Genomic DNA, 72089 nt, shown 5'->3' on the forward strand with positions numbered 1-72089 from the left:
TTTCCATCATTGCCTTAGTAAGTCTGTCCTTAATTGTGTGATTTTTTTCATTCAACAATACCGGAGCTTTGAGGATGGTATGGTATGTGATAGTTCCAGTTGATGCTAAGGTATTTTGCAAAGCTTTTGGCACGAACGGAGTGCCGGTATCGTTGTCGATCGATTGTGGGATGCCATATCATGGTATTATTTCTTTGGCAAGGATCTTAACTACTGTTGTGCCCAATTTCCCAAAAAAGTGAACACTTCCAAGTTTTAAAGTCAAATACTTACATCAGCTTGTGGATGACGCAAAACACAAAGAACCATGAGTGAGAAAAGAAAGGGTCCAAGTTTATTGTTCACCAACATGAGATCCACACAGTGAAACATCCCAAAGTGATCTGAATTCCTTTTAGTCTGGGCTTCCTTTTTATACAGTTTGCTATCCCTTGGGTCTGCCCCCTAATTAGCCCTTTTCCAATATGTATGAGTTTTAGTTTATTCCTTTCCCAATATGTTTATAGTTAGCATTTTCCCAGCCCAATATGTTTTCGTTTCAGACTTTCCCAAGCCCTATATGTTTATGTTTCAGGTTTTTCTCATGCCCTTAAGTTCCCGTTTTGTTTTTTTCCACTCCCTTAAGTTTGACTGTTTTCAATTTCCCTTTTTTGAAAAACCTCATCAGCTCCCTAGGGCATTATTATTTTGGACATCAACGAGTGAGGGCCTTGACCTTTTTCTTCAATCTCCCAATGCTTTTCACTATGGGTGAGTGCATACATTTAACTTGTTTTCTGCAATCATCGCTATTGTCTTCTTCTTATCATTATCGTTATATGTCTAGCATGTAAGTGAGTGTTAGTAACTTATTCTTCTATTCCTTATATGTAATCCTGTGTGTGTTGTAGCACTTCATGTAATGCCTAAGCCAGAGTGGCTTCCTCTATGTGTGGTAGAGTGTAACCCTATTTTTTTTGTTTACTTTCTCAGCAAGGCAGCATACTTTTCTCCCTCCTTCCTTCCAGGACACAGGCCTGGACCTAAATACACGCTATCAATTAGCACCCCCACCCCCCCCCCTCCCGCCCACGATAACCTGTTGCGCAATTGTTTCATCCTCGCTTAATTCAGTGAGAATTGTTTCATTCTCGCTTAATTTGGAGTTGGTGTCGCTTAATTCGGTGAGATGCACCTCCCCCTATGAGGCGGTGATACACTGAGACGGGTCAAGGTGGCAGCTCAGTCCCCAAAAAGCAGCCAAGAAAGCCAGGAGGGAAGGTGTGGGGGAAAACCAGAGTTATGTACGTGTTCCTCCTGAAGGGCTTTCAGGTGATCTAAGACGTGAGTGAGGGCACCATGGGCCCTTGAGTGTAAGGGAATGGCGGCACAGCATTCGGGGCCAATCATAGTGCACACCCCCTCCTCTGGAGCATGCATCTGACCAAGAACAATCCAATTCTGAGCTGCCATGAGAGATGTCACTTTGTCACCTGGCTACACCAATCTTTCTGGAGCCATGTTCTCATCCCTGTGGATTGCTTCCCGTACCTGCGAATACAATTCTCTGTGTATCTGGGTTAAACTGCATATGTATTCCTGCATCTTGTCTTCTAACTGCTCCAGGAGTGGCCCTTTATAGGGGCCATGGGTAAATGCCATTGGAATGGGGCAGCCTGTGAGCATCTCATGCGGGGTCAAGTGAGTAATGCGGTTAGTCTGTGAACACATCTTCATCAGGCCCAATGGCAAGGCCTGTACCCAATTTAAATGGGAACTCTCACAAATTTTCATTAGTTTACTCTTTATTACCCCATTTGCCCATTATACCTTATATTATTTATGTATACCTACATTATTCCTTGCGACTGGGGGTGGTACACTCATCCCAACCTGTGGTCCATGCACAACGCCTTTGCAATCGCCTCGATTGTTTTATTTACTAAGTTCGTGCCATTTTCTGAACTTAAATAATCTGGGATGCCAAACCTTGGTATAACTTCAATACAGAGAAATTTGGCTACTGTCTCTGCGTCTTCCCTTTCCGTAGCTGTGGCCTCAACCCATCGACTAAACAAGTCTTCTACTACCAAAATTTACCGTTTCTTCCCTTTCCTATTTTCGGCCACCATTTCCACATAGTCCATTATTAGATGCCGGAAGGGCCCCATTGGTTCTGGTATATGTCCAACAGTGGCAGTAGTTTTTTCTGACATTATTTTTGATACATTTCACAGTTATTAAGGGCATGATCAACTGCACTAGCCCAATACGGTGACCACCAGTCTTTGCAAATTTTCTGGTTGACTTCAGCTCTATGGGTATGGTCTAGACCATGAGCGTCTTTGATTAGCATTGGAAGAAAACTTGCTGGGGCCACACACAGCTCTTCAACACTACGCCACAGCCCCGTACCCTTTTCCTTAGTTGTGCCCCGCTTTATCCATGTTGATATCTCTATTACCCCTGCCATATTTTGCAACTCTACAATGTGGGTCGAATTTGTCTCTTGGGGATGACGATCTGTTACCTCCCCCAAGTTAGTCAGTGCCATCATCTGAGTGGGACCTATGGCAGCCTTTTTAGCTGCCTCGTTGGTGACTGTGTTACCCCTAGTAACGAAAGAATCATCAGTCTTGTGTGCTTTACATTTGACTATGGCTAACTTAGTGGGTAGTGACATCGCGTGTAGTAAGTCCGAAATAGCTGCCCCATGTGTTATGGTTGAGCTATCAGTCCGTTGAAACCCGCTCTGTGCCCAGATCTGCCCGAACACGTGACAGACCCCGTGAGCGTATGCAGAGTCTGTATAGATTGTACACCTTTTGCCATTCCCTAATTTACACGCTGCCATCAACACCATTATCTCGGCTAGCTGAGCAGAACAGGGTTGGGGGAGGGGAACACTCATCACCTCTTCAAAAGTTAACGGTTTACTTTTAGTTTCAATTACTGCATATCCTGCTTTGTTGCCTGTATCAGTATGGAAGCAGGACCCGTCTACAAAAAATGTGTATTGGGCATCTGTTAGAGGTTGATTCTCCAGATCAACTTGCACTTTTAGAAATTTTTCTGAATCTGACACACACTCACGGGAGTGCCGTTGAAAGGAGTTACCACCTTGTCTGCCGGGGTGACTGTGGTACAACTCTCAATGGTGAATTCTGGTACCCATAATATAGAATCATACCCCGTGTGACGAGAATTGGTTACGACGAACATTTGACTTGTCAGAAGTGCGTGTAACGCATGTGTGTTGTACAGTGTTACAGAATGTCCCATCGTAATCGTGGATGCTTTCTGGTATGCAAATGCTGCGGCTGCCAACAAGTGATAACAGGGAGGCATTCCCTTCTCTACATTATCGAGCACGGTACTATAATATACTACTGCCTTCTTGCCCATACCATGTTGTTGCTGTGTTAAAACTGCTGAGGCATGTCCCCATTTCTCAGAGACATATAAGTGAAAGGGCTTACTGTAATCTGGGTTAGCTAAAGCTGGCACAGTCATTAGTGCACTTTTTCGGTTCAAAGTTCTCTGCGACCATGAGAGAGACATGGGGAGCTGCATTTTCTTCCTGATATAACTCCCAGACGCAATTCTGTCTGGGAGTTTTATCATGGCGGCTATGCCTTGTGGGCTGCTTAGTATGTCCACTGTTTTAATGTCCATCACCTGCCCCTGTTCCATTTCTTCCCACATCTGGGCGAATTCCTGGTCTTCTCCCCTTTTGTCATACTTTAGGGTACAGTGCAGAGGGTTGTCAGTCTCATGGCAGTCGGGACGTATGTATTGTAGCCATGGTCTACATTCCACATATTTTTCCCACAATTCTGACTGGCGCAGATCAGACAGTTCCAACCAGTATACCATGTCTGTGGCAGGGAGCTTAGCTTTAGGTTCATGCAGGAGAAGGTATTGCATTGCTATGGGTTTAGGGAATGTTACCCACAGTCCTGTTGCTTTGCATTATATTGGTGCCCCTAGTTTGCATAGGGTGTCTCGTCCCAATAAATTGACTGGTGCTCTGTGTAAATACAACAGTGGAGCCTGTATGGTCACGCCATCTAATGTGAGTTCTTGAGGTTCCGTGAATCATAAGGTTTGTACTTTTCCTGAGAAGCCCATGGTTTGAATTGCCTTACGGGTGAGGGGGAGCTGCGAGCCTTCTATCCCACTGCTTGAGTACTTGGCTCCTGTGTCGATCATGAAAGGTATTTTCAACTTATTTTTTCAACCGTCACTGTGACTGTTGATTCTTGTTCTGGGTGCAGTGTGGTGACATACTGCATCAGCTCCCCCCCAGGCTTCTCTAGGTCTCCTCAACTTTGATTGGGGTTCAGTCCCTCGTATGGGCCATAGATAGGGCCTCCTGGGGGCACTGGGGACTGCCATTGTGGGTGTATTCCGTGATTTTCCAGCATTGGATTCGGGGCTGTCTGTCCTAGTATTTGACCTTTTATCTCCACTCTGTCCACTCGGTCCCCCCATGTTGGTCTTATGGCATATGGGCAGTTTCTCCTCAGGTGATTTGGATCGCCACATCCCCAGCATCCTCTTCCTCTGCCAAAATATGGGGGCCCTTGCCCTTGGTTCATGTACCCCTGCTGTACTGCGGTCCAGGGTTATACATATAGTCATCTGGAGCTGGTTGCATCATTGCTGGGACTTGTGCTACTTGCATTTGTGGCTGGACTTGGGTAGCAGGTGGTTGCGCCGGGGGTAAGGGGGGGTTGGGGGGGGGGGGTGTGGCAGCTGGTTGTGAGGTTACCATGCAGCTTGTTTGACACTTTTTTCTTTTTTCTTTTTTCCTCTTATTTAGTCCTGGCTATCTCTCACAACTGTGCCTTATAAAGTTGTGTCATCAATGCTTCGGTAGCTTCCTTGGTCTCCTTTTTTTGTTTTCTGTGTTGTTCCTCATGATGGATTGCGTGAACCATAAACGAGTTCCGTTCCATTCCATTGAGCTCATGCCAACTACTTCTTCCAGTCTTTTCTGCACCTCTTCTGGGAGGACTTTCTTCAACAACATCTTTAACAGGCCCCTGCTGGCTGCAGATTCATCCCATTTTGCACCTGTCTCATCTCTCCATTTGTCTTGAAAGTCTTGCACAAACTTGGTTATGTTCTCATCTTCTTTTAGCTTGACAGTTTCCAGCTTGCCTGGATCCATGTTTGTGGGATACATGTCTCTTACAGCATCCCATATCTCCTGTCGGCACATTTCAAATGGGATGGGATCTTCCATGGGATCTTTCATTAATGTTTCGTGACCCGCTGTACTGATGATTTCTTCAATCCGACCCTTGCCCACTGTGTGGCAGAGTATGGCCTTTATGTCTCCAATCGCCAAATGTTGGCCTGCCATTTTTTCTTCAAATTGAGTGATCCATTTCTGTCCCCCTTCACACATGTTGGGTAGCCATTGAATTACACCAGTCAGGTCCATAAAACTCCAGGGTGCATATTGCAGTGCTTTTCCCTTTACTATCAGGGGATACTGTGTGGTGGGGTAGAGGTGTGTGGTGTAGTCGGGGTCAGCAGTGAAGATCCTTACACTTTTCCTCTGGGCCTCTTTCTGACTGTACTGTAACTTGGCTGGGGTTCACAGTTGTTTTCTGTCTCGCAGTTTCATTGTGGAACTTTGCTCCCCTTCTCTTTTTCCTCTTCACCCTTGCTTTCTTCTTCATCCCTGCTTAGCTCCATATCCGAACTTGTGCTTCTCGACTCCTTTCCCTTCTCTCCCGGGTGGCGGTGTAAGGCTTTCACTTTGTCCAGGACCTTGGATGTATCTCTTATTGACTCCAACTGTTCTGTTGAGGTATGGTTTAATGTCTCCTCCATGTCATCTGGTCTCATTATCCTTTCCATTTGCATCGAGTTTACTTGTCGTACGTTCTGTGCTGCTTCCCAGGTCCTGGTCACAAGCTCCTCCAGTCTTCTCATTTCACCCTCTTTGTCCACTGCCAAGTTTTCCAGTTGTCGCACCCTTTCTGTCAGTACTTCTCCTTCCTCAGATGGGTAAGGGGTAATCGTTACATCTCCTTCCAGGTGAACTGTTTGTCCTTGTTCTCTCCCTACCCCATGTTCCTCTTCCTCTCCCTCTTTCACTGTTGCGTGATGTTCCTCTTGGTTGCAGAATTCTTGTCTAACCTCATTTCCTATCATGCCTGCTTGATCCCATATGATGAGGTCAAGTTCATTCGCTGGCTCTTTTTTCTTGGTTTTCAAATCTGAGGGGCCCTTTTGTGTAGCTTGTGTTACATGCCGGTTTTCTGTCTTTCTTCTTACCATTGGTGTACTAGTGTATTGATACTGTGGGTATTTTCTCCAATAGTCCTGCATGCACTTGTTCACTTGCCTGCTGTCCACATCCGGTAGCCCGATCACATCATCTCATTCTATTATTGGATTATCTTCTTTGGAGTGCTCTCTCTCCTCCTCTTCTTCTGTATTTTCTTCTTCCTCATGTCTTCTTTCCACAGGTTTTCGGAAGCCTTTGAATGTTCGCTTAACTTCCACTTCAGTAGGTATCCATTCTCCTTCCTCTGATGTCCGCAGCATGTATATTCCTGCTGCCAGGGTGCGCGTTCGGGGTTTTGCTTGTGGAAGATACCATGGGTCATATGGGGTTGGTGGCCCCGGCTCCAATAATTTCTCACATGGTGGCATGGTTCCCTTTATCTCATCTTCTCTTCCTTTCTCTTCTACTACTTTCCCTTTGTCATTATTCACTTCCTTGCCTCTTTCTACTTGTTCTTTCTCCTGATCCTCTTTTTTCTTTCTTGCTACCTCCGCACGCTCTTTCTGTACTCTATCCCTTTCCCTTCTTTCTCTTCCCTCTACTTCAAACCATTCCACTATTTCTTTCTTTTTCCCTAGCTTTGTCCATGCCTCTTTCCCTCTTTTTTGCCAAACTGTGAGTCTTTCCTTCATTTTTATACACAGTTATTTATCAAAAGTTCCCACCTTGGGCCATTTCAACTCCCCACTCATTCTTTCGCTCCATTTTTTGCGGTAATGTTTAACGTCTTTTTCATTTTCTTTGTGCTTTTCAATAATGATCGCTATTGGATTTACTCCTGTTTTTCCAGCTGCCATTCTGCTTTAGTAAAAATATGTTTGCGTGTATTATTTTGTCAACTTCTCTCAGCCTGTATCTCACAATCCCCAGCCCTCTGTAAATAGGAAAACACTCTTAGTGAGTCTCCCTCCCTCTATTTTGGGTGTGCCTTTCTTTCTGTTTATGAATATTTTCACAACCAAAATGCTTTTCCCCTTACCGTGTCCTTTTGTATTGCCTTTCCCACACCAGGCACTGCCTCTTAGTTTTCTTGTAATGTGGCGATGGGTTTTATGGGTTTCCTCTCCCCTCTTGTACTTGGCCCATCTTTCCCTATGGGCTTACAATATTTATTTATTACTTATTGGTTATCTTATTGTCTCACACTTTAAACATCTATGATTCACACTACTTTTTCTCCACGGATGGTTCCATGTCCTCCCGCGCTCCGTCCACTTCCTATATTTATACAGTCATACACACAGTCACTCACACCATTTCTCCATTTATAAAGTCACAGACACACATTTGTTCACACTCTTTCTCTCACACACTCTTACTCACACCCCAGGCATGCTGTCTCACAATGAGTTTTGACCTTTTGTCCTTACCCTGAATACGGTGACCCAAACCTGGGCCCAGGAATTTTCTTTTCCCCTCTATTCAGACTGCTTCTCGGAGCGGTATTAGGGGTCCCCACCAAAGCAGCCCCGCCATTTTGGCCAGCGGTATCTGGGGAGTGAGGCCTCACTTTTCACTTGTCTTCTAAGCAGCCCTGTCTTCTAAGCAGGTCCAAGTTTATTGTTCACCAACATGAGATCCACACAGTGAAACATCCCAAAGTGATCTGAATTCCTTTTAGTCTGGGCTTCCTTTTTATACAGTTTGCTATCCCTTGGGTCTGCCCCCTAATTAGCCCTTTTCCAATATGTATGAGTTTTAGTTTCTTCCTTTCCCAATATGTTTATAGTTAGCATTTTCCCAGCCCAATATGTTTTTGTTTCAGACTTTCCCAAGCCCTATATGTTTATGTTTCAGGTTTTTCTCATGCCCTTAAGTTCCCGTTTTCATTTTTTTCCCACTCCCTTAAGTTTGGCTGTTTTCAATTTCCCTTTTTTAAAAAATCTCATTATCTCCCTAGGGCATTATTATTTTGGCCATCAACGAGTGAGGACCTTGACCTTTTTCTTCAATCTCCCGTTGCTTTTGACTATGGGTGAGTTCATACATTTGACTTGTTTTCTGCAATCATCACTATTGTCTTCTTCTTATCATTATCATTATATGTCTAGCATGTAAGTGAGTGTTAGTAACTTATTCTTCTATTTCTTATATTTCATCCTGTGTGTGTGTGTGTGTGTGTGTGTGTGTGTGTTGTAGCACTTCATGTAATGCCTAAGCCAGAGTGGCTTCCTCTATGTGTGGGAGAGTGTAACCCTATTTTTTTTGTTTACTTTCTCAGCTGGGCAGCACCCCTTTCCCCACGCTCTCCGTATCCTCCATTCCTGTATTCTCCTACGAATTTTTCTCCCATGAGCCCTGTGACCTGACCTATGTTAGCCTCCTTCTGCAATAAACCCCCGTATTTTCCCATGTTTGTCTCCCTTGTGTTTCATTTCTATCGTAATTTTCATCCAGCACTACCATGCTTGCATTTTCTTTAGAGCACGGGAATGCCTCAACCCATTTAGAGAACTTATCAATGATAACGTAGGTTTCGTGTTGATGGCATGTGTGTGAACTCAATTTGCAAGCTATGAAAGGGTACATCAGGTGGAGGTAGTGCGTCATGTTTAGCAGTTTTGCCTTGGACCTTGGCTCTGGCACAAATCAAACAGGCATCCAGGAGTTTTGCGTTTTTTACAACATTTGAGATACAAAATTGGTCAGTAATACTTCTGATCACCCCTTTTTGTGCGACATGAGAAATACAGTGAAAGTGGCACACAAGGAAAAGGAGAACAGAGTGTGGAAGGGCCACACGACCTCATGGGCAGGGAATAATGCCATCCTACCTGGGTGTACAACCCTCCGTGTGCCAAAAAGGATAAGTCAGCCTGTGTACCAGAAGTTTGCAAAAACACGATGTCAACATCACAGGGGGTGTATGCATGTGAGAAGAATGAAAATACAGTGGCGTCATGGACATGAGGAGAGGGTGGGCCCTCTTTGGCAGCCCACTTAGCCACCTCGTCTGCCAAACAATTGCCCATAGCAGAATCTGAATCACCAGGGTCATGACCACAAACCTTAACGACAGTGAGTTGCTTGGGAAGCAGAGAGGCTTCCAAGAGGTCAGACACCAGTGTAGCATGTGAGATAGGTTTACCGTCAGCAGCATTAAAGCCTCGTGCATGCCATATCCTACCAAAGTCATGGGCCACCCAAATGCATATTTAGAATCAGTGTAAATAGTCACCATTTGATCACGAAAGAGACGACATGCTCTTGTGAGGGCTACCAGCTCTGCAGCTTGGGCAGATTTAAAAGAAATTGAGAGAGCTTCATGAACAGACTGCGTAACCACATAAGGTGATGTTGTCATTGCATTTTGAGCATGAGCCATTGACTTAAATGTAAATCCCACCCTCTAAGGGATGCTGAGAGAGATCAGAACGAAGAGAGGACATCTCAGAAATGTGCACAAGACAATCATGTTCTAACCAGGCATCAGAAGGCTGGTCTGAGCCACAGAAACGAATTAGTCTGTGTAGTAAGACAGTGGGACTGTTCGAGGCAGTCACAGGCTTAATGGTAAAGTTGTGTGTCGCGCAGAGAATGGCTTCATATCTAGAACGACTGTAAGAGCCATTATGTTGTATTCAATGTCAGGTTGTAATTTCATTGTTTAACACTGGGGGAGTGTGGGTCTAATTGTTATATAGGTAGAGAGTAAATGAATGGAGGTAATGGAGGGAAGCACAACCATTTTTGACCTTGTCAGGACATGTGCAAGTGGAAGCAAGCTGGTGGGATGTGTTTGTGCATTGGAACTGCATGTTTAAAAGGACATCTATGATTTGTGATAAAAAAAAAGTGGATAAAAGCAGTACTAGACTGGAAGCGTGCCTTTTCACACGTCAGAAACAACCCTACAACACCTCTATGTGACAAGATGGTCATTTCTCACTACAACAATGTTGAGCTGTCATATGTTGCGGTTGGATGTTGTTCAGGATAGCAATAACCTTATGTGACGCATGTAAAACAAGGGAATATGAAAGTACTACCTTTTCAGCATCCGAGATGAGCAGAGCAGAGGCAGCCACGGCCCTCAAACAGGCTAATGTGCCCTGGTATCACAGGGTCAATAGATTTGGACAAAGAGGCTAATGGACGATAACTCCCACCATGCTTCTGGGCCAGGACCCCCTGTTCAGCCATGTTCCCATCCTCAGAAATGTATAAATGAAAATGCGAGTTGTAATCTGGCAGATCTAGAGCTGGAGCAGAGCTCAGAGACTGCTTCAAGTAGCAGAAAGAGTGTATCATCTTTCTAGTCCATTCGATGGTGTCAGGCTGTCCTTTGACAATAATTAATGAGTCCAAGAAAACTGAGCATGCCTTGCTGTGTCTTGGGTGGAGAAACATCAATAATGGCTCTCAGGCAGTCAGAGGAGAAGCGCCATTCACCTTGGCTGATGAGGAATCCCAGATAATGTACCAGAGGCAGGCAGAACTGGAGTTTTGAGAGGGCTCCTTGAATCCACAGTGAGCAAGGTGTGCTAGGAGAGCCAGTGAGCCCTGTGTACATATAGAGCTGTCCACAGCAGAGGGAAGAATATTGTCAGCATACTGCAGCAGGGCACAATCATCAGGGAGGACCAGAGAGGAGAGGGCTGAGTGCACAGTGGAAGAGAACACAGCTGGAGAGTCAATGAACCCCTTAGGTAGGCAGGTCCAGGTGTATTGTTACTGTTAAATGTAAAACGTGTGCTCACTCACAGGGACACTGAAAAAAGCACTGCATAGATCAACAACAGTGAAATAGGCATGGTTATGCGGAATCAAGGACAGTACTGAACATACGTCAGGTACCAACAGGCTAATAGGTATCACCAGATCATTAATGCGTCTGAGATCTTGTGTGAAGCACCATCCCTTACCGTTAGGCTTTCTCACTGGGTTGACAGGAGTATTGTAAGGGGATGAAGTGAGAACGAATAATCTCACCCACACCCACACCCTTCCTTCTCAGGGGAGAGTGGGTATTGTTTACAGTACACAGGCATGGGTGAGTGTAATTTAGCAATGTAGGGACCACCTGTATATGTCCCCTCTCTTGGCATGTGTCGCCCACAGCGTGTGTGGAATGTCGACAAGGGCAACAGGAATTACCAGGTTGTCATGTGGCTCAGGAGAAACAACGGAGGAAAACGACAAATTGGATAGAGTGCACAGAATGAAACAGCCCTGCTCAAAAGAGAGAGAACAACACAGTTATACAAAACATTGCGGCCTAAAAGGTTAAATGGTGAAGATGGAATGACAACATATTTATGGTAAAACATAATATTAGGATCATCAAGGTTGGTGACTTGGAGAGGGAATGTCTTATGACAGGTAACAGGAACCCCATCTATTTCCACAGAGTTAATGCTAGTACTCAACACGTGCCCACAATACTGTTTCCCAAATGAGGTACATGTAGCTCCAGTATCTACCATAAAGGGGTACACCCTATCTGCAACACACAAAAGGACAATAAGTAGTGACTGTGGGTTGTTAGACAAAATTAAAGAAAGCATGAAGGGGTTCTCTGAATTCTGTGGGCAACTCTATGGTTGAAAGTCCACTGGGAAGGGTAGTTCCCATTTGGGATGGTATTCCGAGACTGTTCGGTTTGTTGAATTTGAGGAATGGAAACCTGTCCGCTAGAAGTGGGGAGAGATTGGAGGTCATGTTGTTTCTGATGGCATTCCCAGTGTCCTGGAGTGTTACAATAACGGCAATTACATGGCCGTCTGTTACCTATATGGCATTTATGTTGGCCTGAGGGTCGAAACGAGCCATTGTGAATGTTAGATGCCATTATTATAAAATGGTATGGTCCCCACATAGAGGCAAACGTGAGTTATTCTCCCACTAGTTCTGAAAGCGAATTAGGAAAGAGCTAGGAGATTCATTTACCTGCTGTTTAGTGTTACTGCATGTGAGATATCCTGTTTACCTCATGATCTTTGTTGCAAGAAGGTATACAGTTCATTATAAAAATTTGTAAGATTACCTCAATCATACTCATATGAGTCAGCCTGTGTACCTCTGCCCTGGATCTCATCATGAGCTAAACCAAGTGTGGGAACGTCTGCTATTAGAAGTTCCTTTGTAGTGTAGTGACCAAGGACCTTCAATAAAATACAGCGAAAATCGGGACCAGTTAACTGAGCGTATCTAGTTTGATGTTTAAGAGAGTCGACAAAGTGACCAGGTTTATCTGTTGAAGGTAGAGCATCACAAATGGCCTTTATTTCAGTAACACTCGGTGGCTTCATTGTGAAACACTTAATAGTCTGGACGAAAGGTCAGAGTTATGAGATTTAGAAGCTGTGAGGGTAGTGGAGTCAGCTGTGTTTCCTGAATAAGAGTTAGTATGAGTGCTATCGAGCAGATGTTGCACTTCCGGTTGTGGTTTAACTATTGAGGTTGTGGCTGACGGTCGTTGTGTTGACGAGTTATAGGACGGTCGTGCTGTTGGTGTAGGAATGGAGGGACATGCCAATATGATGTTATTTTTAGAATTTCTCACCGTGGGTCATGTGAAGTTTTTAATGTTCGATTTGCCTTTGTTTTTACAACCGAACTGCTTGTCCCAATTAGGTTTCTGGTCCATTCATTTATGTAGTGCATGCGTCATGTAATCATAATCCCACTGAGAGTCCCCATACTGTTATTATATCTAGCTGTATTTAAATAATCCTCATTAAAGGATCCCTCTCTAGGATAAGGACGCCATTGAACAGAACCTGTAGTCCATCCTGCCAAATTGTCAACCAAAGGTTGAACAAAGATACCAAATCCCCGATTATACATCCACTCATTAGGAGTGATCACTGATTTAGACTGACCACTTCCACCCATGTCTAATGATTTACACACAGAACAATTAAGACACAACTAAGACAGCAGGAAGGTGCAGCGTGGTGGTAAAGTATGTTCAAACAGTAAGAGTAACAGAGGAAAAAAAATAAAACAATATAGCGGCCGGCATCAAATAACTATTTATATTTACATTTACATTTATTCATTTAGGAGACACTTTTATCCAAAGCGACTTACAAATGAGGAAATACAAGCAAAGCGATACATCAAGCGGAGAACAATACAAGTAGTGTTACCATGCAAGATTTATAATTGAGTTCTAGAGAAGCAAAGTGTGCAGAGTAAAGGTGTATTCCACTTCCTTTCACAGAGCTGAATTTGATGACGGACCAAAAACTGAGTCTGATGGAGCTCCTTCATGTCTGTTTTAAGGAGATATAAGAAACAGACATTTCCAGCTTTAAAAAGGTTTTATTTATCTTTGATGGCTTGGATGAGTGTTGTTTCTCTCCTGATTTCCAGAACTCAGTGAGAGTGTGTGATGTGACAGAGTCAGCCTCAGTGGATGTGTTGCTGACAAACCTGATCAAAAGGAATCTGCTTCCCTCTGCTCTCATCTGGATCACCTCCTGACCAGCAGCAGCTGATCAAATCCCCTCTGAGTGTGTCGATCGAGTGACAGATGTATGAGGGTTCAATGACCCACAGAAGGTGGAGTACTTCAGGAAGATGATCAGTGATCCAAGTCTGGCCAATAACATCATCACACACCCGAAGTCATTAAGAAGCCTCTACATCATGTGCCATATCCCAGTCTTCTGCTGGATCTCAGCCACTCTTCTAGAGAGAATGTTGGGGAAGCAGAGAGTGGAGAGATCCCCAAGACTCTGGCTCAAATATTCACACAATTCCTCATCATTCAGACAAACATCATAAGAGAAAAGTACTCAAAGTAGCTGGAGAGTGGTAAAGAATTGATCAAGGGGAGAGATATGATGCCTGGTTATAGGTTGATTGAACTTACTCCTCACAGGTGTTCTGGAACCAGAAAACTCTTAGTAAGCAAGGTTTAGGTTAATCAACCTAGAATTCAGGGATTATGTGATGGAAAGTTAACCTTGCTTTCTGGAACACCCTGATGACTGGTCATGTGTGATGACTGTTGGTGAGTGAAGCTCATTTAGAGCTGAAGTTTAAGGTTGCAGGACTTACGACTCAACAGGTGCACTCTCTCTCTCGCACACACACTTTAATATTTTGTAGCAGTTAGATTTCTTGGTGAGTAAAGATGAAAAAAGCTCATCAATGTTAACTTTATGTTAAATGGACCTTATGAACCTCACACCATCTGTTAGCTTGATGATAGTACAGTTAGATTCAGGACTCCAGAACATTCATATGTATTATAATTAAAAAATGTTATGACTGGTTAGAGAGAAATAGTTTGTATATATTGTAACATTATTTTTGACAGGTCTAGGTCAAAGGTCAAAAAGATACATATTCTTATTCTCTATATCTACGTCAAAGGTCATGATCATAAAATATATTTATAGTTATGTTAAATCGGGATCACATACATTCCTGACACAAACGTTACCATACATGGTGTGGCCATGTGTATTCCAGACACCCACACACGTTGCACACATGTTCTTTCTTTTCACATAGAATATGAAACACTGTGAGGTAGGTCATAAAAATATATATAGTTATGTTAAATCTGGATCACATACATTCCTGACACAAACGTTACCATACATGGTACGGCCATGTATATTCCACACACACACACACGTTGCACACATGCTCTTTCTAACACTCTGAGGCAGGTCATAAAAATATATATAGTTATGTTAAATCTGGATCACATACATTCCTGACACAAACGTTACCATACATGGTACGGCCATATGTATTCTAGACACCCACACACGTTGCACACATGTTCTTTCTAACACTCTGAGGTAGGTCATAAAAATATATATAGTTATGTTAAATCCGGATCACATACATTCCTGACACAAACGTTACCATACATGGTAAGGCCATATGTATTCTAGACACCCACACACGTTGCACACATGTTCTTTCTAACACTCTGAGGTAGGTCATAAAAATATATATAGTTATGTTAAATCGGGTTCCCATCCATTCCTGACACAAATGTTACCATACATGGTACGGCCATGTGTATTCCAGACACCCACACACGTTGCACACATGTTCTTTCTAACACTCTGAGGTAGGTCATAAAATATATATATAGTTCTGTTAAATCCAGATCACATCCATTCCTGACACAAATATTACCATACATGGTATGGCCATGTGTATAACACATCCAAACAAAAATATGACACACACACACACACACACACATCCAAACAAAAATATGACACACACACAAACACACTTTCTTTTCAAATTATTTAAAAGGAATTTAAGTGTTATGTACTAAATTACCATAATTATGAACACAAGTTGTTAAGTTGACAATCATTTTTAAAATTACATTGCTCCATTTAGATTGTCTGCAGTAGAATGCTTTTAAAGTCTTTTAAACCAGGAAAAATGACTGCCTTTAAGTTGTATAACAATAGTAAGTAAAATAGAGTGTGATTTACATTACAAATCTCATACATAACATCTCTGCAGGATTTATAGACATTAAAGCACTGAATGAAATGAGCAATATAGACAAAAAAGAAACACTCTGTGTCTACTACTTTTATCTCTCTCATAGAACTATCCACAGTCCAAAGGCTGTGGAGCTAGAAGGCTACATGTGCGAATGAAAAAAGATTTAAAAAATACAATAAAAAATGTATCAATACATGAAATCAGATTACACAATGTAGTTGAGGTTTATATGAATAAGCAGAAATGTAATCATGCTTATCTTTCCTATAGCACAAATGAAAAGCCCTCTCTAGATGAGCAGATTTGTCAAATGAAACTTTTTTCGTTCTTATCCATTGCTACCGTAAACTAAAGAGTAGATGTTCAAATTACACTGCTAAATATGACTAGCATTAGCTACGTGTAGTAGTGCAAAATAGTCCATCAAATGTATTAGCGGGTGTAGCTTATACACGAGTCCACTATTGGTCATATCACAATTGAGAATATGCCCCAAATTCATTGCTTTAGTAGAATTTAATTGTAAGTGAAACGATACTCACATTGTAATGTCCTTAGTATTTGTTCAGTCTACAGGTCCTCTAACACTCTGTTAAATGAATAAATGTAAATGTACTACAACGTCAATTTTGTTTTAAATCAATTAATGCAGAAATTACACACAATATTAAGTTGATGTAATTATCAACATTGTTATGTCAACACAACTCATCAAAATAATGTGTACAACTTTAAATATTTAATTAATTCAATAAATTAGAATTTTTATCTTGCAACCACACATTTTAGATTTAGATTGTGGGGGTTTGTTTTGTACCCTGTCCAGGGTGTACCCCGCCTTGTGCCCGATGCTCCCTGGGATAGGCTCCAGGTTCCCCGTGACCCTGAAAAGGAGTAAGCAGTAGAAGATGGCTGGATGGATGGATGGATGGATGAGTTTGTTTTGTGTAACTCCGCTGTTAGAAAATATATGATGGTTGAATGTGAACATAAATGAGCAGAATGTAAGTTTGTGAAATAAATGAAACTTTATTGATTACATTTTTGAGAAAATTGCATGACTTTGAATAAAAATTTACTGAAATAAATACTCTAAAACATTGATATACCCGAAGAAATGTTAAAAAAAGAAAAGAAAAGAAAAAAAAAGTTTTTACATACCTTCTAAATAGGTCCCTTTAGGAGGTAAACGTTTTAAAGACGGTGTTTTATAAGAAATGCGCATATTACAAGCCTTCTAAACATAACCCTTTAGGATGTAAAATGTTTAAAGTCTTGCTTAAAAGAATCGAGAGTTTTGTTTAAACTAGAAGACAAGTTTTTTGGGCAATGTCTTGTAGGCCTATACACACCGTCCTACACATGTGTTTTCCCGTAGTTCTGTAGATAGTGTACATTTTACATTTATGAGCTCTGGTGACAGTGTCTGAAGTGTGTGTGTGTATGTGGGTGTGTGGGTGTGCGTGCGTGTGTGTGGGTGTGTTAGAGAGAGAGAGAGAGAGAGAGAGAGAGAGAGAGAGAGAGAGTCATGTGTTTCCTGGGGGTTTGCTGACCTGAATGCTTACAATGTGTTTATGTTAATGAATTAAGGGACGAGCCGTGTGTTTCAGGGTTTTACGACCCCTACCAATGTGTACATTTGTGGTTTAAGTCAATCTTTGTTTCTGAATTTACTTCTGTGGTAATTATCAGTTTGTGTAACTAATCTATCAGAAAATACTAGACCTGGTGACTGAATGTGGTAGATCTATTAGAATTTTGGACATGTAATGCATGTGTAGCTACCTATGTGTATGATTTATGTGTAATGCTTCTGTCAAGAAATGAACAGACTGAGGTTTGTGAAATAATTGAACTATTTATTGGCTACGTTGTTGAGAAAAACACTTTGATGTGTAAAACATTTCTACAGTCCTTCAAGGCTGTACGATGTCGTTGTTCTCTTTTACTGAAATAAAGGCCAAAACCATCGGTGTTATTCGTTGTGGAGACTGAAGTGACAATATGTCTGAAGAAAATGAAAATATGTATTACATAGCATACCTTCTAAACAGATGGTGTTTTGAAAGAATCGTGCATGTTGTTTAAACCAAAAACAAGATTTCGGAAAATGGTTCGCCAACGAGGATACTTACACAGAACTGTCGCTAAATACATACGCTTTTGTCTATGCTTTGACATCCCATGTCCCCGCTGGCTGATAATTGACTCGTGTACATTTATGACCTCTGGTGACCATGTGTGTGTGTGTGTGTGTGTGTGAGTGAGAGAGAGAGAGAGAGAGAGAGAGAGAGAGGTGTTCTTTTGGGGGTTTTGCTGACCAGAATTCTTACAAATGTGTTTATGTTAACGAATTAAGGGGAGTCGTGTGTCTCAGTGTTTAAATAATGGTTAAGACTTTGTAGTTAAAACACAGATGAAACTCTGCAACTATCTGTGACAAGAAATCCTAATACCCTTAGAAGATTGCTGTGTATTCACAAACAAGTGGACCTGTTGAAATGAGAGAGGACCTGACTTTTGCTCCAAGCAAAAAAACAGAAAAACAAACAAACAAAAAGAATCCCAAGATGTTAGTTTGACAATTTATTCATGAAGGTAATGTAAAGATGTTGTTGTTTAACCCTGAGCAGGGCGTCAACAACTCCAAAGATCGTGTCTTAAGTCCGAGGGTTTAGTTAGGAGGTAGAAAAGCATTTAAAGATGGTGTTTTAAAAGAAATGAGTGTTTCATCCATAATGGTAAAAAAGAAAAATGGCTGTACTCTAATATGAAATAAATCGGTGGAGACACACTGAGTACATTTCTGTTCCACAGTCTATAAGGATCCCCACCCTTCGTGTAGTGTGAAAAATATATACACCCTCCGTGACTACGTTACTTAAGGTTTAAACATTTTTATTTTGTGATGGCAGCAAGACAAAACGGTTGTGCATTGGTATCTGGTGATTTTAGAATTAGGCCCCAACTGTCAAATATGTTTTGTGTATGGCTTCATCAGGCAAAGATCACGATGGTATGGAAGGAGTATACAAGAGTAATTGGGGTGATCTAATGCTTAGGAGTTGTACAGTACTTCAACTCGGGAACATCCCACCATGGCCCTCAGAGAGGCATTATCTAAAGTACATGCATATATAATATAGATCAGATCACCAGTCTGTCTTTACCCACTCCTGATCTGCAGTCAAAATTATTACTGTTTATTTCTTTGTAGGGGTTTATGACATGGAGCAGTCATATACACTACAAGCCAAAGTTATAGTCGAGTTATTTTAAAAGGTTCGGGGGAAAAATAACAGTTCAGGCATATTTCCAACAGAACAGAATATTAGACATTTAGTGTAAACTAGTGTAAAAAAAATTCTCTGAAATATTTCAGTGAAAATATTGGTCCATATTTAATGCATTATATTAGAAATGATAGTACAATCTTTGTTGATCAGTTACCAACTGATACTTTATAACAATTTGTTTAGGAGCATCTGAATCTGGCAAATAACTTTTATTGCATTTAGGCATACAATAAAAGTTAATAAACAAATTAGGAAGAAATGACTTGTACACTACTGCTGCAGATATTAAGTCAAACCATTTTATTCAAACTTCAGCATGATCCATAGAGTAGCAGAAACGTATGACACCTTATGAAAACCATGTGAAGGATTAAGTTGACTCGTCACTTACAGTTACAAAGACATGTCCTTGTGCAGGATCACCTTCGCACCAGCACTGATCCCCTCTTCTCCCATGTCAACGTATAAGAAAAGGCAAAAAGTAATATAAGATATATAAGAATATATTTATAAAATATAACACATTATGAGGAAGAAACATAAAATATTATTTAACAAGGTCTGCCATTCAGCCCTCTTAAGTGTAAGAGCATGTTCAGTATTGTACGACAGTTGGGACAGTAGTTAGCTTTCAGATGTCAGATATAAAACAACTTTTTGAGTCACAGTGCCAAACTACTGGTATAATATTTTGATCCTTCTTTTTCAGCATGAAGGACTGGCATTTATTTAATAGACAGATGGCACAGCCATATACCTGGTCAGAGGATTTAGGAATTTCTTTAAGAAAGGTTCATTGTTTTTGTTCATGTTATCATAGCTTCAGTTTGTATACTTACTTTGGTTAGTGAATTAAACTGTTTTATTAGGTGGTGACAGATTTCGTTAACAGGGAACGATGATAGGTGAAGATTAAGTAGGTATGCGTGTACAAAATAAAACTGTCTATGTATATTTGTCTGTTATGTATCTGTTTAAGCACTACTGTAATAGCGATATAAAGAGAGAGAGAGATACCCATCAACTAATTCATAGAACCCCTCTCTACCTTTTCAAGTTCATTATACATGTTTCTTTTCAAGCATCGTTTTCAGACATTGCAAATCATTAGTCTGAAGGTTAAGGGTTCCTTAGATTTTTGCTTCTTCAGCATCAAAAAAAGTATAAACATTAAACTTATTATTAAACTCAGAAACAATATAACTGTCTGGTTGTGATCAGAATAAAAGGCAACGTGAAAGGTGACTTAATTCCCAATGAGATTTCTCTATGACCTTTCTACAGTATATGCCATTAAGTCCTAGTTTCCAGCCATCATTACAGCACGGGAGAGGAAATCTCGTTCATCAGATGTGTGATGTACGTCTAGACAATCTGATAACAAACTACACACAACATTTATGTTGAGAAAATTCAGCTTGCTCTTTGTTCCCAAATAAAATTGGATCAGATCCATAGTTTACAGCATCTGCCCACATGTAAGGTACATCATAAAAAGTAATAAAATGTATATATATATATATATATATATATATATATAAAAATTGAACATGAAAATGAATCAAGACTGATCTAAATAAACAATAAAGTTCCAATGAACAGTAAATCTACATTTTCTCTTCCTCTTCCTAAATGTTGTGTGTAGTTTGTTATCAGATTGTCTAGACGTATCATTTACTATCATATACGTATACTATCATAGACATATACTATGATTTCTAATATAATGCATTAAATATGGACCAATATTTTCACTGAAATATTTCAGAGAATTTTTTTTACACTAGTTTACACTAAATGTCTAATATTCTGTTCTGTTGGAAATATGCCTGAACTGTTATTTTCCCCCCGAACCTTTTAAAATAACTCGACTGCTTCTATAACTTTGGCTTGTAGTGAATATGACTGCTCCCTGTCATAAACCCCTACAAAGAAATAAACAGTAATAATTTTGACTGCAGATCAGGAGTGGGTAAAGACAGACTGGTGATCTGATCTATATTATATATGCATGTACTTTAGATAATGCCTCTCTGAGGGCCATGGTGGGACGTTCCCGAGTTGAAGTACTGTACAACTCCTAAGCATTAGATCACCCCAATTACTCTTGTATACTCCTTCCATACCATCGTGATCTTTGCCTGATGAAGCCATACACAAAACATATTTGACAGTTGGGGCCTAATTCTAAAATCACCAGATACCAAATGCACAACCGTTTTGTCTTGCTGCCATCACAAAATAAAAATGTTTAAACCTTAAGTAACGTAGTCACGGAGGGTGTATATATTTTTCACACTACACGAAGGGTGGGGATCCTTATAGACTGTGGAACAGAAATGTACTCAGTGTGTCTCCACCGATTTATTTCATATTAGAGTACAGCCATTTTTCTTTTTTACCATTATGGATGAAACACTCATTTCTTTTAAAACACCATCTTTAAATGTTTTTCTACCTCCTAACTAAACCCTCGGACTTAAGACACGATCTTTGGAGTTGTTGACGCCCTGCTCAGGGTTAAACAACAACGTCTTTACATTACCTTCATGAATAAATTGTCAAACTGACATCTTGGATTTTTTTTTGTTTGTTTGTTTTTCTTTTTTTTTTTTTCTTGGAGCAAAAGTCAGGTCCTCTCTCATTTCAACAGGTCCACTTGTTTGTGAATACACAGCAATCTTCTAAGGGTATTAGGATTTCTTGTAACAGATAGTTGCAGAGTTTCTTCTGTGTTTTAACTACAAAGTCTTAACCATTATTTAAACACTGAGACACATGACTCCCCTTAATTCGTTAACATAAACACATTTGTAAGAATTCTGGTCAGCAAAACCCCCAAAAGAACACCTCTCTCTCTCTCTCTCTCTCTCTCTCTCTCTCTCTCTCTCTCTCTCACACTCACTCTCACACACACGCACACACACACACACATGGTCACTAGAGGTCATAAATGTACACGACTCGATTATCAGCCAGCGGGGACATGGGATGTCAAAGCATAGACAAAAGCGTATGTATTTAGCGACAGTTCTGTGTAAGTATCCTCGTTGGCGAACCATTTTCCGAAATCTTGTTTATAGTTTAAACAAAACGCACGATTCTTTCAAAACACCATCTGTTTAGAAGGTATGCTATGTAATACATATTTTCATTTTCTTCAGACATATTGTCACTTCAGTCTCCACAACGAATAACACCGATGGTTTTGGCCTTTATTTCAGTAAAAGAGAACAACGACATCGTACAGCCTTGAAGGACTGTAGAAATGTTTTACACATCAAAGTGTTTTTCTCAACAATGTAGCCAATAAATAGTTCAATTATTTCACAAACCTCAGTCTGTTCATTTCTTGACAGAAGCATTACACATAAATCATACACATAGGGAGCTACACATGCATAACATGTCCAAAATTCTAATAGATCTACCACATTCAGTCACCAGGTCTAGTATTTTCTGATAGATTAGTTACATAAACTGATAATTACCACAGAAGTAAATTCAGAAACAAAGATTGACTTAAACCACAAATGTACACATTGGTAGGGGTCGTAAATCCCTGAAACACACGACTCGTCCCTTAATTCATTAACATAAACACACTGTAAGCATTCAGGTCAGCAAACCCCCAGGAAACACATGACTCTCTCTCTCTCTCTCTCTCTCTCTCTAACACACCCACACACACGCACGCACACCCACACACCCACATACACACACACACTTCAGACACTGTCACCACAGCTCATAAATGTAAAATGTACACTATCTACAGAACTACGGGAAAACACGTATAGGACGGTGTGTATAGGCCTACAAGACATTGCCCAAAAAACTTGTCTTCTAGTTTAAACAAAACTCTCGATTCTTTTAAGCAAGACTTTAAACATTTTACATCCTAAAGGGTTACGTTTAGAAGGCTTGTAATACGCGCGTTTCTTATAAAACACCATCTTTAAAACGTTTACCTCCTAAAGGGACCTATTTAGAAGGTATGTAAAAACTTTCTTTTCTTTTCTTTTTTTTTTAACATTTCTTCGGGTATATCAATGTTTTAGAGTATTTATTTCAGTAAATTTTTATTCAAAGTCATGCAATTTTCTCAAAAATGTAATCAATAAAGTTTCATTTATTTCACAAACTTACATTCTGCTCATTTATGTTCACATTCAACCATCATGTATTTTCTAACAGCGGAGTTACACAAAACAAACCCATCCATCCATCCATCCATCCAGCCATCTTCTACCGCTTACTCCTTTTCAGGGTCACGGGGAACCTGGAGCCTATCCCAGGGAGCATCGGGCACAAGGCGGGGTACACCCTGGACAGGGTACAAAACAAACCCCCACAATCTAAATCTAAAATGTGTGGTTGCAAGATAAAAATTCTAATTTATTGAATTAATTAAATATTTAAAGTTGTACACATTATTTTGATGAGTTGTGTTGACATAACAATGTTGATAATTACATCAACTTAATATTGTGTGTAATTTCTGCATTAATTGATTTAAAACAAAATTGACGTTGTAGTACATTTACATTTATTCATTTAACAGAGTGTTAGAGGACCTGTAGACTGAACAAATACTAAGGACATTACAATGTGAGTATCGTTTCACTTACAATTAAATTCTACTAAAGCAATGAATTTGGGGCATATTCTCAGTTGTGATATGACCAATGGTGGACTCGTGTATAAGCTACACCCGCTAATACATTTGATGGACTATTTTGCACTACTACACGTAGCTAATGCTAGTCATATTTAGCAGTGTAATTTGAACATCTACTCTTTAGTTTACGGTAGCAATGGATAAGAACGAAAAAAGTTTCATTTGACAAATCTGCTCATCTAGAGAGGGCTTTTCATTTGTGCTATAGGAAAGATAAGCATGATTACATTTCTGCTTATTCATATAAACCTCAACTACATTGTGTAATCTGATTTCATGTATTGATACATTTTTTATTGTATTTTTTAAATCTTTTGTCATTCGCACATGTAGCCTTCTAGCTCCACAGCCTTTGGACTGTGGATAGTTCTATGAGAGAGATAAAAGTAGTAGACACAGAGTGTTTCTTTTTTGTCTATATTGCTCATTTCATTCAGTGCTTTAACGTCTATAAATCCTGCAGAGATGTTATGTATGAGATTTGTAATGTAAATCACACTCTATTTTACTTACTATTGTTATACAACTTAAAGGCAGTCATTTTTCCTGGTTTAAAAGACTTTAAAAGCATTCTACTGCAGACAATCTAAATGGAGCAATGTAATTTTAAAAATGATTGTCAACGTAACAACTTGTGTTCATAATTATGGTAATTTAGTGCATAACACTTAAATTCCTTTTAAATAATGTGAAAAGAAAGTGTGTTTGTGTGTGTGTCTTATTTTTGTTTGGATGTGTGTGTGTGTGTTTGGATGTGTAATACACATGGCCATACCATGTATGGTAACATTTGTGTCAGGAATGGATGTGATCTGGATTTAACAGAGCTATATATATATTTTATGACCTACCTTAGAGTGTTAGAAAGAACATGTGTGCAACGTGTGTGGGTGTCTGGAATACACATGGCCGTACCATGTATGGTAACATTTGTGTCAGGAATGGATGGGAACCCGATTTAACATAACTATATATATTTTTATGACCTACCTCAGAGTGTTAGAAAGAACATGTGTGCAACGTGTGTGGGTGTCTAGAATACATATGGCCGTACCATGTATGGTAACGTTTGTGTCAGGAATGTATGTGATCCAGATTTAACATAACTATATATATTTTTATGACCTACCTCGGAGTGTTTGAAAGAGCATGTGTGCAACGTGTGTGTGTGTGTGTGGAATATACATGGCCGTACCATGTATGGTAACGTTTGTGTCAGGAATGTATGTGATCCAGATTTAACATAACTATATATATTTTTATGACCTACCTCAGAGTGTTTCATATTCTATGTGAAAAGAAAGCACATGTGTGCAACATGTGTGGGTGTCTGGAATACACATGGCCACACCATGTATGGTAACGTTTGTGTCAGGAATGTATGTGACCCCGATTTAACATAACTATAAATATATTTTATGATCATGACCTTTGACCTAGATATAGAGAGTAAGAATATGTATCTTTTTGACCTTTGACCTAGACCTGTCAAAAATAATGTTACAATATATACAAACTATTTCTCTCTCTGGTTTATATCTAGAGCTGTCTCTGTATATGACTCTGAGTATGTTTTTTGGTACAGTGGATCTTTGTGACCAAACACATCAAAGTCAGAGATGATAACATTCCCATCCCCAGACTTCCTTCTTATCTATTTCCCCTCCCTTTTCTTTTCTGTCCTCTCTACATAAGCAAGACCTTTCCACTCTGTAGAATAGACTGCTGTAGACATTTTTATATTTCTGTTGGTGATCTAAAGACACTCAAAGTGAACAATAAAGACATTATGTGAAGATCAATCCAGTCTCCTGATCATCTTTGCTGAATGTCTAACATGGCAACACAGCATCAGTGTTTTGCTGTTGCTTATCTCTGTCTCCATCTTTAAATACTATTAAGTTCTTTTGGTCTGGATTAAACCTAAGAATATGGCAATGCTGTGAGGCAGCACATCTGATTTATTCTGTGATATCTGAAATATTTAGCCCATTATACTAGAATCCTATTGGTGGACTTTTGCCTGGCCCATAATATCATCATTCAAAATCTATTGATGAATAAACTGGTAGTAATGTAATTTGATTAATAAACTCATAAAATATCCCACAGGTAAACTTTATTCAAGTTGAAGAAACATGAATGATGATTAATATGCATGAGTCTATCTGTGTGTGAAAGCAAAGCATCTGAAGATTTATAAATGTAATATTTCACATTTGTAAAACTATGAGAAACCCCATTTATGATTTGCATTATGGAGAGTTTTTATTGAGTAATAAGGAAAGTATAAACTTATTAAGCATGCATTATTAAACATGTGATTTACTAAAGTAATAATATAATGCAATGCACTCTCTCAAGTGGTAGTGTGATCTCTCACAGCTCCATTCACTGTATATCCACCATTCATTGATCTTACTGTGCAACTGTTTTATCCTGGTCAGAGTTGCAGTAAATCTGAAAAGTACACCAGGAATATTGGGCTTAAGGGACCATGGATTGGATTCCGTTCCATCAGAGGATGTTCAAAAGGCATATATGGGTGGGGGGTCAGGCATCCCCATACTTTTGGCCATAAAGTATAGTTAGCTATAGTTAAATAGACGCTGCAAAAACGGAGCAACTTGGACAAGAATTATCTCTTCAAATTGCCTGTAAACACAACTATATTCTGTTGGCTAGGAAAGGTGTCCAGTATATATAATACAGTTTTTTTGCCTGAATGTCTCCTTACCTCCCTTTAAAAAATGAAAATTAAAAACATGTATCTTAATTGGACAAATTCACAGATCACAGTCAAGATCTGATGGCTTTATGTTCGAGGACTTGTGTGTCCTTAACAAACTTGAACAAGTATAGCTCCACCCACATTGTCTGCAGAGGTAAGACTTCTGTCCTGACTCTGCTGGTGGCTGTGGAGGGCCCTCTGGTCACGAAAACGTTGGTGAATGCGGTGGTGTCGTTGGAGAGCACTCTGTCGAGTAAAACTCTTTCCACACTGTCCACAGTGATACGGCTTCTCTCCTGTGTGAATGCGCTCATGCTGTTGGAGATGACTCTGACGAATAAAACTCTTCCCACACTGGGAGCATTCATATGGTTTTTCTCCTGTGTGGATTCGCTCATGTTGTTGGAGAGTACACAGTTGGGTAAAACTCTTCCCACATTGTCCACAGTGATATGGCTTCTGCCCTGTGTGAATGCGCTCATGCTGTTGGAGAGTACTCTGACGAGCAAAATTCTTCCCACACTGGCCACAGTGATATGGTTTCTGTCCTGTGTGGATCCGCTCATGTATTTGGAGAGCACTCTGACCAGTAAAATTCTTCCCACACTGTCTGCAATGATACGGCTTCTCTCCTGTGTGAATGCGCTGGTGTATTTGGAGATGACTCTGACAAGTAAAACTCTTACTACACTGTTCACAGTGATACGGCTTCTGTCCTGTGTGAATGCGCTGGTGTCGTTGGAGAGCACTCTGACAAGTAAAACTCTTCCCACACTGTCCACAATGATACGGCTTCTCTCCTGTATGAATGCGCTGGTGTCTTTGGAGAGAACTCTGACGAGTAAAATATTTCCCACACTGCGAGCAGTGATACGGCTTCTCTCCTGTGTGAATGCGCTGGTGTCGTTGGAGATGACTCTGTTGAGTAAAACTCTTCCCACACTGTCCACAGTGATACGGTTTCTGTCCTGTGTGAATGAGCTCGTGCTGTTGGAGATTACTCTGATAAGTGAAACTCTTCCCACACTGTCCACAGTAATACGGCTTCTGTCCTGTGTGAATGGGCTCATGTATTTGCAGATTAGTCTGACAAGTAAAACTCTTCCCACACTGTGAGCAGTGATACGGCTTTTCTCCTGTGTGAATGCGCTCGTGTATTTGGAGATGACTCTGACAAGTAAAACTCTTCCCACACTGTCCACAGTGATAAGGCTTCTCTCCTGTGTGAATGCGTTTGTGCTGTTGGAGATTACTCTGATAAGTAAAACTCTTCCCACACTGCCCACAGTAATACGGCTTCTCTCCTGTGTGAATGCGCTCATGTATTTGGAGATTACTCTGACGAGTGAAACTCTTCCCACACTGTCCACAGTAATATGGCTTCTCTCCTGTGTGGATCTGCTTGTGATCTTTGAGATGATGACTTTTAGTAAAACTCTCTCCACAGTCTGAGCAATGATACATCTGGAAAACACAATAAAATTATTCAAGAGGCTTAAATAATTTTAGATTTTATCCCCATGTTTTTATGGATTTGTTTTTGGAAACATCTCCTACAATACTGTAATACGACTTGACCACCCAATCACACCTTTAATAGCTGTAACAGTTTTGTAATTTTAGATTTGTAATGTAATTCTATTGATTGCAGCCCAATTTTACTAATACCAAAACCACTGTGACTGATAATTCTTAAGAGCCAAGATGAACAAGACAGTTGACCTAACTTACACATGATTTCTCATCACTAATCTCACCGAAATAGTTCATGTAGAACTTTATATATTTAGAAATTCAGATACTAGCCATACAAAGATGACCTTGCTCTGGGTGTCAATGTTTTTTCAAGTTGAAGCACTGAAGGTGTTTAGACTCTGGAAAATCTACATGGATCCTATCCAAAGAACCACTACAGACCAGTACATGTGGTTGTCCTCTGCAAAGCCAGAGAAGTCAGCTGCAGCGTTGGTTAACAAACTGTTTATCCTTTGTTTTATAAGGGACTTTTTTGGTTTATCCTCTGATCAGTCAGGGAAGGTTAAGAATAGTCATTTGTGTTAACAAATTAGTTATCCTCTGCTTTGTCAGGGAGGTGTTAGTGTGTCCACTTTTTTCAGAGAAACACTGCAAAAGTGTTTAAAAGGAATGCTATACTTAATGGACTAGCTACCTCTATGGTCAGAAAATGAGTTCAAAGTCTTGTTAGGAGAAAACATGGACTCAATAGTAACGGAGTCAGTCAGACAGAATCTAAATAAAAAATATAGTATTCATCCAGAGAAAACATGGTCACTGGAAGAAGGCAAGAAGGTGTTGGGTGCATGTATTAGGAAGAAAACCACAAAAGGTGTTGCCTGTTACCACAGAGAAGTCAGCTTAGCTAAAGCTAACTCAGCATATTGCCAAACTAGAAGAGCAAAATAAAGAATTGCGAGCTAAAGTATCTTCTTTAACAAAGAAGCTGGGCCATAACAAATCAAATAAAGTTATTGAGAGACAAACTGTGCAGCCAGATAAGATTTATCCTGAACTACAGGATCTACAGTTTGGAACTGAGAGATGTGATGTGTCAATCAATGACACTGTTTGACTAATTGATAAAACAGTTAGTGCTGTTGAAGTGTGTGGAGCAAGGAGAAAATGCTCAAGGTGTTTACACCAGAAGACCAGACCAGACCAGAGGAGACTGAAAATGCTCCCTCTGAGGCAGTAGAGAGACTAGCTCAGAATTTGCCATCAGCATGTGCAAACTTTTCTAGAAGAGTTTAGGAGAGCTTTAGCTAAGAAAATGCGCCTCTATGACCAGTCTCCAATTGAAATCACCCAAGTTATGTCAAAGATTTTGACCGAATCAGAGTTTAATAGTTTTGAAACTGCTGTTGATACTCCTGCGGTCATGCATGCCAGCAAAGATGATTTGCAAGAGGGAGTTCTAAGAGTACTAAAGAAGATTATTAAACCAAAGGTTGACTGGTCTAAACTCCCCAGTTGTGTGCAAATGAGGAAATAACCTTAAGTGAATACACAGAAAGAGTCTGTCAGTCAGTTGTAGCATACAGTGGAATAGCCAATAATCCTGAGATGGTGGTAGATTATAAGGGACCACTGGTCTGCATCTGGTTTGGTGGTCTTTCTTTAGAATACACAGTCTAATGAAACCCTGAAAACAACTTGAGCAGGTTATCTACTTAGGAAAGAGACTCTGATGTCAGGGCAAAAAAGAAAGTTGCAGCAGAATCAATGAGTAATTCAAAAAATAGTCAAAGAAAACAGATTTCCTAGTAGACAGGGAAAATGAAACTACTGTGGAAAATCAGGGCACTGGGTGAAAGAGTGTAGAAAGAAGCAACAAGATATCAGGAAAAATGCACAGCATAATTCTTCCCCTGCCCAGCCTTCTTACAACCCTGGAGTTGCCCCTAATCTTTCTACTGAAACCCTAGGGCAGGTTGCGCAGGCACACTTAAGATCACAACAGGAATCGAAAGAGCAGACAAAAAACTAATTGTTGAAGCTTTGAGTGCCTTTCGTTCCCCTGTAATATACCATAATGATCAAAGAATTTTTGTGAAAGGTACAGCAAAAGGAGGTTGATTTTTTTTGTTAGACACAGGTGCAGAAATTATGGTGATTCTGACTGCATTAGCCAAAAGCATAAGTATTCCCTACCAGAAAATCAAGCTTTTTTTCACTGGCATAGTGGGAAATATTCAGTTTTGTATTAGACTTCCTCCATTGAAATTCAGTTTGCCCCAAAAGTATTAACTACACCTCCTACACACTACACACCTGTTGTGTGCTCCTTTGAACACCAGCGCTATATTGGGAATAAATCTGCAAAGGCAAGTACATCTAATGTTAGACATGTCCTCAGAGTCTGCCACAATCAAAATAGCCACAGCACAGATTTCTAGAGACAGTGTATTGACCCCTGGCTTTGCACATTTACAGGACCATTCTATTTGGGATACAGATAAGGATAATTGTGGGCTCCTGACATCAGTAAAACCTGTTAAGCTAACAGGATCCCCACTGCTTGGTACCAAACAATATCCATTAAGCAAAGAGGCTGTGCAGAGTCAAGCCTGTCATAGAAAAATTGTTGGCACAGGGAGTTATAGTTAAAACTAGTAGCCCATGTAACTCTCCAATATGGCCCATCAAGAAAGCTAATGGAACATGGTGACTCACAGTGAACTACCCAGCAAACACAAACGCGCTTTCGATGAAGTCAAGCAAACCCCCGCCGTTGAAATGAAAGCTACAGTTAGTCAAAAAGAGGCTTGATCACGACGAAAAAAAAATCATCAACTTCGAATATACGTAGAAAAGAAGCTGGAACAATGTTAACATTCTTGAAATGCTATATTACTTTGAAATTATGTGAAAAAAACTGATTAATGAAGTTACTGCTGTGTAATTTTAAAGAAATATATCTAGATGTGATTGTTCATTTTTAGTTCTTCACATATATATTGGCTAATTTCGGCCAATCAAAGCGGCTAGATCTGTACGGCTCCTGGGCCCGCTCCACTGAGCAAGGAAACCAGGCTACTGGGCTGAGGGCTAGCTGAAAGTGCAGAATTTTCATAAATGCTGTGAATTTTGTAGATAAAATTGTAATAACTAAGATTTATTTTTATTTAATTTTTTGATAGCGTATTCTCCAATTTACGGGAATATGAAATCTCTTGCATACGAAACTGAACATACGAAGCCAAACATACGAAGCTAAGCACACGCATACGCAGATATCATCCCTAAACCACGTTGGATTTTATTGATTCTCTGCGATGTGTGAAATAAGCAATATTATCTTCGAAATTCATTGGTAACTCGGCTGTAGAAAGGTTCCAATTTGTACTGAAAGATAATATAATATATCAAGGTTATTTGCATGTCATTTTCAGTTTGTGTAATAACATTTTGCATGATTATTTCATCAATATATTTCTTGGCTTTTGGCCATTAGGCATAATCCCCTCCCCATAATGAAAGGTAATCTATAAATGATGCATGACAGAAATCGTAGAATTATTTGTCCCTTTTCTCTGCATGAACTAGATCTAGAGCATCAGTAATTTTTTCTACGTTTCCCCAACAGATTCAGCGCAAATCTAACTAACACTTTTCACGTGCATGTGAAAATGCTACAACTAAATCTACAGTCGAAACTCTGTCAAATATGTGCAATCGATTTTAGTTGGAATGAGAGACAGTTCGCTCCATTCTCCAAAGAGTCGGGGAGAACAGCCTGTGGTGTATGTTTTCGTTGAAAGGGTCAAAAGGTGGGGAGCTGGCTTTGACTGATCATGATGAAGTGTATCGCCTTGAACAGTGTGAGTATGAACGATAAAAAATGTATATATGACAGTATATACTATATATAGTCTATATATAGACTCCTTTTGCAAACTCCTGAAAAGAAAGTTTTGCCTTCAGAAATTGGACATTTTCTCTGTTATTGCATTCCAAGGCTGAATGTTATTGTTGATATTTATGTTACAGATATTGCTGTACGAGCCCATGGACGTGAATATACTGTTGCCAGTTGCAGAGAGGCCATCAGCAGCTACCTAAAAAATGCCCCAGCCAGGAAAGGTGGCAAGAAACATAATGTGAGTGTTTATGAATAAGTCTAGAATTTAAATCTACAACTTCTGTGATTCTTGTTCTTTTCTCATTCATACAAATGTGCCATTATGTAACATTGTTGACTGATTCATTAGTTTTTATATCCATTTGAAAAGCAAAAACCTTTCCACTGTGCATATAACTGAAAGTGCATACATACTCCAAACCTATTGTGAATATTGATGATTGATTTGGAGGTTTAAAATTATGAGTAAATTGTGGTTCACTTTCTTGTGTTCAGGAATGTATAGCTAATGTCTGTAGTTTACTGATTCCGAAATTGTTGGTTCAGACTGCATCATATAGTACATGTATATACCAATGAAATGAAATGCCATATATTCAGATATATCCACTGTCTGTTCACAGCAGAGCTACGTGGGATCTCCAGTGCATCCTATAAGAATTGGGTCTGAGTCCAGTTCAGATTCAATTTTGGAATCTCATTCCTCTCCCTCGCGTGGCAGCATCCTTGATGCTCCATCTCAGGACCTCGTCAATATTTTTGAAGATGGCCCCAATTTTTTCCCTTCTAATGAGTAAAAATGAAAGGTATGCTGATTAATTTACATGGTGGTAATTTAAATACTTGTGTCAGTCATGGTCAGAATTTCATATAAATTATCAATTTTATATGTGTGTAGTCACATAATAGTCTCTTACTTATAGGTTTTAAACAGTACAATTCTAATGAGCTTGTATATACTGAGAATTCCATTGGGATTTGTTTGATTAATAAATTGTTTTATTTGATTAGCGATACATAGGTATGTCTGGCTGTTTTATGTGTTACTTACATATTGAATGTCATTTTTCAGCTATTCACTGTCTGTATTTACTAAAATTCATGCATGCTTATTAAAAATATTCACAGGGTTTGTTAAACTATATAATTGTTTTCTGTCATTCATAAGATTCGTCATGGAAATTCCATAGACCAGAATCTAACATCCACATTATTGAAGCATTGTTTAATTACGGATTTTTTAAAGTATGCAGTATGTTATATGCTTTAATTGTATCTTGCCACATAATGTTGGAAAATGAGGACTTGTGTACTTTTCAAGAAATTATAGGTACAAAAAGGATTACACATATCTGATTAGAAAAAATAGCATTGTAATGTGTGCAACTTTGTGTATAAATATTTGTGTAGTGTATTTACACCACATTATGAGGTATATACAGCCAATTAAAAAATACTATATGCATGTGCATCATTGAGCATATATTTGTATATGAATTATTACAAAATTTGATTAATATCTTGCAATGCTGGAATCAAAAACTGGAACGTCATGTATATGTTGCAGTTATCCTCATGTAGTGTTTGTCCCCCTGCAAGATCATTGTCAACCATCTTATTTTTCTTGTTCCAAATTTTAACTACAATTTTTGCAAATATTAATTAATTCTTAGCTCTTGAATGACTTCAAATCCATGTAAATACACTAGTATGATGGGATTAGGTTTCCTCTTCCTACTCATTTGGTAGTGGAGGTTTAAGCCCAATTAGAAAGCTTCAGCACAATGTATCCTAAATAGTATTTGGGAAATGGATTTTCCTCATCAGGAGATGAAATTGTATTTCATATATCAAGATATATCTTGAATTTTGCTGCATTTCATTGTACATATAGGCTATATCTTGAACTGGTATGTTTGTGTTATATATGAATGGATTGTTAAGTAGATTACGTTTGGGAAATTGCTTAACTACACTCACATCCCCGGATGTTGTTTTGCAACATGCTCCAGTCACTAACCCATCCTCTTGTATGATGTCTGCAATGAATGAGGTTTCTTTAGAGGATGGAGATGAAATGACTCATGACTGTGTTACGCTTATGGATTCATCTCCAAGTGCAATTGCAGAATCTCCATTGAATAATGTTGATTTTGAACTGTTTGTTGATGGTTCGGCTCAAGTTATTGAAGGTAACAGACTAGTAGGATATGTGGTGGCTTCTTTGTCTGATGTAGTAGCTTCTAGTCACCTGCTGGCTCACTTGTCTGTACAAGCAGCAGAACTGATAGCATTAATTAGAGTGTGCACATTGGCTTCTGGATCAATGGCTAACATCTATACAGGCTTTAGATATGCATTTGTGATTGTTCATGACTTTCGTGTTATATGGCAGAGTCCTCAAATCTTCTGGGTCCCCCATTAAACATGCAGAATCATTCAGAGACCTAACGTTTGTTATAACTCTTCCCAAACAGTAAGCAGTGAGAAAAGTCAAAGCATATCTTACTCATAACACTACAGAAGCTTAAGGTAATGCTCTTGCAGATGCAGCTGCAAAGCAAGCCTGTTTATACACCACTCTCCAGACTTTCTTATTGATCTCCACAAAGATGTTCCCCTTTATGAGGCTTAGACATGGTTAGATAAAGGAGCAGTTGCTGACTCATCTGGCTGCTGGGCCAAAGGGGGAAAGTATGTTGCACCTGAGTCACTACTACCATAACTGGCCCAGCAGCTTCATAATTTAGGCCACATTAACCCAGCAGCAATGACTAATTATTTCTCACATCAGTGGTGGAACCCTGCATTCAGAGCAATAGTGGCAGAAACAGCCAAACGATGTGTTGCATGTCAACAGAATAATGATATTCCAGCAACATCAACAGTAGCAGCACACACCCCAGCCCCAGCCCTAGACTACATCAATGCCTCCACATAAAGGAAAGACTGATGTCTTGGTAGTTCTGGACAAATTCTCAAGATGGATAGAAGCCTATCCCACAGGGTGAGCCACTACCACACATAAAGCTAAATGTCTGATCAATGACCTCATTGCTAGATGGGGTTTGCCCAATTCAATTGACTCAGATCAGGGTACACGATTTACAGGGGAAGTTGTAAAGGAAGTAGTTAGGATGGATCAAGTGGAAACTTCACTGTCTGTATAGGCCACAAGCCTCAGGTCAGGTAGAGCGGGCAAACAAGACAATTAAGACAAGGGTAAAATGCATCAGGAAGGTCCATGGGTCCATGGGTTGAAGCTCTGTCAGCAGTATTATGTAGCATTAGAGCATCCTCAAATCAGTCAGTTGGACTCAGTCCACATGAACGTACACAACATACACATTACTTCAGATGCCTTGATAGCTTACAGTAAAAATCTCACTCAGGCAGTCCAGAAGTCCGGGTAATTGCTTGTTTGCAACCTCCACCTGAAGGGGGACATGCTAACATTCCAGGACAGTGGGTAATGATAAGGTCCTTTAAGAGTAAACCCTTAGAACCTAAGTGGCAGGGACCATACCAGATGTTGTTAGTAACAGATGCTGCAGCATTGTGCCAAGGAAAGAAAACTTGGATTCATGTCTCTCATTGCAAAGTGATTCTACCACCCACAGGGACATTGTAGGACACACGAACCAGTAAGGAGCCCAGGGACAAACTTAATAAATGCAATAGGCCTTGGGGGCCAATCCTTTGGTGAAGACTCCCTCATAGGTTTTCCCTTTCAGTAGTTTATCCCCACCTAGTTGGTCCCCAGGTGTCATAGAACTACAGATTAGGACATGAGAAAAAAAAAAAAAACTATACTATCTCAAAGATTTTACACATCAAATTTAAGATGCAAATGCTGCTCCTCTGCTGGTTCTTTTACTTTGTTCTTTGTATATTACAGATATCAGTACAGCAGCATTGCCAGACTCATTGCTGCAACATCCTCGTCATTACCAAGATGAAAACCCTTGGCCAAGACATCTGTGGAAGACCATCTGGCAATCAAGAAAATTCCGGCCTGAATTTAACATGCACTATTGGATTATACTAGTGAATATTATGAGCACGACAGAGGCTTTGGACTCCAAAATTAACATATTCAGTGCTTTGATGAATATGTCAAGGAATGACTTGTTTGCAGGAAACAATGTCTCACTCATAATACAGCCACTGAATCACCTGCAGGAAAACATGATAATGTAGGACCATGTATTAAGAAAACTAGATCATGGTTTAAGTTATTGGCTATTAACAAGTGCTGCAGAATATAGTCATCTAGTGCATCCTGCAGAGCCACTACTGATTGGTCCATCCAGCGTCCAACCTCCCTCTGAATCAGCTCTTCCTGTTTAACCCTTTGTTTCTATTTAGGCATGAGGAAGATGGCAGCGTGGTGATATTTTCCAAACGGTGGATAAGCCTATGCCTTGTAACTGTCCTTAAATGGGGTGTAGCAATGGTCGTGTTCTCTCGCCCCTGGTGGGGCAGATGATGTGCTGGTGGAGGTTTGACACTGCACGTTTGAGGTTGGCTCTGTTCAAGTCCCCCGCTATAATAAGTGCAGTGTCCCGGGGATTTGTCTGTTGAATGGCGAGAGCATCATAAAGCTCACATAAAGCAGTGTTCGCCTGAGGTAGAATATAAACGGCGCTGACTATGACAGAGGTAAATTCCCATGGAAGGTAGAAAGGGCAATATTTCAGTGGTGGCTTGGCGGTTAAGGCTCTGGGTTACTGATCGGCAGATTGGGGGTTCAAGCCCCTGCACTGCCAAGCTGCCACTGTTGGGCACTTGAGCAAGGCCCTTAACCCTCTCTGCTCCAGGGGCGCTGTATCATGGCTGACCCCGTGCTCTGACCCCAGCTTCCTGACATGCTGGGGTATGCGAAGAAAAGAATTTCACTGTGCTGTAATGTATTTGTGATTAATACTCTATCATTCTTTGATGGTCAAGAGCTGGAACTTGATCCTAGGTCTGAGTTTGCCCCCAGCATGTTCTCCAGAGATTGGACGTTGGCTAGCAGGGGACTGCAGTGTGGCCAGGATGGGATCGGGTAGTAAAAGTGACGACTTGTAAGTGTTTTGTACACCAATAGAAATAAAAGAGTACTTCTGTCGTAGCTAATAATAGCCATGGTGAAAATAAAAAGAGGAAGAAAGTAAGAAAGGTGCAGAAATGAAACAGAAGTATACAAAAAGTGATCGAGCGGTCATGAAGGAAGACGACCCCACTGGCACCATCTCAGACGCATCCTGGTTTTTGTACTGCGGTTCTCCTCTGACATCCTGTTTGCTGATTGCCTGACCCTTTCTGCCTGCCTTGATTCTGCCTTTCATATTGGAATTGTTTGCTGGACATTGCATCCATCTCTGCTTCTCAATCATGAAATATGGACAGTAAACTAATTTATTTATTTTGAAACCCTTATAGGACTGACTTTCATTCCCTGCCTTCAAATTAAAATGTTTTTAATGGAAATTGTATTGGGTTTGATGGAAGCAATTAAATCAATGTATGTAATTATAAATGGTATTTGTTGTGGAATTTCTATTTGATCCATCATCTCAAAATGTACACATAAGACAACTGTGCCTGAAGTAACATCAAGCGACAATCAGCAACACATTTGTAGCATTTATTCATCAGCATTGTCATCCCCCCAACATACTAAGCAAATACATAACCATTAAGCTAAATAACTATTTTATAGTCTTACCAAAAAATTCATATGCAGAACGAAAAACTTATACATAAATACTATAATTCATAAATGATTAATTAATTATATAAATTAATAAAATAATGTAACCAAAGAAAAAAAAAAAGCCTTATTCTTTAAAAAGTACAAGTGTCTCAGCATCATCTTCGTCATTGTTGCTGCTGTGGAGCCTGTCTCTGGTCCTGCTGCTGAAAATGAAAAGTATATTTTAGTTTTACAGAATTTAACTACATATTAGGGTAGATACTACCCTTAAGTTTTTGTAATTAGGAGCACAAGTGGCCCTTAAAAAAAATTGTAAGTGCAAAATCAAAATTTTAGGAGCACAGTTGAAGTTTAGGGTTTTTAACAAAATAAAACGGATAGTTCCGGTCCTTGATTCTGATGAGCCGTGTTCAAAGCTGTTGTTAAAAAAAACTAAATAAATAAAAATAAAAATCTACAAGCACACACCTGTGGATTAATTTCCAGGTGAGATCTGGCCAATACCTCATGGTTGTCCAAGCATGCACATACCTCCTGTGTGTCTCTTTTCAGAGCTCATTCTAAAAAATAATTGTAGTGTTTCCAATTAAAACAGACAAAAATATTTAACTGATAAGACCGGCATGCATCTTTTCATTTTAACATAACAGACTCTCTGACACAATCTGGCCTTTCAAGTAGGTGAAAATAATGAAGCTTAATTACTACAATTATATCAGATATACATCATTATATCTGATGAACAGTAATAGTTAATAAAAAAGGGGTATTTTATGTAAAATCCTACCACAAGAAACATACTTACAAAAATATAACATACTACTATAATACCATTCAATAAAAAGATTCATTAATTAGTTAATAATAAATGTAAACTTCATAAATATCTTACCTAGCTGACTGAAGCGATCATATAGAGATCACTAGCTAGTGTAATGAAGGGAATGAGTTGTGAGATTACTCACTTGAGACAGGTGGGACCAAGTCCCAAAGGGAGGAAATATACAGATTATATTACAAAAGCAAACTTAAAAACTATAGAGTATATTCTAATTACGATATATTCTACATATTGCTATAAGTGTGTACCGAGTTAGAAAAAACCTGTATCACCTTGTGCTCCTCTGCACAACACTTAAGTCTCAAATTAATAAAACAGGGCATTTAATTACAAAATTAAGTTTTAAAAGACATAAAAATACAACACATTCAACACCTTGAGTGACAAACATTACATGGACAAAATGTATGAATAAAGATCGATTTACAGTGCTTACCTTTTCCTCAGAATCCGTCTGTCCGTTGGAAATCGGCAGTCAGAAATAGTTAAAATTAGGCGCATGTGCAGTACTCCAAAAATCCGATTCTGCACGCTGCCAACAGTTTAAAAATCAAAGAGAAGTCTTGTTCCTTCATTAATAAATCTCTTTCATTCACAAAGATATAATATTATGAATAATCACCATCTACTACACAGAATGTTTGGTAGTTGTTGAAAATTGCCCTTTTGCTGACATATTTGCCATTGATGTATGACAAATACTATCAAAAGATAATAAAATTCAGATATCAATTAATTTAGTTAAATAAATTGTTTGATACATTTAGTAAATTTCCCATATTATATCCAAATGGAATATCTCTCAACAAAGATAAAATGACAAAATTATCTGTATACCAGCGTACCATGTCTTCACAACATTCTCAATGGGACTAGTTAGTGAAATGTTTTGAGGACATGACCACGATGTTTCTGGACCATTAGCCAAGATTATATTAAAAAAGGAACTTTACCAAGACATGGTAACATTGTCATAGAGTAATATCATGCTGATGAAAAGAGACTAACTGGCAAGGTCATCAGAACGTACTGTGTTTGCTGGAAAGTTTTCTGCTTGTTGTATATAGTGTTGTAATGTTTATTTAATTATAAATACATTCTCAGAGTTTAAAAATGAAAAGAGAAATCAAACACATGACCAAACTTTACCTTTGAGCCAGTAGCAGCAGGAGTCTGTGGAGATTTTCCTAAAGAGCGCCGTCTGGACTCCGGCTTCATTATAACAGGTGTAAAGAATCAGGACACTGGAATAAAAATACAGAGATTCATGACTCCAGAATCTCCACTAACTTGTTAACCGAGCAGCTCAGGTGGGAAATCTCAGATGAACTCACGTTTAGTGATGTTACGCAGAGTATCAGAGCTCCGAAGCCCGTATGGAGAAGGAAGCTCCCACTCGCACACTCATTCCCTATATAGCGAATGACAAGTTGAGTCCACTACATAGGGAAGAACTGAGGGAAAATGAGTGAGCAAATTTGGACACTCACGTAAATACAATGTGTCAGAGAGCACTCTGTCGTGGACAATATTGTTATTGTAAAAAAGGTAATGTTCATTTTCTCACGTTTATTGTATTAGTTGATAAAGAGAACAAACACAACTGCTTGTCATGTTTACTTACTATTATGCTTATTTATTAAAAATATATATATTTTTTATTATATTTAAAAATAAAAAAGGAGAATAAAACTATTAATCAGTCACATTTATTTTATGAATGTTTACATAAAAAAAAAAAAAAAAAGTAGTGAAGAACTATTTTTGCTGGGATTAATTTTGTACTCAGTCTGGCTAGTTTTGGTTTTGGCAAAACTTCTTTCTCCTGAGAAGAAAAAGGGGGATTTCAGAAAGAGCAACAGCTTTAAGGTGTACTTTGTTAGCTCGAAGATGCCATCTATCGGTAAGACGACATTAGACAAAATACATCCAGCTGTTAACGAAATAACTGATGACTAGATCCTTTAAACTCCTGTAAGAAACAAATACAACTCATATCTCCCCCATTAGTTCCCAAATTAATTAAAAAGTCGTCAATGTTATTTTCTAATATGTATGTGAACACTGTACATACGTGCGTTAACTAATATATGTGAACAAGCCACCAAATTATCATTTGATGTGTACAGTTCAATATTTTAAATTTACATCGCAAACTACTAAGCGGCTGAAAATAAATACTGTGCCAACCAACAATCTGTGTCATTTCACTTTGAATTATCTCGATACAGGTGTATTTTATTTAATAAAAAGCTATACTTACATTTGTAAAAGTTGCTGCCTCCAATCTTCCTGTCTACCATGTTTGTTTTTCATTTTTCAAAAGGGTTTTGTTCTTTTGTTAAAAACTTTATTTTTTAAAGGTAAGGTTGAAATTTGCATGGAATTGCTCATTTCTGGATGCAGCGGCGGACTGCGCTAAGTGACAACGGTTTTCTGAAGTACTCCCGAGCCCATGAGATTATACTCATCATGGCAGCATGATGATTTCTCAGGCAATGCCGCCTGAGGGCTCGAAGGTCACGCACATTCAACGGTGGTTTCTAGCCTTGCCGTTACACAATGAGATTTATATTATATGATTTACTAAATTTGTACAAAGATAGATAACCCATAATCATGGGCCTGAGCCACAACTGACATTTTTCACAAATAAATTTTAAATCAACTCAGACTATTCCACAGATCAATGGATAATTCCGTACTGCCCATTGACTCCAGACCAGGATAACATCCCTTGTGTGCTGAATACTTCAGTAGATTTTGGCTCAGGCCCAGCATTATACACAGCAAGACTGGATGATGAAAGTCTATACAAATTTAACCCATTTTTAAAATTAAATTGGACTATTTCACATAGAACATTTGGTGCCCTGATCCTACCCCAGACCAGGATAACTAACCCAAACCCTGAACCACTGACCACTCTTATACCTCAATCTGATCTTTAAATGCTGCACTAAAGTTTGTATTTGTATGTTGTGGAAGGATTTTATTTAAAAAATTATTTGATTAACAATTAGGCTTATTGTTCTGTGTTTTAACCTCGCCTCAGTTTGGTTTCTGCAGGAGACGACAGAGTGTTCCTGAAGTGTCTTAATACTCCAGGATGTCAATATAGACGTGATGTATATCATATTTTGTTTTATTTTTGTAAATGGAAAAAATGTAAGCCCTGCTTTAATATTTTTCTCTGTGAGGTGGTGAAACTGTTTGAGTTTTAAATGTCTCAGAAAACAAAATAGAAATATAGAGGGAAAAAAAAACTCTCAAAACATCTGCTACTGTAAAATATGTTTCTTTGGTGCCTGTATGTATACATGTTTATTTTTCGTCTTTCTTCTTCCTCCTTGTGGACTTGGTTTTTGTTTCTTGTTCTATTTTTATTTTATTCTGGTTGTTGTGTCTTGCGGTGTAATTGTGTTCCTGTCTTGTGGTGGATATTCAATTCCATCAACACTCACACTTTTATTACTCTCCACTAACCCAAACTAGAGGTTAGAACATGATACATCATTTATATAGATTTATAAACCACGGTTTATTATCACTAAGCGCTATGAGCTATGAGCTAAATAAACCAGCACAAGTGAGTTGATTTGGATTATTATTGTTATTATTGTATTCACTTACCTACCGGTTTCCACAGAGTCCCTCACTTCCGGTCTGGTGATTTCAGGATGTTTAAAGGGTTCGTGAAGTGATCTCGGTTTTAACGGAACCGGATTTAAAGAGTCAGAGTGTGTGTTTTGGTTCTTTATCTACCACCGCGACCCATTCTCACACACAGAGAAGTGTAGGAAGGAGGCGCATGCGCAGTGCGTTTTAAACCAATGCCGCTACCTTCAGTTCACCGCTTACATATGACGTCAGCTCTTCGCGCCGCCTCCAGAATGTGAGAGTTATCGGGTTGCCAAAGAGTTAATAAATAATGGTTAACCAGTTTGATTCCTTTTCAATCTAAATGGATGTAAATAGTTATATATATATATATATATATATATATATATATATATATATATATATATATATATATATATATATATATATATATATAGTATCTAAATCTATCTATTTCTCTCTCTCTCACACACACACACTTTCTCTCTCACCTGTGAAAAACAGAAGTGTGATCACACTCTGTTCCATCACTCAGTACGTTTACATGGACAATAATAATTCAATATTAACCCAATTAAGACAATACTCTGATTAAGAAACTACTATGTAAACAGCAATTTTTAATTACCTTAATCCGATTAAAGTCATACTCGAAGTAAACACAAATTGAATTAAGACATGTGAAGTATTCCTGTTTTAGTCGCATTATTGACGTGTATTACAGTCATGTAAACACCTTAATCACACTTAACGCCGTGTGGGAGTTTTCACCGCATTTTGCGACAGGACACAATCACACACGGCAGTGCTCAACCGTTTTACGGCAAACAAGAGAGCACGGCTGCGTCCCAAACCACGTACTTACCTGCTATGTAGTAGGTGAAATACATGTATATTGTAGGTGAAATACATGTATATAGTAGGTGAAATACATGTATCTCGGCTACTATATAGTAGGTAAGTACGCGGCTTCAAGCAGTCGTCTATTTGCACGTACAGCATGACAAATACTGAACTGCACTTGAAGCGTACGTAAAAAATGTAAAATAAAAACTATTTTTTATGTAAATTTAAAATGAAATTCTGGAGGGAATGTCGGACGGCGTGGCGTGGGGACGTAATGACGTGTGCTATTAATCGATCTATGTTCTATAACATGTAAAACTTGAACATGAAAGGAGTATTCTTAAAGCGACTCATGTAAACACCTTAATCAAAATATTGTCTTACTTAGAATAAGGTCAATAATTAGATTGCTGCTGTCCATGTAAATGTAGTCACTGACTATGTTTACATGGACAGCAATAATCTAATTATTGACCTTATTCTAAGTAAGACAAATTCAAACATAGCTCCATTAGAGGTACTTAAGCAACCAGTAATCATCAGCCAGTTAGCAGATGATACAACCATCTTTATGAAGCAGCTAACGGAAGTTCCCAAGATATTACATACAAGTCACATGTTCTCCAAAGCCTCCATTCTAAAGTTAAATTTGAATAAGTGTGCGCGAATGCCAAGTCGCTTAATCGAGGCTTACAACATCCCTATAAAACCCACAGTTAAATACTGTGTGTAATTTAACTGTTAAATACTGTTATAACTGTTAAATATATAAACAGTTAAATACTGGCGTGTATATCAAAGATTCAATTGAAAGTGAAAATATGAGTGTGTGGAAAGTAGTAGATGAATGCTAAAGTAAACTTAGCTCATGGTTATTAAGAGATATTAGTTTATTGGGTAGAATATTTTAACTAAAATGGAAAGCATTTCAATGTGCATCTATCCTTCATACTCAAAGTAGAGCTATTAAAAAGATAAATCAGGTTGATTTTGATTATATTAGGAAAATTCATTACATTAAACCTGTAAGACCCAAATATAGAAAACAAAATTGAGATTTTTTTTTCACCTGTCAGGCGTTGTTGTAGGAGGCCTCCGATGCAGATAATGAAGGATTTTTATTTTATTTTATTTATGTTTTAGTACGTTTTTAGGGAAACGTAATATTGCAACATTGGGCCGAATTGGGAGCAGAATTTCGGCATTTGCACTCAAACTGTCAGAACAATTATATAGAACAACTTAGGGTTTTATTTGCAGTGTAGATTGCTTACATAGCACTAAAACAGTAAATATCATGAGTAATAATCACCCAACAGTCATATTTTTATGAATCAGTATTTTTTTTATATAAAAAGAACGGAGTAAAATATTATATATAAAACTGAAGAAGCCTCTCGGATGAGAAGCGAAACGTCTTCAAGAAACCTTAACCAGTCCAGTTGCCCTTGATTTCAACTTCCTTAGAAGATGTACATGTACCAGTGGTAGGATTTCATGGGGAACTTGTATTTGGCTGCAAATTAGTCCAACAAATCCACACCACCCATGTATTTGTTGTATGCACCCACAGTGTAAGGTCTCAACTTCACTGTAGGATTTGGTGGCTTTGTTCCAGCATTCAATCTTTTGCACAGGTTCTATGCCAGCAAAGGATGACACAAGTGTGGATTTGCCCTGTCGTCATACCATTTGACAGCAAAGATGTGGTTTTCCTCCACTCTGATGTCAAAGCTTCCTCTCCGCTTTTACTTCAAGATCTTCTCATCTTCAAGGTTACAGTTGGGCAAGGCTGTTCACTTGCCTGGCTGTTCCCACTTAATGATTCCATGATCAAGGAGCTGAACTACTAATGGGACACAGGTGAAGTAGTTGTCCGAGTAGACCTTGTAGTTCGGACCTTCTGGAAGCGTGGAGGCAAGCTTCATTACATCATCACCTGACATTCCAAGTTCAGATTTGGCTTGTTTTCCATCGACACTGCTTTGGAACACATCAAAGTCGCAGAGCATGCCATAGATTCTGGTTCTTACCCACAATTTCAAGCCCCATGGGTGAGGTTTGCCTTGCATATACAGCTCAACACCACTGAATTTCCCCTTGAATGGAATCATCATCATCTCATCCACAGAGTTGTGCTCTTCTGGTACCACCTGCAGGCATTTATCTCTGAATGAATCAAGCCATGGTCTGAGTTCCCACAGTTTGTCTTTTTTCTTGATCTCTGGCATTGTCAGGTTGTTGACAAAATGTAATGATGTCAGAGATTGGAACCTGTTGCGTGACATCACATCAGAAACAGGACTGTACCGCATGTCTGACTCCCAGTACATACGGCCTCCAGACATTTGCATGAGGCCCATGCCAATCATCTGTTCAATTTCCTTGGTGTTTGTGTTTATAGTTGTTCCAGTCTTTTGAAAGCTGTACTGATTAGTGTTTTCTGTCAGAGCCTGACTCATGTCTTTTGACACAAACCTCTGGAGTACTCCAGTGGTGTGTGGAGGGAAATAGCACCAGAGACCAGAGAAATCAGTATTAGGTCTGATGAAATCCTTTTTCAGCCAGCGATAATGGTCCCGGGGCATAGTCTGTTTAGTTGTTTGGCTCAATGTCATCATCAGTAGCAGCAATAGCAGCTGGACAATCAGTGGGTGTCTGATTCTCTTTGTCCACTTCATTGACATTTTCAATGACCTCCTCATCACTTGAATGACTGGTGTCTGATTCCACCTCAACTTCACTCTCCATTTTGGCAAGCATCAATGACATCTTGCACACTATCGTGTCATTACTGGTGTCAATCTGAAATGGAAATAATAGTTGTAAGAGTTAGAGTATGTTCAGGTATAAATAATTTCAATACAAATGAATCCTATTTATGTGATACATTTCACTGAAGTCACACAATACTGTCTGGTTAGTGTGCTCTCTCTACATAACATGCTAAAAGGAATATACAAACCCCCAGACCTTTTATATCCCCACATTACAGAACAATCATACCTGTCCCTGAACAATGCACCATACATGCAACCCCTCCACATTTCAGAACATTTGCACATGTCCCTGAACAACTATCCTCCAAATCATTCCAAAAACAGTGTCAGCCTGTGTCAAAGCCCAGACAAAAAAAACAGTTAACTATATTTTACTGATAACATAGAGGAACAATTTCAAATACTGTTACTGAAAGAACTTAAAATACTGTAAACATAATTAATTTATTCATTTTGAATTATTCAAATGATAAAATAACATTTAAAAATAGTGAATCATCAAATACATTATAATTCTGTAAATATTTATCCAATGTGAACATTTGAGAAGTGCAATGTCCACATGTAATGTGCAAGGTGCACATGGTATTTTGACTACTATTCTCACCCAATGTTGTAAACTTACAACAAAGACAGAAGCTGCAAATGTATTTTGATGCATGCATTCCACAATAACTTGGTATTTAAATGAACTAGACATTCTAACAATCACAAAAAAAATATTTCAGGAATTTTACTCACTTCAAATGTTGTTGTATCCAGCCCAATGTAACAAGGAGATCGTATGTGTTCATGGCTTCATGGCCAGTGTCACCTAATGTAGGCACAGGACAGAAGCAAGTGCAGGTATGGCAGTTTAATGAAACAACAACAAGAAGTCCAAAGGATAAGGCAGAAGAGTTCAGGTGATCAGGCAAACAGCACAAACAGGGCAGGGCAAAGAGACAAAGTCATAAACGTAAGCAAAGTCAAAACACCAGAATAAACAGACACCATCTAAGACTTAGTAACGACAGAGACAAAGCAACTGTGCATATACTTCACAAAAGCCTAGTGCCTGAACAATCTCTATTATAGTGTGGTGTGATGTTGATTGTGATCAGGAACAGATGTGTGTGATTAGTCCTTATGAGAAGGTGATGTGTCTGTGTGTTACATAGGGAAGTGTAGTCCTCTTCGGCCATGTTTGTAGCTGTTGGTGCATTCTGGGAAATGGAGTTGCTGGTTTGCTGTGATATGACAGATCCCCCCCTCCACCCCCTACCCCCAAGGGTGTGGGTGTTTTTCCCCGAAGCACCAAAAAACACTCCTTCCCCCGGTGGTCCTGGCCCTATGGGCAAAATGTCTTTAGCAGAACAGGGAGACTGAGTGGCGTCCTCAGCTGAGCAGGGATGCTGAGTGGTGTCCTCAGTCATGCAGAGAGGCTAAGCATCATTCTCCATCAACTCTGCAGTCTGACCTCGGTTGTCCGTGTCAGTGACCTCGGACTGGAACTTGGCATGGTAGGCCGCCCCGTCGACCTTGGACTTCAACTTGGTGTGCGAGGCCGCCCCTCGACCTCAGTCAGGAACGTGGCTTGGGAGGCCGCACCTTCGACCTCGGTCAGGAATGTGGTTTGGTAGGCTGCCCCATCGACCTCAGTCAGGAATGTGGCTTGGGAGGCCGTCTCTTCGACCTCGGGCAGGAACTTGGCTTGGGAGGCCGTCTCTTCAACCTCGGACAGGAACATGGCTTGGAAGGCTGTCTCTTCGACCTCGGACAGGAACATGGATTGGGAGGCCGTCTCTTCGAGCTCAGACAGGAACTTGACTTTATGCTGGAGCTCTGGAGATGAGACCACCTCATGGGTCTTGTGCTGGAGCTCTGAGGGGGATGAACACATTTTAATGATGAACACCTTGTGTAACAGTGCTGAGACAGCAGAGTATTAATTATTGCTGATATTTCTATTTAATTCTAGAATGATGGACGGAAAGAGATCAGACTCACCAGAAACCAGCTGTGTGTCCATGAAGAGTGACCGGTCAATGGATCATCTAATTACCTTCAGAGACAGAGACAGTTCTCCTGATGTGAGGTCAGTACAGTGAGGTGTTTTATAGCAGTGTTCCACCTGATCAAACTCACTGGTCTCATTATGAAGCCCTTCATGAGTTTTATCAGGTGTTGAAGCAGTAAAACACTAAACTGTGCAGTGCTGCAGCTCTTGGACTGGCAGTGAGTAAAACTGCTTTAAGAGTTCAGTTCAGCCTGCAGTCCCTGAGCTAGAGGGTCTGTTGTGCTACACAACAACATTTACACCTGGGACATTAATGACTAGATCAATATTTTATTCCTAAACATGATAGTGTCAGTGAGGAAATCCTGAAATCAGTGTATTGTGTTAAGAGGATGGTGTTAAATATCTGTCTCTGTATTTATTAGTTTTGTCACGATCTCTCCTGCAGATGGCGCTGCAGCGCACGATGTGCACGTGCTGTGTGTGCGCAATAGGACTGTGCTCTATGGACACGTGCTTTTGTTTTGGGTTTTGTTCTTTTCCTGTCCAGGCATTGGATGATGTTCAAGGGCGTGTCATTATTGTTTCAGCTGTTCATGTTCAGGTTTGATTATGTGTGTTACTTAATCCCCTCTTGTTGCTGCGCACTTTGTGCAGTATTATTTATGTTAACCAGACAATGAAGTCTGAGTTTTATATATGCGTTTCACCAAACAAGTCTACGGTTATGTTCATGCTCACTACCTTGATGCTAAGCATCGTGTCCTGTTTGGTTCATGCCTTGACTCAAGTTTACTGTTTTGTCCTCGAATCACGCTTCATGTGTAAGATGTTACACATGTTTATGTTCGTTGACTTTATGTGAATAAAGACTGTCATCTGCACTTGCTTTCCGCAATCGAGTCCTGAATTGTAACAAGTGTGTGTTGTGCAGCTATGAATACATATAGTCTATATTACATCATTGGTTTTATTTGTTCAGACCACAACAGAAGAAATCAAACATCAGCAGAAATCAGTTGGACTCCATATTCAAGGTGTGTGTCTTTTTACTGTGTGTAACTTGTGTGTGAGTAGGTAGCAGGTTTTTTATTTAAGATCATGACAATTTACAGATTTATTGATGTGCAGCAGCATTATGGGTAATCAGACAGAATTTCAGCTGTAATTGTGGTAATACAAAGAGACTTTTCTTCTTTTCATAAAATAAAAGCATCTCTCAGCGTGTAACATTATAATATATAGATGTGTTCCTGTTTGTTTCTAACCAGGAGCTGGAAGACAAAGTCGTCACTCTGATAAAGAATGATCTGAAGAGGTTTAGGAAGCTCCTGAGTTCAAATTACCCAGCATGCACTGAGATGGAGTTGGAGCATGAGGAGGATCTGCACAGTGTCAGAGAGGGAGCGCTGAAGATCACACTGCATGTCCTGAAGACCATGAACCACACAGATCTCGCTAACACACTGCACAACAGTAAGAGCTCTGAGTCATGGCTTTATTCCATCAGGTTCACTTTAGAGAGAGGAAATAGTTTAAGATAGGAACACTTTTAGTTTGAAGTTTGAGTTTAGTAACATGTACATCTGCTGCTTTTCTGTTCTGTTCGTGGTCCAGCTTGTGGTTACTCTGTACAATGGTCCTGTTCCTTCAGTAATATTGACTAAATAAATCAGGAATGAACAGCAGCTTTGAATTTTACATTTAATCCTGTGTTCAGTGATTTTACATTAAAACATGTTATTACTTTGTTTATTAGAGTATGAGGTTTGTGAGTATCAGTCAAAGCTGAAATCCAACCTCAGAGAGAAGTTTAAAAGAATTAATGAAGCAATCTCAAAGCATGGAAGCTCAGCACTTCTGAATGAGATCTACACAGATCTCTACATCACAGAGGGTTGGAGTGGAGACATCAATAATGAACATGAGGTGAGACAGATTGAGACAGCGTCCAGGAGACCAGCAACACAGGAGACACACATCAAATGTAATGAACCCTTTAAAGACTAGTCCATCAAAAGTGTAATGACTGAAGGAGTTGCTGGAATTGGAAAAACAGTCTCTGTGCAGAAGTTCATTCTGGACTGGGCTGAAGTAGAAGCAAATCAGGACGTCACCTTCATGTTTCCACTTCCCTTTAGAGAGCTATATCTGATGAAACAGGAAAATCCCAGTCTGATGAATCTTCATCACTTTTTCCCTGAAATGAGAAAACTACAATTAATAGACTGTGATTCATACAAAACTGTGATTGTGCCCTGCGATGGACTGGCACCCTGTCCAGGGTGTACCCCGCCTTGTGCCCGATGCTCCCTGGGATTGGCTCCAGGTTCCCCCGCAACCCTGAAGAAGGAGTAAGCGGTAGAAGATGGATGGATTCATACAAAGTGGTGTTGATCTTTGATGGTCTGGATGAATGTCGACTTCCTCTAAATTTCCAGAAGAATGAGAGATTGTGTAATGTGATAGACTCAGCCTCAGTGGATGTGCTGCTGACAAACCTCATCACGGGGAATCTGCTTCCCTCTGCTCTCCTCTGGATTACCTCTCAACCAGGAGCAGCCAATCAGATCCCTCCTGACTGTGTAGACCAGGTAACAGAGGTACGAGGGTATAGTGATCCTCAGAAAGAGGAGTACTTCAGGAAGTGGATCAGTGATCAGAGCCTGGCCGATAAAATCATCTCGCACATGAAGTCTTCAAAAAGCCTCTACATCATGTGTCACATCCCAGTCTTGTGCTGGATCTCAGCTACAGTTCTAGAGAGAATGTTGGGTGAAGCAGAGAATGGAGAGATCCCCAAGACTCTGACTCAAATGTTAACACACTTCCTGATCTTTCAGATGAAATGCAAGGACCAAAACTATCATCAGAAATGTGACCCTGATCCTCAGCAGACCAGAGAGAGTATCCTGGCACTTGGAAAACTGGCTTTCCAACAGCTAGAGAAAGGAAACCTGATCTTCTATAAGGAAGACCTGAGAGAGTGTGGCATTGATGTCAGAGAAGTGTCGGTGTACTCAGGAGTGTGTACACCAATCTTCAGAGAGGAGTTTGGGCTTCACCTGGGGAAGGTGTTCACCTTTGTACATCTGAGTGTTCAGGAGCTTCTGGTTGCTTTATACACATTTCTCTCCTTCATCAGCAGAAATGTAACAGAACAACAAACCAATGATCTGTCGGATCTTTTCACCAGGTCAAACATGTCTGATCTCCTCAGCAGTGCAGTGGACAAGGCCTTACAGAGTGAGAATGGACACCTGGACCTGTTCCTCCGCTTCCTTCTGGGTCTCTCACTGGAGTCCAATCAGACTCTCTTACGAGGCTTAATGCTACAGACAGGAAGCAGATCTCACAGCAAACAGGATACAGTCGAGTACATCAAGGAGAAGATCAGGGACAATCCATCTCCAGAGAAATCCATCAATCTGTTCCATTGTCTGAATGAACTTAATGATCATTCTCTAGTGCAGGAAGTACAAACTTACCTGAACAGAGGAGGTCACAGTTGTCTCAGTGGAACCAGACTGTCTCCTGCTCAGTGGTCAGCTCTGGTGTTTGTGTTACTGAACTCAGAACAGGAGCTGGATGTGTTTGATTTGAGGAAATATGACCATCAGTGGAATGTCTTCTGAAGCTGCTGCCAGTGGTTAAAGTCTCCAGAAAAGCTGAGTGAGTATTTTTATTTATAAATGTATTACTGCATGGTTTATTATTTTAATGTAACACTGAACTGCACTGTTTGGATTAATACTTGTTAATAGTTACTCTAGTCATCTTTAAACAAACCTCTGGTACTGTTATAGAAGAGTTTCACTTTTTACACTAACATGTTACGTCTGCACTGAGGGCTGGGCCATAAGGACAAAACCTTATATCACTATTTATTACCTTTTCTGTAAAACTGATGAAAAAATGATCTCTACAAAATAACTGCATGTATTCATGCCTGCTTTTTGATCATTTTGTAAACTAAACACTAAGCACGGACAGCTGGAGGGCGCGTGCGTGCACGTGCTTGAAGTGCGCATGGACGATAAGACTTTGTTTACAATGGACATGTGCATTTGTTTTGGTTTCTGTTCTGTCCCCTCCCTGTTTAGTTATTGGCGGAGGTGTGAGGGTGTGTTTCCAATCGTTACCAGCTGTCAGCAGTGAAGGTAAATGTCATTGGGTATTTAAACCCCTCACATTGCTGTGCAACTCACGCAGTATTAGAGACTAATAGGTGTAAAGAAGTTACATGTGTAACGTGCCACGTGGTAATGTTTCCATGCCCTGTTTTGGTTTCATGTATCACGCCTCAGTTCTAGTTAATGTGTATATGAGTAAATGTGCTAAACGGTAGCGTTTCCATGATTTGTTCTGGTTTCGTGTTCTATGCCATAGTCTTCGTTAAATGATTTCCAGGTCTAGTTTCTTGTTCCATGCCATAGCCTTAGTTAAATGATTTCCATGCATAGTTTCTTGTTTCATGCCATAGCTAGATGAGAATAGGTGTAAAATGGTGTTGATGGATTATTGTGCTACACTGTATTGTTTCACAGTCTTGTTCTAAGTTTTGTGTTTCATGCCCCAAATCTAGTTTCTGTTTTGACCCCGTTTTCCTGTTTCCTGTACTTGTGACTTTAGTGTGTAAATAAAGACTTTACTCCTGCACTTACTTCCTGTTCCAGTCTTGTTTCATAACAGGTTTCAATTATAATAAAGCATTTATTCAAACAAAAACCCTTCTGTTTTCTTTTCTTTAAGCATCATTGTAACTGATAATATTAATAATAATAATAATAATAATAATAATAATAATAACAATAATAATAGTGCTGATGTGGTGTCCTGTCCTCTGATCAACTTTAGCTGTATTATGGCTTTGTGAGTGTTGGTGTGTTTGAGATCAGTGTTCTGATATTTCATAATTTCTCTTCCAGTCTGTGTGAGTGTAATCTGACAGAGGAAAGCTGTCCTCAGGAGTTCTGTCCTCAGTTCTCAGCTCAAACTCCTCCAGACTGAGGGAACTGAACTTGGGTGAGAATAACCTGCAGGATTCAGGAGTGAAACTGCTCTCTGCTGGACTGGAGACTGCACACTGTACACTGGAGAAATTGAGGTACACACACACACACACACACACACACACACAAATGTGGCAGTACAGATGTTTTCTGTACCTCCCCTTTTGTTCACTTTCGCTTTCTGTCACGTCCTCCCAGCTATGCTACGTCGGGATTGGAGGAGAGCACCAGTTAAGGAGAAAGAGTAAAGGTGTATATATAGGGGTGAGTTTTAGAGACTGAATGAGCATGTTCACCTGACCAGAAACTTTGTTGCATCCTTTTCGTAGGCAGTACTTGCGAGTGTGTTAATCGAGGAGTGTGTGTTTCCGAGGGAACGTGGAGAGGATGTGGTGCAGGTGTGTTAGCCTACGCTAGCGAGCTGTTTTCCTCCTCCGGCGAATGCCTTGTCTCTTTTTAAATATTAAACCTCGGTTAAACACGACTTGTTTAACAGTACCCAAATAAATTGTTAACTTGTTGAAGGTTTAAACAAGAAAACAGTTGTCACAGCATTTGAAACCTTTTTTGTGATCTCCATCATCCCTTAGCCGGCCAAGCTAACGGTAACGAATTTACCTCAGCCTGTTAACCCCGCCCAAAATACATTACTAATTCAGTTTACTTCCCTGATGGGCATTTTGCCGTTAGTGCGGTTGCTTTAATGTTCTGGTTCCTTTAAGATTTTTGTGTTTATGATGACATCGAAGTTTACATGACAATGCCAACATGGCGGATGTAGCATGTCCAGGATTGTGTTAATACTACACACACATACTGATTAATACGTACACACTCGGGCACATTCAAATGAGTGCTGCATGACCAAGTTACAGTTTGCAGTGAGTTTTTGTTGATAAAAATTGAAGAATTATTTGTGAACAGTTTAGACACTTCCGAGGTTCCTAAACTGGGAGCGGGAGTCGATGTAGGACTGAGGGCGGCCGTTCTTGTAAACATCCCTGCTGGTCTCGCAGAGGTCAGTAGTGGATAGCTGGCATTCAGTGCCAGACAATCAAATGAAAAGGTTTTCTGTGGCTTTCCCAGGTGCTGAAATGATGTCGCAGCCAATCAGATTTTTTTCACATTTTATTTTAATGCTCATCTCGACCGGGGTCGAATCCCACTCAGTGCAACTCTTTGTATCATAAGTACAAAGACAGACATGTAACACAGTTCTGAAATAATAACAATGCATTAGTATTATAATTTGATTTAAAATGGTTTCTGTGTTTGAGTGTATTGTTATTAATTGATTAATTGCATGTAGAGTTCAAATATTTATTCATCAAATGTGCAACATAGAACAAACCTCAATAAATCTCTGTCAACATTGATCCATTAAAAATCACTTTTTCAGCAGTTTTATACTATTTCTAATTTTTTAATTTACAATTTAAAATTTTGTGAAATAATTTTTTTAATTATTTGCATTTTAAACAGGCAATGAAAACCAAAATCAATAATAGTGAAGAAACACATACTGTACGTGTGTGTGAGACAAGTACAATTTGAATACATATACTGTAAGTCTGTCCATTTTTACATATTAATACAAACTTAAACATACGCTGTAAAATAAAGTGAAAATATATATACATTAGTTAAATATTCAGTAGAAGTACAAGATATTTACAGTGGAACAATTCTATTCATTTTCTTTTTTTCTGCCACCCATCTCCGGCTTTCCAGCTCATAAAAAGCAGACTTAATGTTTGGGCCCTGCTTCAGTTCAGTTTTACAAAATCTACACAAGCGACCAACGTGTGGAGATTCAGGCCTTTTGCGTTTCTGCTGTCCCTTCTCCTCCACTCGTTTCTTTGTGGTCTCAAGTTCTCTCTGAAAGAACTCTCCTTCCATAAAGTCTTGAAATGATATTCTGGGGTTTGTTAGTCCTTCACCATTGTAAGCTTTAAAAAAAAAAAAAAGTGGACAGAGGAGCCATCGCTCTTATTTTTTGAGGACCATCGCTGCATACTCCTGATCCACAAGCTTTAGCACATCCTTCTTCCCACAATGATTCTTTAGCAAGTTGTCAATGGCCTCCTTCATTGGGGATGTCCACCATTTGTTGTCCAGCACAAACACCCTCCCACCAGTCTCATGGTCAGCATGGGCAGAGGTGGTATAGCTCCACATGGGCACCAAGAGATGAGGACAGCAAGGGCACAGGCAGAGTGCCAGTGGATTCTACAAGAACAACAAAAGAGCATGAAGAGTGTTACTCTACAGATAATAAATGTATGATAACAGTGTCTTGTGAGTTTTTCCTTCTTTCAAATGCTTTTCTGACACTAGCTGAGGATGTAGAGTCACATCAAGATCAGCAGGAGGGTCTCCAGACCAAGCATTGTGTGGGCTGCTTTGTTCAGCTGGATTTAAAGGCTGCATGGTCTTGCTTTTCCCAGTCCAGCAGAACAGGGTGGCGTCCAGGTTCAACATACTCCAGCCCAAAGCTCCGCCCGAATACCCCATGTCATTTTCTTGTATTTGCTAAACTGCAAGATGTATTCACCAAAAACTTCTCTCTGCTCTGAGACATCCCCTCCTCTCTGACGGACCACAGTCAGAGCGTTTTGTCTGAAGCTCCTCCTTGATTGGTGCCGACTTGATCGGTGCCGAGACACAACCTTAACTCTTCCTGGGAAAAACACAACTTTTTGTGCTTGATGGTAAGACAGAAAAAGCAGTATTTGTTAGATGTTAGTATGTCTGTTTTAAAATAAAACATTAGAATAATCACATTCAATGTGTTTTCATGAAACTTAAAAGATGCAGCTGTACACTTTGTTTTCTGACATTCAAAAACGTTACGCATAAATACAGTCATGAAATTGGTCTACATAAAAAACAACAACAAAGTCATGGTCATTCGTCATTCGTATTTTAGCTTTTAAATCATCTAATGATGTGTTAGAGATCAAACACTCCAACAGGACTACTCCAAACGTGAAACCAATCTAGGTTTGGAATAGTGTAATGGATGTAAACTGATAAACACTACAAATAAATGAAAATAATGGTCATATTCATTCATTCATTCATTCATAGTTTAGCTTGTAATTAACCAGCCACATGTTAAAGAGAACAAACTCTTTCTCCTAGCAGGAGCATTACGTGCATGTTCAAGGAAAGCGTGTGTGATTTCAGTGTCATACTGATAAAACATGGTCTGTGTTGTTGTGTCTTTGTTTCTTCGAGCAAAATACCCTGAATTAAATCAGACACGAGACAGACCGGTCATGAACTCTAACACTTTACTTAAATGGTAAATGGCGCACTTATATAGCGCTTTTATCCAAAGCGCTTTACACTGGTTCTCATTCACCCATTCACACACACACACCAATGGTAGCAGAGCTGCCATGCAAGGTGCTAACTTGCCATCAGGAGCAACTTGGGGTTCAGTGTCTTGCCCAAGGACACTTCAGAATGTGGAGTCATGTGGGCCAGGAATTGAACCACCAACCCTACGATTAGTGGACAACCCGCACTACCACCTGAGCCACAGTCGCCAGACCCTTCTGGCCATACACATTTCTAGCACTGCCCACAACCCGGATACATGACATCCCCAATTTACTTAGACTTAAACTAACACTTTAGTTTTAACATTTATTATTAGGATTGTCGGGATAATTTAAATGTAATCCCTTACAATGTCTCACAAACAATAACTCAAAATATCTTCTTTTCCTGCTCTCCAAATTTTAAACCAACAGACACATGAAAACTTCACTTATGTATATCATCCTAGGCATCAATAACTAATTAACATAAATGCAGATGACATGCTAATTTGAACCTCTATTTAGACTCCACAATAAAGTCTTACGGAGGGTTTTGTTTGTCTCTGTGGTCTCTTTTGTGAAGCACCACCGCCATCATGTGGTTCAATTCGGTGTAGCATGTTTATGAACTCTGGTTGTGCAATGAAAGGTTTTCCTGAAACAACTGTCTCTGGCTGCTTTTGATGATCAACTGGAATTTCCCTTTTCTCCTCCGTTTATTTTATTTATCTTTAAATGGGAGACTTTTTAACACATACTTTAATTAAAAATGGTTTCAAGTTTCAATTATAATAAAGCATTTGTTCAAACAAAAAACCCTTCTGTTTTAATTTCTTTAAGGATCATTGTAAGTGATAATAATAATAATAATAATAATAATAATAATAATAATAATAATAATAATAATAGTGCTGATGTGGTGTCCTATCCTCTGATTTCTGTATGTGAGAGACACACTCACATTTCTGTTACATGGTCAACTTTAGCTGTATTATGGCTGTGTGTGCGTGTGTGTTTGAGATCAGTGTTCTGATATTTCATCAGTTCTCTTTCTCTGAAAGTTATTAGATTAAGATCCAAAGAACAATGAACTCCAAGCATCTCTGTGAAACTCAGCTTTGTGTTAATGCTGAAATATCTACATCACTTCTCACATCAGAACAAAGTACATTTATTTCTACAGCGTGTAGATCAGTGTACATTACACACACATTTACTTTAATAACATGCCAATACTAGTTTATTGTTTATACACGGGCTGTTCATTTTATATTTTTATCCTGACATTAGAATCTTGTGTTCAGGTAAACACTTTATTTCCCACCTGATGGAAACACCTCATTTCATAATCAGATAAATAAATCTAACACTTCATCATTTCTCTTCCAGTCTATGTGTGTGTGTGTGTGTGTGTGTGTGTGTGTGTGTGTAATCTGAGAGAGGAAAGCTGTAGAGTTCTGTCCTCAGTTCTCAGCTCAAACTCCTCCAGACTGAGAGAACTGAACCTGAGTTACAATAACCTGCAGGATTCAGGAGTGAAGCTGCTCTCTGCTGGACTGGAGAATCCACACTGTACACTGGAGACACTGAGGTACACACACACACACACACACACACACACACACACACACACACACACCCAGTTTCCATCTGTGGTGATTGTAATTGTAGTGATGTGATATACTGTCATTGTTGTGTGTGTGAGATGGAGAGTCAGTGTTCTCTCTATATAAAGATTTTGTGTAGTTGAAGTTTTCAGAGTTAAAACTGAGTGTTTTAAGTGTGAGAAGGTTTTCGTTCTTGCAGGATGAATAATAAATAAATAATAATGTATTTATAAATAAATAATGATATATAATAATAACAACAACAACTTTATTTATATAGCACATTTCATACATAAAATGCAGCTCAGCGTGCATCACAATGGAAAAGATATAATAAAATTATAAATATAATATTAAAGGAGACCTATTTGAATCCTTTTTATAAGGTGTAAAATAAGTTTCAGGTGTCCCCAGAATGTGTCTGTGAAGTTTCAGCTCAAAATACCCCTCAGATCATTTATCCTACCCTGCTGAAAATGCCCCTTTTTGGGTGGAAGCAAAAACGTCTGGGTTACGCTTGTAACCCTGTTCCCTTTCAAAGGGAACTCCATGTTGCGTTTAGCATAACACTATGGGAGCACCCCTCGCGTGCGACTGGCATCTGAAGCTTGTGTAAAATCATGCCTATTCATAGGCCTGCCATGATCAGGTGAGGTGGCAATTAAGCGTGTCGCGTGATATATATATGCACCTATGAACCGCGCCGTCAGCCTCTATTATCTGAAGCGAAGACACAATTCTCAGGCCTACCCTGGTATGACAAAGCTACGCAACGTCTCGTTCCCTTCTCAGGGAACAGGGTTAGAACCCAGACGTTCTCTTTCAACTCCACATTGTGTTTAGCATAACACTATGGAAACAAGAATATCCACTCCGTCATACCGAGGGTACGGCCTGTTCAAAAAGACCCAAGCCCGAGGGTCACTGCAAGACACTTGAGCTCGGGTGGAATGAATATCCAGGCTGTAATATCAAATGAATGTGTGGTGTAGACCACCCTGCAGCAGCACACACATCCTGTAAGGATACCCTGTTGGACAAAGCCTTCGAGGAGGTGACCCCCCTAGTGGAATGAGCCCTTATGCCCAGAGGTGTAGCGAGACCGCGTGCCTCATAAGCGATAGAGATTGCTTCCACTATCCAATGAGAGATGTGCTGCTTTGACACAGCATCACCTCTACTGTCACTGCCAAGCAGACAAGCAGCTGCTCCGACTTACGCCCCTGGCCGGATTGGTGCATGTAAGTACAGAGAGCCCTTACTGGACACAGCAGGTGCATTCTCTCTTGTTCCAGTGTGAGGAACAGAGGAGGGCAGAAAGCCTGTAACACCACAAGGTGGGCAGCAGATGTAGGCACTTTAGGAATATAATCCGGCCTGGGATACAGGAAGGCCATGGCTAATCCAGGGGTAAAGGCAAGGCAGGAAGGGGCCACAGAGAGAGCTTGTAGATCTCTTACTCGCTTGAGAGATGTCAGGGTCAGCAGAAGAGCTACCTTTAGAGTCAGAAGCTTCTCAGAGGCTGACTCTAAGGGCTCAAATGGGGCACCTGACAGACCTTCCAGGACTACAGACGGTCCCAGGAAGGGCCTCAGCCACCTGACACCGCACATAAACCTCGAAGTTAGAGGATGTTGCCCCACAGAGGCTCCATCAACAGGGGCGTGGCTGGCTGAAATGGCGGCCATGTAAACTCTGATTGTAGAAGGAGCCCACCCTGCTGAGAAACGTCCTTGTAAGAACCCCAGGACTGTAGCTATTGCGCTGTTCATTGGGTCTAGCTGGCGTTCCTCACACCACAAGACAAAAGTCGCCACTTGAGCGCATACAATTTCCTCATGGATGGTGCTGCTTACGTTCAACATGGTCTCTACAGCCTCAGTTGTGAGACCAGAATCTATGAGCTGGTGCTCCTCAGGGGCCAGACCCAAAGTTTCCATAGTTCTGGCCGATGGTGATAAATCAGCCCTCCGGCTTCAGACAGTAGACCCACTCTAAGGGCTCAAATGGGGCACCTGTCAGACCTTCCAGAACCACTGGAAGGTCCCAGGAAGGTATGCGCGGCCTGCAGATGGGCCTCAGCCACCTGACATCACGCATAAACCTCGAAGTAAGAGGATTTTTCCCCACAGAGGCTCCATCAACAGGGGCGTGGCTGGCCGAAATGGCAGCCACGTAAACCCTGATTGTAGAAGGAGCCCACCCTGCTGAGAAACATCCTTGTAAGAACTCCAGGACTGTAGCTATTGCGCAGTTCACTGGGTCTACAGTGGATCTCTGCGGATGGGAATCTCCCAAGGAGTGCCATCTAGCAGGGATATTATCTCTGAGAACCATATTTGAGCTGGCCAATAAGGTGCTACTAGCAGCAGACATAGACTGTCTTGGTGAACTCTCGCTAGAACTTGTGGGAGCAGAGCGATCAAGGGAAAAGCGTACACATGTGACCTCGGCCACATGTGCATCATGGCGTCCAGCCCTAATTGTGCGGGAGGAGTGAGGGCAATGTGGGCAGAGTGTTGGCTCTTCGGTGCGAACACATGCAGTCCCGCTTGGCCAAACCTCCACCATATGGACTCCACCACTTGTGGATGGAGCCACCAATCCCTGGGCCTCAGCATCTACCTGAACAGGATGTCTGCCCCCACATTCCAATTGCCCAGAATGTACATTGCACTCACTGACAAAACTTTCCCTCTGCCCAGAGAAGAATTAGTTGTGCCTGCCTGAACAGGGGGCGCAGACATAATCCTCCCTGGTGGTCAATATATGAGACCACCACTGTGTTGTCTGTAAACACATGGTGACTTCTCAATTGAGGAAGAAGGAATTTCAGTGCTAGAAATATGGCCCACATTTTTGGCCATTTATATGCTGCTCCAGATGAGGATCGTTCCAGAGACCGTGAGCTGGACAGCTGTCTAAGACTGCGCTCCAGCTCGTGAGGGAGGTGTCTGTCATTACCGTCTTGCGCTAAGGAGACACCCCTAGAGTGTGACCCAAGGCTAGAAACTGGGGACACGCAAATTCTCAGAGCACATAGGCATCGCTGCGTGACACTGATTACTCTCAGAGGTTTCATCCTTGGACGAAACCCCAAACTTCTCAGCCACCACTGAAATGGTCTCCTGTGCAATAGGCCCAATGGTATGATGTTGGTTGCCCATAAGCTCCAATAGTCTCCCATGTAGACTGGAGGGGATGCCAAGATCCAGCTTTATCTTGCTCAATGTTGATAGGATTGACCCTACGAATGTTGGGGATAGAAACGCCCTCATCGTAGTAGAATCCTTATAACCCCTAGAAAAGTTGTCCACTGCACTGGAGAAAGCATACTTTTCTGAGGTTCAACCTGAGCCCCAAGCTCTTCATGTGGGCGAGAACAACATCTCGATGTTGAACCGCCAGTTCCCTGGACCGTGCTAGAATTAACCAGTCGTCCAGGTAGTTTAGTACACGGATGTCCTGGAGTCACAATGGAGCCAGAATGACATCCATGCACTTTGTGAAGGTGCGAGGGGTTAAAGCTAGCGATATTTCTATGTGGAAATATGCACCTTTTAGATCTTTTGTCACAAACCAGTCCTCAAACTGAACGACTGTGTGGAACGATAAGTTTGGGCATCAGCATCTTGAACCTGTATGTCTGAAGATTACAGTTCAGATGACACAGATCTAAAATTGGCCACATACTCCTCTATTTTTTGCAGACCAGGAAATAACGGCTGTAAAAACCTCCCTCCCTCAGGGAATGGGGTACAAGTTCTATGGCCCCTTTGTCCAAGAGGGATCTTACTTCCTGCGCTAACGTCGGGCTCTGGTCTGTGCTGACTACTGTGCTGAACACACCTCTGAACCGGGGGGGTCGAGCTCTAAACTGGACCCAGTAACCCTTTTCTACGGTAGACAGAAACCATGGAGACACATTTGGCAGTAGTTTCCACGCTGTCAGATGGTCTTTTAGTGATGTTAACTGTTCCACATTCTATTGGAGGGAAAGCATCAGATTTTCATTGCCCTGTTACAGCTCGCAGACCAGAGAACACTGAAAACTTGGGACAGCCTTGGCTAGGGGAGGCCCTACAGTAGCACTGGGGGCTAACTGCCCTAACCAGCTCATGTCCCCTGATACGTCCCTCCACAGCCCCTCAGGACCGTTCCTCTTTGTCTGCTTGGCCTTTATGACCATTCTCAGATCAGGCTTAGTAGCAGGCCGCGACTGTGGCCGCCCGGTTCCCCTGGCTCTCTGCAGGGTTTGGCAAGCTGCCATACTGGCCTTCTATGTCTCCCTCGCACTAGTGCTGGCCTGGGCTCCACTCGTGGATGCCCAGGTGAAAACACAACAGGGAAGGAACTGGCTGAATGCCGCCATATGTCGAGCTCACTCAACAGGTCTGCTTGGTAGGCCTGCAATACTTTCATTGTCTGCAGTGACCCACAAGCAAGACTACTATCGCATAGGCCTTGCCCACCAATGCCATGGTGGCCTTACACGGTGACTTGGATGGCAAAGCCGGCCCCCCTAATTACCTGCCATCCATGGAGAGAGGTAGCTTGCAAGCACCTCCTCCACCTTCAGCATAGCTAAATAGCCATGCCATTCATTCCCCACAGTGGCCAATTAATCCGACATCATGGGGTTATAAATACGGCTTATGCATGGTTTTCCCCCAGAAGCCTGATATTTTGTCATGCACTTCTGGAAGAAAGGGGAGTTTTCTGCAGTGTGAGGGATTTACTTTCACTGGGGAGAAAAAAGCTCATCCAGCCTTAGTAATCACTTCAAGCAGCTCTTTATATGCCGCTCTCAGTTTTTAGCACATCCTTCTGGCTCCTCAGAGTCAGAGAGGAATTATTACTATTATTTTTGTGTGTCTGATTTTTTTTTTTTGGCTTTCCATAGCGGAAGGATTCACTGCGACACGAGCTCCAAAATCCAGCGGCGAGCCGGACCCGGAAGACAGAGCAAGAGATAGAGCAGTGCTCATCTCCGGCTCCTCTTTTGGATCCATAAGAGATCCCCTGGACCCAAGACAGTTAGCTGCCTCGGCAGCGGCTGGCCCAGATCCGCGAGGCTCTGAAACCCAACTCGCTTCGGCTTCCGAGAAGAGAGCGAGTCATGAGCGGAGCTGCCTAATGTAGGCATTACAATGCATGATCAGGCCTCTCGAGGGATGCTGTCGCATCCAACCCTAGACACTTCACACAGAAAGTGTGCACTACTCCCCGTGATGAAATGGGAGCAAGGCGTAACACGGCATAACTGAATTGTCTCACACTCATATTTTTCTCTCTCGCTCATTCCTTTTTATTTCTTCTCTTTTTTTTTAAAGGGATAGAAAAGTTCTGAAATTTTGAGAAAAGATAGAGAGGAAAGGAAGCATCTTTTTGTTTCTGTACACAAACAACCAACATGCATTCTCGCTGAAGATAATAAGGCCGACGGCACGGTTCACAGGTGCCATATGTATATCACGTGACACGCTTAATTGCCACGTCACCTGATCATGGCAGGCCTATAAATAGGCATGATTTTACACAAGCTTCAGATGCCGGTCGTGCGCGAGGGGCGCTCCCATAGTGTTATGCTAAACACAACATCTCGTTCCCTTTGAAAGGCAACATGCTGTTTTCCTGTGTGTCTCTTTAAATGCAAATGAGCTGCTGCACCTCACCCCCTTCCTGGAAGAGAACAGCTCCTGTTTCGGGTACTACATTAGCCGTGGAATCTGCTAACAAGCTCATTCAGAAAGGTGATTTACAAACATTCTCAAAATATAAAGTGCGATACTTGCGTCTTCTGGATATGAAGCTGGATCACGAACAGGGTACTGATCCATTCTTGAGAATCAAGTTTTTAGTAAATCCTGCTTTGTATTGACCCGCGTTCACAAAGCAGTCTGGTGTGAAATAATTGAAGGTATTTTGGGGGCATGAGTCCAAGTCCAAAAGTAACTGTGTCTCTTTGGGAAACTTTCAGTGTGAGAAAAGTTAACTAGCCAACTAACTACAGTAAGATTCATAATATAATCATGGTGGCTTGGTGGTTAAGGCTTTGGGTTACTGATGGGAAGGTTGGGGGTTCAAGCCCCAGCACTGCAAAGCTGCCACTGTTGGGCCCTTAAGCAATGCCCTTAACCCTCTCTGCTCCAAGGGTGCTGTATCATGGCTGACCCTGTGCTCTGACCCCAGCTTCCTGACATGCTGGGGTATGCGAAGAAAATAATTTCACTGTGCTGTAATGTATATGTGACCAATAAAGTCTCATTATATCAGCCGCTCAGCCGAAACGAGGAAACGTCGGTTTGCAGAAAAATGGCAGTATAGATGAAAATCTCGATTACTGGCAATTTAGTTTATAATATAAACTGAGACTTATTACTGTTGCCCGGATCAATATGGCGGCGACGTTGACCTACGATCCAGCGGTCAATGCGATGTCTATGTATGTCTGTGACCATAACAATCATGAGTTGCAGTGGAGTGATGTCAACTCCCCTCTTCGATTGACTGGCTAGAGGAGGAGCTGTAGTGGACCAATGGTGATGCTATAGCCTGCCCTGATTTACATGAAACTCGAACTACAACATTTGGAAAAGCAAGCAGAGAATGTGGAAACAAGCGCGAAGGGAAAACCAGTATAAGCGTTCAGAAAAAGAGAACATGAGCAGAAAATGTCAAGAGAGCACAAAAACACAGTAATATAACCAAGGAAACATGATTTTGTGTGCAATTCAGAAGACTTTGAATTTATGTTTCAGATTTGTGTGTTATAATTTTATGTGTTTTTAAATTTTATGTGTTTGATTCACGCTTATTATTTTTCAATCTGTGACTGCAAAACTTTTTACGGAAAATGAATCCCATACAAAAGGGACCGAGTTGGTTTGAGTCCTTAATGGCTGAGTCCGAGTCAAGTCCGGCCGAGTCTAGAAAGTAATTACATTGAAAAAAGATTTGAAATTGCAATTTAATCTGTCCATCAATCACAACTCATTTCTTAATTCCTAAAATAAATAAAAATCCCTATCAGCAGGGTTTATGATATTTACTACATTAAGAAGCATATTTCACATTTTACAGGAAATTCAAGACTAGAATGACCAAATGCTAATGTTTAGGGGCACGCGATACGACTACAATCTTATTTCACCATAACAATACGCTTTCTCAGGTAGGTCTATCAGTAGTGTTCAAGTGAGAAACACTACAGAGACTGAATAAAGAAATTAAATGTAAAATAAAATAGACTTCACTGTGTGTCATATACAGCGATTCTTATTAAATTTACTGAAGTTATTCAGTCTAATGAGTGAGTAAGTGATTTTCTCTTTGTGTTTAGTTGTGTGAGGAACATTAATGACAGACACAGCAGCAGGTTTATTAGACTGCTGTCACTTTAAGACCTAATGCACAGATCCAATATACTGTACTGACACACCTACGATTTTCCCCCACTGTTTACATCCACTTAAGACATAACCAACTATGTTTGCATGCATACTCGACCAGACCTCCATTTTGATATGATGTGTGTATATTTCCTTCACTGGTCAAGTGTAATAAACTGCTAAAGAGAACTCAATTCAGTACTCACATGATGAGGCGGCTTTCTGTGCATGTTTCAGGTGTGTCAGGGTGACATTCATTCATTTCTTATCTTAATTTTATGCTGACATCATACCATGCAAAAACTCATTTCAGGGAGGTAGCACCACCACCCCTGCAACCCCATCTCACCCATACACACACACACACACACACACACACACACACTGTACATACACTAATTTTTAAGTATTTTGTTGGAAGTCTGAATGGTAGTAGCTAAATGAAAACTTGATTCTCAAGTTTTTTCTGAAGTTGCTTTTTAAAAATCACTGTTTTTTTGGGCTTGTTTTAAAAAATATGCTGCTTCTTAGGAAAATCTGACAAGTGACTTTGTTTTTTGACATTTATGGTCATTATTTTCCCCAATGCATTGACACTGTCTACTAACAGCCTCAATAATATCAGTGCTGTAGTGTAATTCACCCTCCCACAATTACTACAGGTTATAACACAAAAACAAGCATAACATACTCAAGTATACTAATAGTAGTTACGCTTCTAATGTAATCTCCTTGATACTGTTACGAATCGGGAGGTAAGGCAGAAGCAGGTGCAGATCAACGTCTTTATTTTCACACAGCAGACAAAACACAGGAAACACGGTCTATACTGGACAAGATTACTGAGGTTAAACATAGAACCGAAGTTCTATGGAACTTTTTTCTATGGAAAATTATTCATTCATAAGGAATTGTGAAAACTCACGCTTGTCAAGCATAGATTTGGCTTATTTTTCTTGGTTAATAAATGCTGAGACATCCCTAATGTAATGTAATGTACATGAAATGTGCATTTTTTTTTCATTGTAGAAATAGATTTTTGTCTTCAACCCCATCTTTTAGCTTTTCTTGTGCTCAAGGTCAGAATTCTGTCAACAAAACTCGTTCATTTTTAAAAACTGAAAAAAAAAATCTAAATAGTGAGACACTGGTAGACAGTCTGCTTTCTATATTTTATTAGCAATAGAAGGATACAGATTTACTCCAAAACAGACAATTACACAAATTATTGGAGACCTTTATTTTTGGAGGTTTTGAAGACCCTTTGTCGGTGTAGATGTAGGTTAATAAAGTGGAGTATGTAATAAACACGTCTCTGCTGGTCGTAGTAGTGATGCAGTAAATCTACACTTTACTGGAGAAGCACAAACACAGTCCTGTGGTTTTAAATGACTCTTGCGCGTTGTTTTGAAGTACTCCCGCGCATGTCTATACACTGAACACGTAATACGCGTGCGCATGACGTCATCGTTTTCACAGATTCTCGTTTTTGTCCATTTACACAGAGATGATAACGGCATCGTTTTCAAAAACTTGCACTTTGAAACCCATTTTCCAAAGTTTGCGTTTTCAGGCCCCGAAACGCCGTTGCATCAAACAGCATGAAAAGTTTTCCGTTCTTAGTTGAAAACGTTGTCACGTAAACGGTCCCTTAGCAACTACAGCAAAATGCTGTTTTTATTGCTAAAGTTTTTCTGTAAACAAATAGAAATGAAACTCAATTTTTATGATTCACACTATATTATACTCCATTCTTCTTCTCAAGAGGACTGTATTTTGAAAATAATCAAGGTTTTTATTTTTTTAAGAAAAATAATTACATTTCATGATACAGCTTATTATTGCTTTCAAGTACAGCAAATAGAATTTGAAATCTCAGTTTTTAATAATTTATTACTAGGAACTACAGAGTTTTAAAAACTGTTAAATTTTTGTATTTTTTTAAAGAAAAACAATCAAAGTTCAATAACATTTTGACTGTATGAGTTACACATGTAAAACCAAATGCACTATGATACAGTCTATCATTGCTACCAACTACAGCAAATAGATTTTTAACAACTCAGCTTTTATGTTTATTATTTTTTAAAGAAAAATAATTAAAATTCAATAACCATTTCACTGTATGAGGTACCAATAAATGGCAATAAATGAGCAAAAACATAGTACTAATTTCATAAAATGTCATGTGCAGCTTGATGCTAATTATAGTAATGTAGAGTAATTCTGAGTATTGAACAATAAACTCTCAAGTGTCAGTGTCATGTTACACCAAACCAGCGACCCTGTTTCCCAGAATGCACCTCAGACTACAAACATGGCTGACACAAACTACAAGTCCAAACCAACACACAGACATGTTCACTTTCTCCAGAACACTAATCAGACACACCTGTTACATTTATTCATTTAGCAGACGCTTTTATCCAAAGCAACTTACAAATGAGAAAATACAAGCAAAGCGATATCAAGCAGAGAACAATACAAGTAGTGCTACCATACAAGATCCATTAATTGAGTTCCAGAAGAAGCAAAGTGTGCAGAGTAGAGGTGTAAGTTCCAGAGTAAATATTTTTTATTTATTTGTTTGTTTTTTAAGGGGTTGGTTAGGTGTTCATGGAAGAGGTGGGTCTTAGCTGTTTGTTGAAGACGATGACAGATTCTGCAGTCCAGATTGAGGTTCCAATCTCTCTCTCACACACACTTAAATTGGGGCAGTGAACCATAAGATCTTTGATTATGTCATGTACAGGTCAGAGGTCTAGAAATCTCTCTCTCTCTCTCCTTTTCATATTTGATAATTGTTGTTTTACTGTAATAATGTACACATTACATATCTCTGTAATCTTCCCTATTTGTGGATGTTCTTGAGTGAAATAGTTGAGGCCTCCTACAGAACACATTAAGTTACACAGGAGCAGTGATGACAATAAACATGACTTTTGGTGCTCATGATTAAATATGACAGTTTTATTATGAACCCACTACATTAGAGAAGGAAATATTGAAGGTGAAGTGTAGTAGTGCTAGTGCATGTGAATAGACTATCAGTTTAGATACTGACCCTGAACACAACTAACATGCAGTACTTTCTTGGGATGGTGATGAAGTTGGAGTTGAACCGATAAAAAAGATATTAGTGACTCCCGAGGATATTCAATTAGAACCTGCACCAAACTCACCTGATTCAAGTCATCAGCTAATTAAGTGGCCTGCACGAGCTGAGGTGGGTGCTTTAGAGCAGATAAAACAACCAAATGTGTTAGATAAGAGTTCAGAGCCTGTGTTCTAGACACATGATTTAGAGTAGAGACTTAGGCTTAGGCCTGAGCTTTTGGAGATATTCTGATTATAGGTTTCAGTGAGGAAGTTACTGAAATTTAGGAGAGGAACTGAAAATAAAGTTATAGCCTTGCTGAGTAAACAGCGAATAAGGCTATATTAGTGTTAGGAGGAAAAATAGAAATAAGCTCGTAGCAGCGCTGATGAAATACATATACATGTTAAAAGCTGCTAGGAGAAAAACCCAACTCAGAACATTTGCTTAGCCTAATACATTTTTTTCTTTCATCTGCACATAATTATTATTCTATCAACTGCTTTTGCAAAAAAAAAAAAAAAAAAAAAAAAGACTTAAAATCGAGGGTCCTTGTAAGTATCTATGGAGAGAGAGGAGCAGTGAACCATTGACATCATGTACAGAGTTAGCATGAAGGTGTGATTGACAGTTTTCTGAAATCATATGCTAATATGAATACTACTGTACTACTACTACTACTACTACTATTAATATTAATAATTAGAAAAAAAGAATAAAGGGTGATGAATAAAATCAATATAAAATGTGTTTTAGGCGGCGCTGTGGGTTGTTCTGGATGGATCTTGACTGCCATCGTGTGGTCAGGTTTAGGAAGTGCACCTTCCACCACCATTGTTGTTTAAAGCCGCAGATTATAAATCTATATTTGATATGTATAATAATAATAATAATAATAATAATAACAATTATGATTGACATGCTGTAATATCACACAACAAATATAGCATTGAGAAACATTTCTTAAATCCCCCCTTTCTTTTTTGTAGCTATTTACTCCAAACATAGATATAGAATCTGCAGCTTTAAACAAATTTTAGCAAAGCGCTTTACAGTAAATTAAAATATAATATTAAACTAATGAAATGATGTGCAGCACATTCTTATGTTAATGTCTGTTACATTAAATGTTCATAAAAATAAATAAATAAATACTCCCAAAATCACCAGAATTGAATGCTTTGGTGCTGTTTTTGCGCACACAAAATCTTTTAACTATTAAAGATTCAGATTGAGGTTGTGGTGACTCAGTATATCTGGGTAAGACATGGTTAACGACTCACTGCTGGCATTCATGAAGAAGTCATAAACTCCACTGGAATAATAAATAGGATCTAATAAAACCATGAGTGGAAATTATTGGTGCAAGTTTGATAGCATAAGCTTCCTCCAACCTGGAACTATATCCTCCAGTCCACGCGGTGGCGGTAACGCGCCTAACAGCTGCGTCTCCGACCAGTAGAAATCACGGAAGAAGAAAAAGCTGCAGCGGGTATCTCCTGAGCAGTTGAGTTATTACACCGAACTAATCACCTCCAAATTAAATTATTTCTGACAAAGTTTTACAGTTAGCTTTGATCGAGTTTAAAAATAAAAGCTGATTATTTTGTCTGTGTTTGAGGAATTAAAACTCCGTTCTGTTTTTAAACCCGAGGTAAGTTAAACGGAAGCTGTGTGGCCGAATCCCAAATTGATGTGTAATTTCCGGTTTAAGTGCACTACATTAGGGATGAAATAATGACGGTCTACACCCTATGTAGTGCACTATTTAACTAATGAGGAGAGATTTGTAATTCTGTTTTAGCGGCACTATTTAATTATAACCTTACTTTATCCTAAAATCCATTGTTTGCTCCCTGCTTATAGCAACTAAAATAAAAAAAAAACAAGGAGTGTAAACGTAGCAGCTAAAATATCTTTATATTTCTGAAATGTTTTTAATATATGAACTGCAAAACCCGAGGTAAAGTTGGGTTTATATTGGACATTCTTGGCACTTGGTTCTTTGTCCACTCCAGAGTAAGAAAATACACATTTTGTCCTGTTTGTGTGTTTATTTCTTGAGACATAGAAGAGAGAAGCTCGAATGTGCCGCGAATGTCCAATATAAACCCAACTTTACCTCTGTAACAGCAAAGTAAACTCGTGTTGAGTTTAGAAGGTGTAAAAAGAGCTTGAACATCTCTTATTTTCTTTTTTTTAATAGAAATGTTGTCATGAGTTCAGCAGGAGACAGACAGCACTCTTTCAGAAAGTCTTGGGCTCCTGATCCAGCTCACTCACAGGTGAAGATTACTGATCATTTCTGTCAATACATGATGTTAAAGTTTCACCAGTCTTTAATATTTTACTGCCTTGTTTCCCTGTGAGTCTACAAGCTGTTCTTCTAATCACTCAGAACCTCACTCAGAGAAATAAAAGAAGCTATATTTCAGATCAGACACCAGAGCCTACACCATTAGAATCAGACTTACAAACAGTGTTGATGTGGTTTTTATTTCTGAATAAATGTTCTGATCTTTAGCTGTCTGAGGATGTGAAAAGAGAGTGTTTAGATGAAGGGACAGAAGTGTGTGTGAAGAAGGAGGAGATGCTGCAGCTGAACATCTACAACCATGGACACGCCTTCAACACCATGCCTGAAGTTCTCTCCATTAAAGAGGAAGAATCTGACACTGAAGACTTCCTCTGTAAGTCCCCAAGCCCCTCTGGAGCTCAGTACCACTCCCACTCATTATCACTACACACTATCTACTGCACTAAGTGTCGTTTGGGATGGAGCCCCTGCATCTGTATTTTTCATCATCACTTCAGTTATTGGTCAGAGTCAGAGAAACTCAATAATATTCCATTTTATTTGTAATACATTTTACATATTATAACTCTAGATTAGCGCTGCCCAATCAATTTACAGCAGATTGCCCATTTACTGCTTTTGTTGTAAAACAAACAACTTCTTTTTTTCTTCATCTAAAGACGTGTAGTTCGGTAAAACAGCTACTGGATCGATGTGATGTGTGTCACCATTTAATCATTTTCTTCCAGTATGTAGGTGAATTTGATCAAAGAAATTCCCTATATTATTGTGTATTTCTGTTTGTGTGTACATTGAGCAGATTGTAGACCCGACTATACCCTCATGTTTATTTTGTAGTAATTCTATAAAGAGATCTAGCTGGTTGTTTATAAATCTAAACATTTCAGCTGAGTTAAATGTCAGTTTAAACAACACACACTTTATCATTCATGCTGTTCAGACAAAGCTGTCCCATCCACCAACATACACTAAAATAGTGTTTTTCTCTCTGCCTGATAGGATTTTGCACCTCTGTTTCTGTTATCACATGACACTCCTGAAACATCTGGATCATGTTGGGAAAACACCCAAAACACGTGATTGCAGACTAAAGCTTAAAGTAGATCTGCAGGCATCCGGTGTTTCATTTGCAACTCCTCGTGTTTTAATAGTATTTCAGTGCAAATTAATTTTAGTCATCATTTCTTCTCCTTGTTGTGTTCTCTCCATCCAGACTGTGAGGTCTGCAAATCGTTCTTCTTCAACAAGTGTGAGGTTCACGGTCCAGCACTCTTCATCCCTGATAGCCCTGTTCCCATGGGGGTTGTTGACCGAGCCAGACAGACTCTTCCTCCTGGACTAGAGGTTCGGAAGTCCGGTATTCCTGATGCAGGTCTGGGAGTGTTTAATATGGGAGAGACTGTTCCAATTGGTGCACACTTTGGACCGTACCAGGGAGAGCTGGTAGACAGAGAGGACGCCATGAACAGCAGCTACTCTTGGGTGGTGAGTTATTATAAATGTATTATAAATATTAAATGTCCTCTGTGTTAGATATAATGCAGTACACTACTGAAGACTTGGTGGGGGTTAAGATTATTTTCTCTCTCCAGTTTAGTTTCAGTAAAGTCACAGTAAGCGTTTTTTACGCAGCAGAATGCCACCAGTAGAGAAATGTCATTGAAATTGTTATCAGTTTCTTCATGCCAATGATGTGTGGAGACATGTTGTTGTTGTTGTTATCACTTTCAGCT

At 39.9% G+C, this 72089-nt stretch overlaps 2 protein-coding genes across 12 annotated transcripts in view; one reads left to right on the top strand and one right to left on the bottom strand.

Moving 5' to 3' along the window:
- Nucleotides 1-25460: 25460 nt before the first annotated feature.
- LOC128600660 (zinc finger protein 431-like) lies at nucleotides 25461-42175 on the bottom strand. 10 transcript variants are annotated; one of them, XR_008384588.1, is made up of 6 exons: nucleotides 41991-42175; nucleotides 39692-39768; nucleotides 39507-39601; nucleotides 38794-38889; nucleotides 37985-38076; nucleotides 37434-37719 (listed from the first exon to the last, which is right to left on the bottom strand). XR_008384588.1 is itself a non-coding variant. In XM_053613300.1 (4 exons), exons 3-4 carry the CDS (start codon nucleotides 39573-39575, stop codon nucleotides 26544-26546), a joined length of 1425 nt encoding a protein of 474 aa, XP_053469275.1. In that variant the 5' UTR covers nucleotides 39576-39601; nucleotides 39692-39768; nucleotides 41995-42175; the 3' UTR covers nucleotides 25461-26543. The 10 variants fall into 10 exon arrangements, 4 of the variants coding, with proteins under 4 accessions (XP_053469275.1, XP_053469277.1, XP_053469274.1 ...); XR_008384586.1 differs by having other exon boundaries at nucleotides 37985-38889; XR_008384587.1 differs by having other exon boundaries at nucleotides 38794-39601.
- A 27139-nt stretch (nucleotides 42176-69314) lies between these two features.
- Nucleotides 69315-72089, top strand: part of LOC128600659 (histone-lysine N-methyltransferase PRDM9-like) — a 10540-nt gene continuing 7765 nt past the window's right edge. Inside the window, exons 1-4 of one of the 2 annotated variants that reach the window (XM_053613298.1) lie at nucleotides 69315-69545; nucleotides 70246-70324; nucleotides 70564-70729; nucleotides 71570-71841. In XM_053613298.1, coding sequence (XP_053469273.1) covers nucleotides 70256-70324; nucleotides 70564-70729; nucleotides 71570-71841 — 507 coding nt within the window. In that variant the 5' untranslated portion in view covers nucleotides 69315-69545; nucleotides 70246-70255. The other variant, XM_053613297.1, reaches the window with a different exon arrangement.

The sequence above is a fragment of the Ictalurus furcatus genome, chromosome 24 (genome assembly GCF_023375685.1).
Source record: "Ictalurus furcatus strain D&B chromosome 24, Billie_1.0, whole genome shotgun sequence".
Lineage (NCBI taxonomy): Eukaryota > Metazoa > Chordata > Actinopteri > Siluriformes > Ictaluridae > Ictalurus > Ictalurus furcatus.

What these genes read in the sequence shown, in the direction of transcription:
- LOC128600660 (XM_053613300.1), bottom strand. Translation starts at nt 39,575, where the DNA reads ATGAAGCCGGAGTCCAGACGGCGCTCTTTAGGAAAATCTCCACAGACT. An exon ending in CTGCTGCTACTGGCTCAAAG is followed by an intron (nt 27,900 to 39,506) that starts GTAAAGTTTGGT and finishes TGTGTTTTCCAG; the next exon opens with ATGTATCATTGCTCAGACTG.